Here is a 72,089-nt window from a genome sequence, read left to right on the forward strand (position 1 = left end):
TGTTTTGGCTATTGTAAATAGTGCTGCTATGAACAAAGAAATTATCTTTAAGGCAAAAATGTATGATGGTTTGCAAATCTATTTTTATTATATCTTCACTTTTACCAGTGTCATATGTGTGTGTGTTTGCACAAGTGCTTTAACTACCAGCAACGTAAGAAAAATCTGTGTATTAAAAATGTGAAAATAGTTAGCTTCCTTGTTTGTGTTTTCATTCTCCCAATATAGGTTTTGGATGACAAGCTTGTATTTGCAAAAGTACACAGCCTGTGGGAGGTGCTCTATACATACGCTGAGATACTGCACATAAAATTGCCTCTGAAGCCCAATGATCTGAAAACCCGGTCCTCAGCCTTTGATAATTTCAGCTGTTTTATGAAAGTCCTCCAAGTGGATGAAAGTATCATCAAGCAGGAGCAAGAAATTTTCATTACCCTATTTGAGAAGAGCTGCGTGAATGACTTTTATATTCAGGATAGAGATACATTCTTCAATCCAGCCACCAGAAGCCACTATGTAAGTCTAAACCGAGTTTAGCTGCTGTCTTGTGGGTGATATAGAACCTGCTGCTGAATTATCAGTGATTTGGTTTGGTTGGTTTGGTTGGTTTGGTTTGGTTTTTAAAAGCTGCCCATAAAAAGGAAAAAAGAGAAAGAAAAGAAATATGCCTACAGATTCCCGTTAGGATAGTAAAGAGTGGCTGGTTAGTTACCCTGTGTACACCACACGCTCTCTTAGAATCTTTTCAGGTTTACTTCATCCTTTCTCAGATCAAGTATCAAGTAAGGGACAGTGTTAAAAAAAATTCGGGATAAACAGGCTTGTGAGCTCCGGGATCTGCAAGGCAGCTTTCCCTCCCCATGGTGTAAGTCAAATGGCAGAAATGAAATAAAGCACCTCATGTATCCTCCGGTGTTAACAGGAAAAGGCTAATCTTCTTGACCTTGTTTCTTCCTGGGTAAAATGAAGATAATATGTCGGGAGGCGACAAGCTCATTTACGGCAGGAATCATGTTGTCTGGTTCACTGCTGAATCCTAGGCACCAGGAAGGCTGAGTTTAACGAGTGAGTGAATGAATGAACTGTAGTTCCCCCAGAGTTACCATGTGGGGCAGTGCAGATTAGCAGCTAAGAGTATAGACTCGAGAGGGGAGGGTACAGCTCAAGTGATGGGGTGCACGCTTAGCACGCATAAGGTCCTGGGTTCAGCCCCCAACACCCCCTCTAAAATAGACAAATAACCCTAATTACCTCCCCACACCCCACCAGAATTACCGTATTATCTCCCCGCCACCAAAAAACAAAAAGAAAAGTGGCCAAGAGTGTAGAATCCGGCTGGAACACATGTGCTGGTTTCTTGCTGTCGACCTTGTAAAAGTCATTTAGCCTCTGTGTTTGTCAAGTTCCTCATCAATAAAATGTGAATAATAATAGTACCCACCTCGTAGAGTTGCTATGGGGGTTAATGAATCTGTGTCAATGTTAGAACAGCCCTGGCCAATACTAAGTACTTTGCATCTGTCAGCTCTTTTCATAATTACTGATAGATGTTATTATCAACCAAAGAAGAATTCGTTCTTTCTAAGGGAAATGCATGTTAGACCATTTCATTTATCATTTTCTGTAATTCAGGCTTTTTCCCTCTGAAATTCCATTTTCTGTCTGTGCACTAGAAAACCACAGGGCTTTGCAAATTTCATCTGTCTGGGTTCTTGTCATGATGGCAATACTGCAGAGTGTTGACATTTCTTAGGGACTCCGTCTGAGATGACAGCAACCCCTCAAATTCAGGAGCGCTTCTCTAACTGATAACATCTCGCATGAAATGAAGTTTTTAAAATGTAACAGCTTCAGACGCTTAATGATGCCATAAATGCAAGGATGTTATATCTAAGCTCTTTAAGTAAATCCTGTCATTGAAATAAAGGAAATACTATATTATAGTGCTCTATGACTTTGTTATCTTTGCTATCCACTTATCTGACTCTCTAAGACCAAAGAAAGCAAAGACTGAGATTGATCATTACTACTGTGTGGTACACGTATTTGTGGATGAAGACAATAGTGAAATGCACTGTTTAACATATTAAAATGGACACTAAACAGCTGCTTGATGCACATGCATGAACAGAACAGGGAGCTAGGGACAGGGAGCAGTCACTGAGCTTCCTGGATCAGAGACACAGCATAGCAGTCCAGCCAAGCAGTCCACATATTTCATATTTATGTCCCAGCAAAATTAGCAGTGAGAGTCTTAAATGAACTTTGGGGACACTTGCAAACAGCTGTCATGATTACTAATGTGGGACACCAGGATTCTACAGTGTTTAGTTGGCATCTGTGCACAACCAGTTCTTTTCCACTAAAGCCTCTTGTAATTGCTGGTCCCACATCTAGGCTGAGGAATCATCTCATGTGGTGTTTGGGAGGGAGGTAAGTGGAGTCAGGACCCATGTTAAGGCTGGGTGGGTAATAATCTGGTTCTAGTACAGGAGAAAGGAAAGTAGGTCAGGTGGGAAGGAGAATGACTGGATTTAAATTTTGTTTCTTGAGTAAGCTAAATATATAACATCATGTCAAGTTTCTTTGTTGTTTATATTCCATGTGCTGTCACCGAAAATCTACTGAATTGTGGGGACAAAAAAGCCTGGGTTTTAGAATTGACCCTGCCCCTAACCAGCCAGAGTCCAGGTTCGTCTGGGTGTCCAAGGAGGAGGCTGGACCATCAGGTGTCCCTCCACTGCAGCAGTTTGGGCACTTGGGTGGCCTAGGATTTTTGCTGTGGAAGACTGTCCCGGTTGTAGGACATTAAGCATCTGCAAGGCTCTCACCAGGTACCCATGGTGGTCCCAGGACTGTAACACCCAAGCATTCCTTTCCACCCACGTTTGCAAATGACCCTCAAGGGGTTAAAATTAACCCTGGGTGAGAATTATGAAAAATTATATGGTACCTCCATCCCTCCTGGCAAGTGAGGGCCCGTTATTTACAAATGACCACGGAGTGTTAGCACCACATTTTATCAACAGAACATGTGAACAGGTTGTGACAGTGACGTCCACCTGTTTGCTTCTGCTTCCCAGTGCAACTTCAGCCTCCGTCAGAGGACCTCAGCTGCCCCAGCGAACAGGGCCTTCTGTACAGGGAATGGGCTCCTCCTCGAAGCATAGACAAGAAGCAGCCCTTAGATCTCATCAGGTGAGCTGTTGTGGAGAGCACTCCAGTGGGAAGGGCTCAGGGTTGTCCTCATGGCATCTATGTGTGACAGTCCTCCAAGACTGTTACCAACCAGGAAGCTCACAGGAGCTCTGAGCTTTGTTGCCCCAAGTTTTTACTGCAGGCTTTATTACAAAGCCATGATTTATTGGGTCACTACCGACATGGCTAACCCAAACCCTAACTGTAAGTCAAACCTTTCCCTAGCCCAAACCATTGAGCCCCTTCCTCTCCTGGTGGTCACTCACTTGTCACAAATCTCAAAGCCCCACTCCTCTAATAACATGGTTGGTGTCTCTGGCTGGCCAGTCCCCATCCTGAGTCATCTCATGAACACAAGCCATCCAAGGTTCCACCATGAATAGCAAAGACACTCCTATCTTGGGAAATTTCAAGGCTTTAGTAGTTGCCGTCCAGGAACTGGGAGCAAAGACCTACCAAATTCTTCATTAAACAGGAGTAAATGTTAGATTTCACTTAAATTATAAAATAAGAGAAATTCTCACTGCTTTGCCGTATCTGCTGTTCGACACCGTTTCACTACACCACGTGACTGTAATGTCACGCTCAGCATGTGTCTTCTCAGAGCACCAGTGCCGGCTGCTCCCCGGGAGCTTACGCTGTTTGGGCAAGGCTGCTGGGGGGAGGGAGGCCAAGGGCAACCGAGCAAACAAAAATAATCGGGCAAATAAGGAAACAATGTCAGATTGAAATGAAGGAAATAAGACAGTGTTGAGATGGGAGACTTGGGGGGAAGTGAGTCAAGAAAGCTATCTTTGAGTAGGTTACATGTGAGCTGAGATGGTGATAAGGAGGTTGGACTTTGAGGATCTGGGAAAAGTCACCCCAGGAATAGAGGCAGCTTGTCCATTGGCCCCGAGGCACAAATGTGCTCAGCAGGTTTGAGGAGATACTGGAGCCAGCGCTGGTGAGAGTGATGAGACACGAGGTTTAGAAGGGCATCAGGAGCACGGAAAGGAGTGTAGACTCTAAGTGCAGTGAGATGCAGTCATGATAGTTTAAGCACTAAAGTAATTTTCTCTCACTCACATTTTGCAAAGATAATGTGGAGAATGAATTGCAGGGACCCAGGAAGCAGGGAGGCCGGGTAGGAGGCTCTTGGAGTGGGCCAGATGAGAGATGGTGGGAGCCAGGGAGGAATGCGTTTGGGGAGTGGAGCTGACACGATGCAGTTATGGGCTGGCTGTGGATGGTGAGGAGAAGAGGAGGGTCAAGGTAGCCCCAGGTAGGCCTGGAGCCAAGTGCCTTTTCTTTCTAATCTCAGTGTCCCATGCAGGTGCCCACCTACTTGGGCAAACCTCTTAACCTTCAAAGTGAGGGTTTTAAAACACTGAAGACTTTTTGTTTGTTTCACATTTTACGGAAAGATTCAAACATGTACAGAAGTAGAGAGAACAGCACAGCCAGCCTGCCTGTATCTGTCACCCAGCTCCAGAATTATAAACTCAGAGTCACTGTTGTTGCATCTTTCATCTCTACCTCCTCCCCTCCCCCACTACGGGATCATTTTGAAGACAATCCTACATAGCTTAACCTTTCATTAGAGAAATGACAAGGTCTCTTTCAAATACAATTGGAATATTCCTTTCTTTTTTAGGGTTACAAAATAATTCCCTGATTGTCACAAAAATACAGTTTTAAGTAGTTTTGGGGTTGAAATCAGGATCCAGACTAGGTTCAGACCTTGCAACTAGCATATCTCTCAAGTGGGTTCTAATCTATAATTTTCCTGTTTCTCATTTTCCTTGAAATTGCTGAGGGGTTTCTCTATTTCTTGTTTGGCTAATTTCATTCTCCCCTGTGGTGTTAGACTTGTTTCTCCATCCTATGTATTGGCTTTAGCTAAGTGATTTGATCCTCCCCTAAAAGCTTGATCTGATTGTGGTTCAACTTTGTGCAAGAATACTTGTTATGTGAAGTTTTGTACTCCTGTAATAAGGTACATAATGTCCAGTTGACTTTCTTTTTTGTGATGACAGCAGCCAATAATGATTGTCACCCGGGATCATTATTTCATAAGGGATTTTATTTCATGTGGTCATACTCTAATTTCCTCCCTCAATTATCAGCAGGATCACAGTCATGAAGAGGCACTTTCTCATTAACCCGGGTTATCCTGTAGAACACAGTTTTAAAAGAGGACACTTGTAAATATGTAAATATTTAAAGTTGATACATTTTTCTTTTCTTTTTAATTTTTTTTCTAATGGAGGTACTGAAGATTGAATCTAGGACCTTATGCATGCTGAGCACACACTCTGCCACTGAGTGTACCCCATCCCCCTTGAGATTCATATTTATATGATATTTTCCTTCTGTTATTTTTGTTTTATGTTATGCAGAATTTGAAGGCAGGGCAATGGGTTTGATGGCTCTTTAATCATTCTTTATGGGCTTTTGGGGTTTGTGTGTGTGTTTGTGTTTGTAAAGCAAACAATTTTCCCACTATTTTAAGTATGTTTGCTAAGGAAATTATGTTGATCTTTTCCCTGCTCCTGGTCCATGTATTCCCTTGTTGCTTCCCACTGGTGGCCCCTTGAGCTCTGTGACAAGACTAGCATGTCGTTAATGCAGGTTGAAGGAGATCTGAAGAGATTTATTCAAGGAGATAAAATTCGTAGACAATGTATTGGAAAGTATTGAGAAAGTTATTCGTTAAGAGAAGGTCTGGGGTTGAAGTGTTAAGTGCACAGAAATCTAAGTGCACCATGAACGACCAAGACAATTATTAACTCCAGGAAAAACAAAGTAGGGAAGAAAATGTAAGTCTAGCAGACAACTTGCTACAGCTGTGAACAGTCTGTACAGAGTCCTAAAAATGTAAAGCAAGGATACTGAGCTGATGAAAATTATAATGTAATTGTATCAAAAGGTTGGAAGAATGAAGGTTTGGGTGTGTAGATGAGATGGGGTTTGAAAGACAGCTTAATCCTCATTTTCCAAAATAGAAGTTTAAATAGGTGATACATAAAGCTGAAAAAATCAGTAGGCTGTGTTACAAGGATATTAGTCAGAGAAAGGGAGTAATTATCCCAAGAGTCAGCAGTAGGAGCTGAACATGGTTGCTTCTGGCCAGGAAATGGGGCGGTTGTTGGGAACTGCTCCTTTTTACAATTGGTATTCGAGAACTGTTTGACTCTTTATTGAATGTATGGTATAACTTTGATAAAAAGAAATCAAAGCTGAATTTTGAAAAATTGATGTTAATAATTGGGGTGTTTTTGACAGAGAGAGATAACAATCAGACAAAACTACATTTGAAGGGATCCTCATTATTTCTAGCCTTTCAGCAAGGACTAGGAGGCAGACATCTGTTTAAGGTTCAAAAAGTCTTTCTGACCTTCTTGCCGACATGTAACCTTGGGAAGTAATGAAATCCCCATCACTGTAAATATCCAGGCAGTGGCTGCCTGACCAGCTCTCTAACTGTAGCAGGGTGTGTTTACCATTGGCCAGTTGGAGCAGGCAACTTCTAAAATTCTTTCAGTTTTGAATTTGGCATTTTCAGGACGGATAGTTGATAAGAATGTATTACAAAAAGCTTAACAAGAAAGAGTCCAAGACATCTCAAACCCATTGCCAGGGTTTTCTCTGCCAGACACCATCCTGAGCCTGCCATCCGTGAGCCAGGCCACAAAGCCCAGTCACATGAGAATGAACACACTTTGTCCCTCCTATCTGATTTGGCATCGGGCTCAGCCCTTTTCCCCATGGAATGGTCCACACCCAGGTCTCTGACGATGGAGCTGGCCTCACAGCAGCCCTGTGAGTGCTGGTCCAGCCCAAGGGGGTTCCTGCGTGAAGTTTCCCAGGACTCCAGGCTGTTCTCAGAGCTGAGTCCCCCCTAGGCTAAGCCCACGGAGCTCATCTCAGCTCCAGCCTGAGCCAGAAGCCTCAGAGAGAACTCAGAGCTGAGGAAATCCACAGGTTTTACCCAGCACTGCCGAGTCAGCAGTGAGCCAGTTGAGGGAAGTATCAGCAACAGCAAGACACACCTGAGCAGCCGTCTCATTGTTCCGCCTCATCCCTAAACCCTCTGTGTCTGCCTGTCTGTGTCTGTCTCCCTTTCAGGATCAGCCTGGTACCACTTCATGCCCTGCCTCCTTTCTTCTAATTTTGCCTCCCTGGCCTGTTCCATCTACTCCAGATTAACTGAGAAACGTTGAGGAGCTTTTAAAACCTAGGAGAAACAGACGTGCTAAATACAAAAAATACAGGGCAGTACCTTCCTCAGTCACATCCATCCTGCCCTCTCCCATTCCCACAATGAGTTTTATAAATATTTTGTCAGAGAGACATTGCACTCCCAGTTGTTATCATTATCAGCCATTTCCTTATTATCTGTGGTTTACCATGCATTTGCTCCCGGGACGTTCCCGAGATAAGGCAGGAGCAGATGACTGAGCCAGTTGTTGATGTCCACTTGTGTCAAGCCTGTTAAGAATGATCTATGGCGGGATTTGTTGAATGTGCCAGACTGTCCAGTGAGTGGTGATGATCCCTTGTAACTGTTCCGGAGTCGGCCTCGTCCCCTCTTTTGCTCTGTTCTCATTTATCTCTCTTCAGCAGGTGAACCAGTGATCTGTACTTCTATGATATGTAAAATACTTCTTATTTCACGGTAGAATTTGGGGACTGCTATGGAAACGCATGTTTTAAGTGTGAATTGAGCCAGAGGTATAAACTTAAAGCCCCCTTGATTTAGAATCAGAAATTAATATGATGGAGGGAGGGAATAGCTCAGTGGTAGAGTGCATGTCTAGCATGCATGAGGTCCTGTGTTCAATCCCCAAAGCCTCCATTTAAAAAAGAAATAAATAAACATAATTATGTCCCCCCCAAAAAATAAAAAAGAAATTAACATGAGGATGAAGCTACAGAGTGATTATGTGTGTCTTCTGAAACTACCTTCTGTCTTTCTGCAGGAAATTCTACGGAGAGAAGGTCAGAATCAAATTTGCTTGGCTGGGCTATTACACTCAGAAGCTCCTCCTGGCAGCATTCTTGGGGGTGACTTGCTTTCTGTATGGAAATTTTAATCAAAATAACTGTACCTGGAGATAACTTCTTTTTATTCCTTGTTACCGTGCTTACTTAACTTAGAATGACATTCTCCAGGAGCATCCATGTTGCTGCAAATGGCCCCATGTTGTTAGTTTTTATGGCCGAGTAGTATTCCATTGTATAAATATATCACTTCTTCAGCCAGTCATCCATTGATGGACATTTAGGCTGTCTCCATATCTTGGCTATTGTAAATAGTGCTGCTATGAACATTGGGGTGCAGGTGTCATTCTGAAGTAGGATTCCTTCAGGATATATGCCCAGGAGCAGGATTCCTGGGTCATATGGCAAGTGTATTCCTAGTCTTTTGAGGAATCTCCACACTGTTTTCCACAGTGGCTGCACCAAACTGCATTCCCACCAGAAGTGTGGGAGTTTCCCCTTTCTCCACAGCCACTCTAGCATTTGTCATTTGTGGATTTTTGAATGATGGCCATTCTGAATGGTTTGAGGTGATACCTCATTGTAGTTTTGATTTGCATTTCTCTGATAATTAGTGATACTGAGCATTTTTTTATGTGCCCATTGATCATTTGTATGTCTTCCTTGGAGAATTGCTTGTTTAGGTCTTCTGCCCATTTTTGGATTGGGTTATTTCGTTGTTTCTTATTAAGTCATATGAGCTGCTTATATATTCTGGAGATCAAGCCTTTGTCAGTTTCATTTGCAAAAATGTTCTCCCATTCTGTAGGTTGTCTTTTTGTTTTACTTATGGTGTCCTTTGCTGTGCAGAAGCTTGTAAGTTTCATTAGGTCCCATTTGTTTATTCTTGCTTTCATTTCTATTGCTTGGTAGACTGCTCTAGGGGAACATTTCTGAGATGTATGTCAGATATTTTGCCTGTATTTTCTTTTAGGAAGTTAATTGTATCTTGTCTTATGTTTATCTTGCTGAAGAGACTGTCTTTATTCCATTGTATATTCTTGCCTCCTTTGTCAAAGATTAGTTGACCAAAAGTTTGTGGGTTCATTTCTGGGCTCTTTATTCTGTTCCATTGGTCTATATGTCTGTTTTTGTACCAATACCATGCTGTCTTGATGACTGTAACTCTATATTATTGTCTGAAGTCTGGGAGAGTTAGTCCTCCAGGCTCTTTCTTTTTTTCTTCAGTAATGCCCTGGAAATTTTATGTCTTTAATGGTTCCATATAAATTTTATTGTGATTTGTTCTAGTTCTATGAAATATGTCTAAGGTAATTTGATAGGGATTGCATCAAATCTGTAGATTGCCTTGGGCAGTGTGATCATTTTAACAATATTGGATCTTCCAATCCAAGAGCATGGGATACCTTTCCATTTTTTAAAGTCTTCTTTAATTTCCTCCACCAATGGTTAATAGTTTTCTGTGTATAATTTTCTCACCTCTGTGGTTAGATTTATTCCTAGATATTTTTTTACTTCGGGTGCTATTTTAAAAGGGATTGTTTCTTTATTTTCTTTTTCTGTTGATTCATCATTAGTGTAAAGAAATGCAACTGATTTTTGAACATTAATCTTGTAACCTGCTACATTGCTAAATTCTTTGATCAGCTCTAGTAGTTTTTGTGTGGACCTTTTAGGGTTTTCTATATATAGTGTCTTATCATCTGCGTATAGTGACACTTTTACCTCATCTATTCCAGTTTAGACCCCTTTTACTTCTCTTACTTGCCTGATTGCTGTGGCCAGGGCTACCAAGTCTATGTTGAATAGGAGTGGTGATAGTGGGCATCCTTGTCTTGTCCCAGATTTTAGTGGGAAGCTTTTGAGGTTTTCACCGTTGAGTGCTATACTGGCTGTAGGTCTGTCATATATAACTTTTATGATGTTGAGATATGTTTCCTCAATACCCACTTCGTGAGAATTTTTACCATAAATGGGTGTTGAATTTTATCAAAAGTTTTATGCATCTATTGAGATGATGATGTGGTTTTTGTCCTTTCTCTTGTTGATGTGAAGTATTACATTGATTGATTAGCATATGTTGAACCACATTTGTGTCCCTGAGATAAACCACATTTGAGCATGATCTATAATATTTTTTATGTGCTGTAGGATTCTATTTGCTAGTATTTTGGTAAGGACTTTTGCATCTGTGTTCATTAGTGATATTGGTCTGTAATTCTCTTTTTTGGTGGTGTCTTTGCCTGGTTTTGGTATCAGGGTGATGGTGGCTTCATACAATGAGTTTGGGAATATTTCTTCTTTTCAATCTTCTGGAAGAGTTTGAGAAGTACTGGTATGATTTCTTATTTGTATGTGTGGTAGAATTCCCTGGTGAAGCTGTCTAGTCATGGACTTTAATTTTTAGGGAGGTTTTTTTATTGATAATTCGATTTCATTCCTAGTGATCGGTTTGTTCAAGTGGTCAGTTTTTTCTTGATTCAGTCTTAGTGGACTGTATGTTTCCAGAAACTTGTCCATCTCCTCTAGGTTATCCATTTTTTTCCATGTAGTTTTTCATGATATTCTCATATGATATTCTGTATTTCTATGTTATTTGTTGTAATTTCTTCATTTTCCTATCTTATTTTGCAAATTTGTGCTCTCTCTTTTTTCTTCTTTGTGAGTTTGGCCAGAGGTTTGTCAATTTTATTTACTCTTTCAAAAAAATTGCTTTTGGTTTGATTGATTATTTTCTCTATTTTTTTAAAATCTCTATTTTATTTATTTCCTCCCTGATCTGTATTATTTCCTACTTTCTGCTGACTTTTGGGTGTTTTTGCTCTTCTGTTTCTAGTTCTTTTTACTGGTGGGTTACATTGTTTATTTCATATTATTCTTCTTTTTTCAGGAAGGCCTGTATCGCCCTAAACTTTCCTCTTCGTACAGCTTTTGCTGTGTCCCATAAGTTTTGTGTGGTTGTGTTTTCATTTTCATTTGTCTCAAGGTATTCCTTAATTTCAACTTTTTTTAACATTTTTTATTGATTTATAATCATTTTACAATATTGTGTCAAATTCCAGTGTTCAGCACAATTTTTCAATCATTCATGGACATATACACATTGTCACATTATTTTCTCTGTGATTTATCATAACATTTTGTGTATATTTCCCTGTGCTATACAGTGTAACCTTGTTTACCTATTCTACAATTTTGAAATCCCAGTCTATCCCTTCCCACCCTCTACCCCCCTGGTAATCACAAGTCTGTATTCTCTGTCCATGAGTCTATTTCTGTCCTGCATTTATGCTTTGTTTTTGTTTGTTTGAATGTTTGTGTTTTTGTTTTTAGATTCCAAATATGAGCGATCTAATATGGTATTTTTCTTTCCCTTTTTGGCTTACTCACTTAGAATGACATCCTCTAGGAGCATCCATGTTGCTGCAAATGGCATTATGTTGTCGGTTTCTATGGCTGAGTTGTATTCCATTGTACAAATATACCACATCTTCTTTATCCAGTCACCTCTTGATGGACAATTAGGCTGTTTCCATGTTTTGGCTATTGTAAATAGTGCTGCTATGAACATTGGGGTGCAGGTGTCATCCTGAAGTAGATTTCCTTCTGGGTACAAGCCCAGGTGTGGGATTCCTGGGTCATATGGCAAGTCTATTCCTAGCCTTCTGAGGAATCTCGACACTGTTTTCCACAGTGGCTGCACCAAACTGCATCCCCACCAGCAGTGTAGGAGGGTTCCCCTTTCTCCACAGCCTCTCCAGCATTTGTCATTTTTGGATTTTTGAATGACGGCCATTCTGACTGGTGTGAGGTGATACCTCATTGAAGTTTTCATTTGCATTTCTCTGATAATTAGTGATATTGAGCATTTTTTCATGTGCTTTTTGATCATTTGTATGTCTTCCTTGGAGAATTGCTTGTTTAGATCTTCTGCCCATTTTTGGATTGGGTGGTTTATTTTTTCTTATTGAGTGATATGAGCTGCTTATATATTCTGGAAATCAAGCCTTTGTCGGTTTCACTTGCAAAAATTTTCTACCATTCCCTAGGTTTTCTTCTTGTTTTATTTCTGTTTTCCTTTGCTGTGCAGAAGCTTGTAAGTTTCATTAGGTCCCATTTGTTTATTCTTGCTTCTATTTCTTCTAGGAGAAAATTTTTGAAATGTATGCCAGATAAAATTTTGCGTATGTTTTCCTCTAGGAGGTTTATTGTATCTTGTCTTCTGTTTAAGTCTTCAATCCATTTTGAGTTGATTTTTGTATATGGTGTAAGGGAGTGTTCTAGCTTCATTGTTTTACATGCTTCTGTCCAGTTTTCACAGCACCATTTGCTGAAGAGACTGTCTTTATTCCATTGTGTATTCTTGCCTCCTTTGTCGAAGATGTGTTGACCAAAAGTTTGTGGGTTCATTTCTGGTCTCTCTATTCTGTTCCATTGGTCTATATGTCGGTTTTGGTACCAACACCATGCTGTCTTGATGACTGTAGCTCTATAGTATTGTCTGAAGCCTTGGAGAGTTTTTCCTCCAGCCTCTTTCTTTGTCTTCAGTAATGCTTTGGCAATTCTAGGTCTTTGATGGTTCCATATAAATTTTATTATGATTTGTTCTAGTTCTGTGAAATATGTCCTGGGTAATTGGATAGGAATTGCATTAAATCTGTAGATTGCCTTGGGCAGTGTGATCATTTTAACAATAGTGATTCTTCCAATCCAGTAGCATGGAATATCTTTCCATTTTTTAAAGTCTTCTTTAATTTCCTTGATCAATGGTTTATAGATTTCTGTGTATAATTCTTTCACCTACTTGGTCAGATTGATTCCCAGATATTTTATTACTTTGGGTGCTATTTTAAAGAGGATTGTTTCTTTACTTTCTTTTTCTGTTGATTTATCGGTAGTGTAAATAAAGGCAACTGATTTTTGAACGTTAATTTTGTAACCTGCTACTTTGCTGAATTATTCAATCAGCTCTAGTAGCTTTGGAGTGGACCTTTAAGGGTTTTCTATATATAGTAACATGTCATCAGCATATAATGACATTTTACCTCTTCTTTTCCAATTTGGATCCCTTTTATTTCTTTCTCTTGCCTGATTGCTGTGGCTAGGACTTCCAGGACTATATTGAATAGGAGTGGTGATAGTGGTCATCCTTGTCTTGTCCCAGATTTTAGTGGGAAACTTTTGAGTTTTTCACCATTGAGAACTATGCCAGCTATAGGTTTGTCATATTTAGCTTTTATTATGTTGAGATATGTTTCCTCTATACCCACTTTGGCGAGAGTTTTTATCATAAATGGGTGTTGAATTTTATCAAATGCTTTTTCTGCATCGATCGAGATGATCATGTGGTTTTTGTCCTTTCTCTTGTTGATGTGATGTATTACATTGATTGATTTGCATATGTTGAAACAGCCTTGTGTCCCTGGGATGAACCCCACTTGGTCATGATGTATAATCTTTTTTATGTGTTTTTGGATTGTATTTGCTAAAATTTTGGTGAGGATTTTGGCGTCTATGTTCATCAGTGATATGGGCCTATAATTCTCTTTTTTTGTAGTGTCTTTGCCTGGTTTTGGTATCAGGGTGTTGGTGGCTTCATAGAATGAGTTTGGGAGTATTCCCTCCATTTCAATCGTCTGGAAGAGTTTGAGAAGGACTGGTATGAGTTCTTCTTTGTGTGTTTGGTAGAATTCCCCGGTGAAACCATCCGGTCCTGGACTTTTATTTGTAGGGAAGTTTTTAATGGCTATTTCTATTTCCTTTCTTGTGATCGGATTGTTCAAGTGTTCAGTTTCTTCTTGATTCAGTTTTGGTGGACAGTATGTTTCCAGAAACTTGTTCATCTCCTCTAGGTTATCCAGTATGTTTCCATATAGTTTTTCATAATATTCTCATATGATATTCTGTATTTCTATTTTGTTTGTTGTAATTTCTCCATTTTCCTTTCTTATTTTGCTAATTTGTGCTCTCTCTTTTTTCTTCTTTGTGAGTTTGGCCAGAGCTGTGTCGATTTTATTTACTTTTTCAAAAAACCAGCTTTTGGTTTGGTTGATTTTTTCTATGGTCTTGTTAATCTCTATTGTATTTAATTCCTCTCTGATCTTTATAATTTCCTTCCTTCTGCTGCTTTTTGGGGCTTTTTGTTCTTCTTTTTCTAATTGATTCTGGTGGTGGGTTATCTTATTTATTTGAGATTTTTCTTCTTTTTTAATTAAGGCCTGTATCGCTATAAACTTCCCTCTTAGCACTGCCTTTGCTGTGTCCCATAGGTTTTGAGTGGTTGTGCTTTCATTATCATTTGTCTCAAGGTATTTTTTAATTTCAGCTTTGATTTCCTCATTGATCCATTGTTTTTTCAATAACATATTGTTTAATCTCCATGCTTTTCTTTTTTTGTCCTTTGTTTCTCTGTTGTTGATTTCCAGTTTCATGGCATTGTGGTCAGTAAAGATGCTTGAGATAATTTCTATCATCTTAAATTTGTTGAGGTTTCTTTTGTGTCCAAGTACATGATCGATCCTGGAAAATGTTCCATGTGCACTTGAAAAGAATGTATATTCTATTTTTGGGGGGTGTAAAGCTCTGAAAATATCCACCAAATCTAGTTTTTCTATTGTAGTATTTAATTTCTCTGTTGCCTTGTTTATTTTCTGTCTGGAAGATCTGTGTAGTGATGTTAATGCAGTGTTAAAATCTCCAACTATGATTGTATTCCCATCAATATCCCCCTTTATCTCTGTTAGTAATTCTTGTATGTACTTAGGTGCTCCTATATTGGGTGCATATATATTAACGAGTGTAATATCTTCATCTTGTATCACTCCTTTAATCATTATAAAATGTCCTTCTTTATCTTTCTTTATGGCCTTTGTTTTAAAGTCTATTTTGTCTGAAATCAGTACTGCAACACCTGCTTTTTTGGCTTTTCCATTTGCATGGAATATCCTTTTCCATCCTTTCACTCTCAATCTATATGTGTCCTTCTCCCTAAAGTGGGTCTCTTGTATGCATCATATTGAAGGTTGTTGCTTTATTATCCACTCTGCCACTCTATGTCTTTTGACTGGAGCATTTAGTCCATTAACATTTACAGTACTTAATGATAGATGTGTGTTTATTGCTATTTTGAACTTATCTTTGCAGTTGAATTGGTATATCCTCTTTGTTCCTTTCTTCTTCCTTTTGTGGTTTGGTAATTTTCCTTTGTATTATCATGGATTTTATTTAATTTTTGTGACTCCCTTGTAAATTTTTGACTTGTGGTTACCCTTTTTTCTAAATCTATTAACCTATACCCGTTTTTAATAAACTGATAATAACATGATCTCAAACCCATCCTACTGTTAAGAAAATTTAAAAAAGAAAGAAAAAAAATTCTATATTTCCCTGCCTCCCTCTCCCACTCTCAGTGATTTGTATGTCTTCTTTTATAATTTCGTGTTTTCTTTATTTGTAATTCATGAGTTATCACCTTTCCAGTTGTACGTTTCTCATTTCTGTAGCATCCTGCTGCTTTTCTATTTGGAATAGCCCTTTCAATATTTCTTTTAGCCTGGGTTTAGTGTTGCTAAACTCCTGCAGCTTTTTTTTGTCTGTGAAACTCTTTATTTCTCCTTCTATCCTAAAGGATAGTCTTACTGGATAAAGTATCCTAGGCTGCATCTTTTTTTCATTCAGGGCTTTGTATATATCTTGCCACTCCCTTCTGGCCTGTAGTGTTTGTGTAGAGAAATCAGCTGAGAGCCTTATGGGGGTTCCCTTGTAGTTCACTCTTTGCTTTTCTCTTGCTGCCTTTAGAATCATTTCTTTATCCTTGGCGTTGGCCATCTTGATTATGATATGTCTTGGTGTGGGTCTATTTGAGTTCTTCCTGTTTGGGACCCTCTGAGCTTCTTGTACTTGTATATCTGATTCCTTCTTTAAGTTTGGGAAGTTTTCAGTCATGATTTCTTCAAAAACCTTTTCAATTCCCTTTGATCCTTCTTCCCCTTCTGGGACCCCTATTATGTGAAGATTGGGACGCTTTATATTATCCCATAGGTCCCTTATGCTATTATCATTATTTTTTATTTGCTTATCTTGTAGTTCTTGTGAATGGGTGCTTTCTGTTGCCCTTTCTTCTAGATCACTAATTCGTTCCTCTGCATTAACTAGTCGGCTTTGCACAGCTGTTAGATCATTCCTCATCTCTGTCAATGAGTTTTCCCATTTTGCTTGGCTCTTCTTTATAGCTTCAATTTCATTTTTGACATATTTTATTTCTCTAAGCATTATCTCTTTTAATTCCTTCAGCAACTTGATCACTCTTTTTTTGAAATCTTGATCTAGTAGGCTATCGATGTCTATTTCATTGAGCTTTCTTTCAGGGGATTCCTCTTGTTCTTTTAATTGGGAAAGGTTTCTCTGCTTCTTCGTCTTGCTCATACCTCTCTGGCACTGTGGTTTATGGAGTATCAGTTGTCTATTTTGGATCTTAAGGATTTTATCTATCTAATGCGTATTTAGGAATAGAACTTAGGAAAAAAAGAAAAAAGAAAAAACAAAAAAAGAGAAAAAAATAAGAGAGAGAGAAAAAGAGTTTTAAAAGAAGGGAGAAAGAGGGTTTGAAAACAATGTATAATGAATAATAGAAGAGGGAGTTGAAGCAGAGTATTAATCAGGTGGAGACGTCCTTTTAAAACCTTTAAAAAAAAAAGGGGTGGGGAGATGAATATATGTGTTTGAAGCCTGTGTCTAATCAATAACAGGACATCAAAACCCAAGAGAAATAGAAATGAATTAAGAAGTAAAAATTAAGAGAGTAATTGAAAATAGAAGAGGTAAAAACAGATTAAAAAAAACAAAAACAAAAACAAAAAAACAAAAAAACAAAACAAAACAAAAAAACAAAACAAAACAAAACAAAAATAGGGGGTTGTCGGTGTTCTCCTGGAGTGTGTGTGCTTTTAATGTGATGTCCTTCTGTCTTGTCCTGTTTTGGAAGCTCAGCTTGTTTTCATAGGCCCTCCGTTGGCGCCCTCTTCTGTGCTGCTCCCAGCACCTGTCGGCAAGCAGATCGCGCCTCCTCCTAACACGGGGTCAGATGCAGCTCTCCTCTGCTGTGGGCGGGCGGGTCACTGCCCCTCCGGATGCCGCAGTCAGATGTTGCAGACTGGCCAGGCAGGAGGGCGGGTCGCGCCCCTTCCCAGCACCTTGGTCGGGGTTGTGTTCCTGCCCGACAGGCGGGGGGCCGCTCTTCCCCTGCCTGCGTCGCCGGTAGCTCCGCTGCTCTGTGCGGCTGCGCGCTCTGCGCCGGCGCTCCGCCCTGGTCGCGCTCCGCCCCGTTCGGCACTCCGCCCTGGTCGCGCTCCGCGGGTGGGCTCGGGGAAGACCGAGGGGCAGCCTCGTCCCTGCGCCGAGCCAAGACACAGCTGCTTGTTTGTCTTTGTGGAGCAAGTTCTCTGGGGGACCAGAATGGAAGGATCCTATCTGCCCCGGGCTGTAGGCCCGTCTCAGTCTGGCCCTTGAGGCTGCTAAGCCCTTTGGTGTGGACACAGGTTTCGCCTCTGCCCCCGCCTGGGTGCTCAGCGCTGGAGAATATGGCGGCTCTGCCGGGCCCCGCCCCTCTTCCCCTGAAAATTTCTGCGGGTTTTCAGAGATGGGGGTATGCACCCTTCCCCCGAGAGCACATCAACCTTGCTGTTTTATGGAGGGCCCAGGTTGTTCTGTCCTGTACACCTACGGCCACGGCGCCCAGCCCCTTGCAGTCCCCCGGAGCTGCCTCCGTGCAGCCGCCCCTGTCCTCCACCTGGCTTGTGCCGCCTGGCCCTGCCCGCTGCCTCCGGCCCGCGTCTCAGGCTGGGTGTCGGGGGGACGCTCTGTGCCCGTTTAACTTAGTTCTGTCAGACAAGGGCTGCTCTGTACAGATCCGAGCTTTGGAGGCTCCCCCTCCGTCCCGCTGGCCTCTCAGTTGGAGAGGGGAGACCCAGCGAGCAAGCGCCAGGCCTCCTTTGCCGCTCCCTCCCCACGGGACACGTCCCGTGCTGCTTTGCCTTTTGTTCTTTCTTTTTTCCTTTTCTCCTACCAGATTTTTGGCGTCTTTATCTTTTGAAGAGCGCGATGATCATTTGGAGTTCCGCAGGTGCTCTGGTTGGCTGAGTGGGTCTGTACATGTGGGTCTTGGTGTATTGTGGGAGAGGGTGACTTACAAGCGTCCTTCTACTCCGCCATCTTGCCCGGAAGTCTCAATTTTGCCTTCTAAGTTTCCTTGTCAGCATTTAGTTAGCCTCTGCTGGCCCCACTGCCTCAGGCAGTTGTAATGTTAAATACTCACTGCTGATTGTTTCCCACACACACTCTGGGGACTGGCTGTTTGCACAGCATGAGTTTGAGATAGGTCAAATTGTGACAGCTCTCTGGGGGCGGATTTTTTGGGTAACTTCAAATCACTTCTGCCCCTACCTTGATTGTGAAACTGTTGCTTTTAAAGGCCACCATATAGGTGAGGATACTGGGATGGGGGTAGATCAAGATACAATGCCACAAAATTCACTATCATTATGGAAATTTAGCTGTTTTTTTTTCTCAAATAAACACCCCCCGGATTGCTGGAAGCCTTGGTTTAATTTCCAGAGACTGCAGAGGTTAATTTTGACAAATTTTGCCATTGTCATTGCTTCATAGAGCCCTAAGTTTTCCATGATTTTTACTCAGATACTCTAGAAGTGTATCCCATTTGCATTTGTTTTTAACTGAGTTACTTGTAAGACTAACTAATTCTACAGCTCCAGCCCCATTCACATAAGAGTCCATCTGCATGGCTTCTCCTACAGGAAGCAGTGTGCAACCTGTTGTCAGTTTGTTGTTTTTCTTATTAAAATGCAGGGGTTTTTAAAAATATGCTCATGAATAGCCCTTTGTCATTTTTACACATAACAAAACTTCCACTAGACTGTGGCTATTTTTTTCCCTCTCTTTTCTTTGCTTAAATGAAGTTCTCACTTTTAAGGATTTTCAGTACAGCAATATGTGGATGCTGATCACACGGTTGAGGCATTTAACTACTGTCTAAACCTCAGTCTTTGCTCTGATTCACTGTCTAGAGCATCTGAACACATCTACTGAACCCCATATACCAATGGATGCTGACAGCCCTAATTAAAAATATGCTTTTTAAGTAAAGCAAAAAATAATAGCTTTGACACTGGAAAAGACAAATCTCAAATTTCCTAGCTGATCTTGCTTTCTGTGATCATTAGCTACATCATGTTTATAGAGCCGACAGGCATATTGAGCTACTGATTTTATTTCATCGGATTTTAGAATGCAGAACACATTTCAGGCCCACTTATAGCACCATATGTGTATCTTTAAGGATATATACATATGATGATGTCTTTATTATAAGTGCCTTATTTTATTTTAAGTTCCAAATGCTGTGAACCTCATTAAGGAAACCTTGGAACTGCAGAACTGAAATTTTTTATACCACCATCATCCCGTAGCATCTCTTTTGCACTTAGATGTTCTGTGGCAGAGTATTTTTCTGCTCCCAAGAAATGATCAATGTTGAAGGGGAAGAAAAAAACCCTCCTCTAATAAATATATTCCAAATCACACACTTATCTGAACAATGGCCACCATTATAGTCCACACCAATCCATCTACTCACACTGACTCAGAGTCCTCAACAGAGACAATCCACCACTGAAGTCAGGGTTCTCAGCACACGTCCTATCCCCTCTCCATTCCTTGTTGATTCTGACCTACTTTTGTCCAACACGTCCTGCCAGGCTCTTCGCTTCCTGACTGCAGTTTTTAATTTTTACCTTTGGGTTCCAGGCTGCGCCTAGTGATTTCCAGAGAAACACCAGACACCTGGCTCATCAGGAGGGGTGGGAAGGATTTCAGGAAGCTGTTACCCTAACTCACTTGCAGATCAGTGAGTGGCTGTTGTGAGCATTCCTTCTAGATCTCTGACATGCCGGCTGCATCCACCCCAGCAAAATAACGTAGCTCCTCCAACTACCTCTGCCTCCATTCATCTGGGTTTCTGCTTTCAGTGACACTCAGATGCTGCTGATGGTCATTATATATATATATATATATATATATTTTTAATTGAAGTATAGTCAGTTACAATGTGTCAATATCTAATGTACAGTACAATGTTCAGTCATTCATATACACATATATATGTATGAATTCCTTTTCGTATTCTTTTTCATTAAAGGTTATTACAAGATATTAAATATAGTTCCCTGTGCTATACAGAAGAAATTTAGTTTTTTTAGCTATTTTTGTATATAGTAGTTTATATTTGCAAATCTCAATCTCTGATGGGCATTTTTAAAGCCACATCTGGAACCCTTGCTGCAGAAGAGTCTGAGGAATATATTTTCAACCTCATAGCCTTTTGGTTAGAAAGTTGGAATAAAGGCTGAGCTGGCTCACCTAACTTGTCTGCCTTTGTGAGTAAAGAGGTCTGGAGTTTCAAGGCCCAATGAAATGTCCCAGCCCTTCAGTAGCAAACTCTGAAAGCAACCAAAGTGCTCCCATCTACAAGAGCATGACTTGTCCTTAGACACTGCTGGACATAACCACCAATGCTGTCTAAGGCATCGTCTTCATCTGGTGCACACTTTCTTTAGATGTGTAATATCCTGATTAACAGGACAAGCTGGTTTGGATTCCCAAGGTCACAGGCAGCCTTCTGCCTGACTTTGGTGTATATGTGTTCATTGAAGAGTCCTCTCTCAGATCAGCTAGAGCTGCCTAGTGTGTGGTTTGCCAGAGAATGTGGGTGCAGTGCTCCCCACCAGAGTCCTACCAGTTGTTTTATTGCAGGAAGAGAGAGAGCAAAAGAGACAGAACAGGAAGTTCTTGTCCAGCCTCAAGCACAGTCACCCCCGCCCAGGGCTCTTGCTCTGGGACACAAAGAAGTCCAGGTCAGCAGCGATGTGGCCCCGGTGTACTCCAAAACATGGTTTGGTTGTACTGGGATATCTGTGTCTTTCATGGACCCTGCAAAGTTCTCGGCTTTGTGAAATGGGGAACTAAGGAACTCCTACCCATGCCTGTAGCTCCCAGGGTTTGTACCCTTATGGGTTTTGAGGATTTACTGGCAACTCATTCTCTTTCACCAGGTCATTTCTCGGTTACACGGCAGTCCTGTGACTCCCTTATCAGAACTACTCCTTAAGTTCAGGATTTAGTGAAAGGTGCCATTTTACCCTGTAAGTTCATGTTCAGGAAGGGGGAGGAAGACAGCACAGATCAGAATTGCTGTTCTGCTTTTCTTGTTGTTGTTTTCATAAGCCATCTCCTGTTGTCGAATAGACACTGAGCAAATGAATGACTGTTACACTCCCATTTGATCGATGAGGAAAATGCCACTCAGGGAGAGGAGGCAAATTTCCTGAGGTTCCAAAGACAAAAAGGGATGAGCACAGAATAAGATCTCTGCAAATTTCTTGGCTGTCATTAGCCTTTAGGTCAGTGACAGAGTGCCGTGTGTAGTAGTAAAGTTGTAGCGTGCTTTTAGAAGGGTGCAGATGTTCTTGTTTTTGTTGATACAATCACATTGTTTTGTCTGGGACTCTGAAAAAGAGAAATGGGTTAGAAAATGTTGGCTTCTCATCCTTGGTCCTTCCTCACCCTCACAGATATGGACCCTTCCATCTGTAGCAGGAATAAGACAGCCCCAGCCTTCCCGTCTCATGAGATCAGTACTCATTCATTTCATTCCTGCCCACCTGTAGGTGATAAAGCACAGCATGATTTTCATGTCCTGCTTCATTGATTCTTGTGAAATTAGGTGTTTGAAGATAGAAACTCATGAAAGGAAGATGATTTTTAATATAAAGTGCAGCAGTTTTCTTAGCAGAGAAGGAAATTGAGGATTTTCTTCATTGAAAATCAAGAGAGATTTCAAGAGCATCTGTATTTCTCATGCGTAGATTAAAATGACAAAATTTAGAGGGATTACAGAAACACAAGGAAGATACCAGAAGTGTCTTTAAAGAGCTTTTCTAAGACTGGGCATGTAAAGAGACTGTTATTTGACAGAGACCCTCTCCTCACCCATAGTCCCTCTCCTTAGGTTGGAAAGGGCCAGCGTTTCCCCTGTGTGCAGTCCTGGTGCTTCAAGTGAGTTGTGGCATAGGGTGGTGCCCATGGTGCTGCCTTCAGTTTGTCCATTCTAAGTAACCCCTGGCAGTCAAAGGGCGTGTGTTTTGCAACGGCATGAACCAGCCGCCATGCTCTCCGAGGTGTTTGCTCATCTCAGCTCATCCCGGCTCAGGTGATGGCAGAGCAGATAGTGGTGGCCAGAGGTCAGCCATGAATAGCAGGGAGCAACTGGAGTCAGCTGGGACCCAAGTGGCTAGGAGTTGCAGGTGGAATTCCCAGGACTTCCCACAGCTCATTCATTCAGCTAATAGTTCTCCAGCACCTGTGATGTGCTGGTGCTTCCGTTGTGAACAGAACCAAATCCCTGTCCTCATGAAGGTGACGTTCTAGTGGACATGAGAAATGATACACGCAGAAGCAGACCCAGGTCAGGACACATGAGTGCTGTCTACTTTGAAGTGCACAAGGTGAGATCCTTTGGGAAGGAATGTATGATACAGGAAAATGTGGGGGAGAGGATGGCCGTAGCCCAGGTCTTATTTGGGTCCCTGGGATGCACCTCGTGAAGTGTGGGTCCTTGGTTTGCACAGGAACAAATTCAAGAGAGAGCCACATTTCAGTAAATGTAGATTTATTCGGAAAGATATATACTCCGTAGACAGAGTGGGCTGTTTCAGAAGGCAAGAGAAAGGCCATGAGGCGTGGGGGTTGGGTGCTCCAGTTTAAAGTAAAAGTAGATACACACTCCACAGACAGAGTGTGGGCTGTCTCCCTCAGCAGAGAGAGCAGCCACGAGTTGTGCGGTTGTTAGTTTTTATGTGCTCAGTATCTTCATATGCTAATAAGTGGGAAGAATATTCCAACCGCTTTGGGGAAGGTGTTGGGATTCCCAGAAATTGGGCCACCACTCACCCTTTGACCTTTTATGGTCAGCCTTGAACCTGTCCTGGCACCTGTGGGAGTGCCATTAAGCATCCTGCTGTATTTCGGTGAGTGTGTATTGAAGCTCAAGATCTACTGGGAGTTGACTTTCCCACCGTCTTGTTGCTAATGGCTGTGCCATTGTTTTAATGGCTGTGCCCGGCCACCTTCCCTCCTGTCTCATGAAGGAGCTCTGGACTGATTGCACAGTTGCAGAGCAGGGGACAGAGTGGAAAGAACTTCATAAGTGGATGGTGGAAGGCAGTGTTGGCAGAAGAATTCTCAAGTCAATTACAAAGTAAGGGTTTTCTGTTTGCCGGGGGTACCTGGTGTCACATTAGGGAACTGTGAGCCTTGGGTACTTCAGTGAGTGGGTGGCTCACTGTGTATACTGTGTTGCTTCTTAGGCGGCCCGAGGACAGTTGGCTTATAGGTGACCCATTCATTCAAGCAGGGGTCTCTTTGGGGATTTTCTGCATGTGAGGCTAACGTGGGTCACATGGGGGGCAGGACCGGCCAGTCAAAGCTTGGTCCACAGTCACCTAGTGCCCTCAAGGCTTTCATCCCATGGATGCGTCACCTCCCCCTGGATGGGGATAAGGGCACAAGTGGTAGGGCAGCTTCTCAGTGGTGGAGGCATTGCTCTCCAGACCCAACACTCAAGAGCATGGACCCCTGGTGTTGGCCACAGTCTTGGCTAGATCAGGCTGTTGGGTAGCTGAGCTCATGAGATGTGGGTGCCATGCTTCCATTCTCACCAAGAGCTCTACTTTTGAAGGTTCTGGTCAGACAGCCACAAATACTCCCTAGCCCATAAACAAAGAACAGTCTCTTTCACTTGGGAAAGGGCACACAGAAGGAGAACGGATCATCCCGAGAGCAGCAGAGGCCAAATCAGTCCTGCCATCAGGGGTCTGATGGACGAGCCAGCTCAGTTCCTCTTACTAGTTGTTTACTTGGAGTATCTGGGGTATTTCGGTGACCTGCAAGTGTCAGGAAATAGTACACGAGGGCTTTGTATATTTTCTGGTCTGGTGTTAACTCACCCCATTGTAGCTGTCATGCAAGGAAACAAAACTTGGTGGACAACAGGCCAGGGCCTCTGCTCTCTGGTGGAGCCAGGAGATTACGGTGTTAAGTATGACTGCGAGGGCATCATATCTATGTTGAGAGGCCAGATGGCCTTACATAACTCTCATGCTGGATGTCTAAGCTGCAGAGGGAAACTGGATTCCATCCAGCTCTCCAGCCAAGGAGGAGATCAGACTTGACCTCCCCCGCCAACTGTGAGCTCTTTGCCTCCATTCACAGCAGCATCTATAGGAAAAAGCTGGGCTGCCACCTGCATTTCCGTGTAAACATCCGAGCAGCCACAGCAATGGCCTCGTGAGGGTTGGTGTGCCCAAGGAAGCGGTGTGTGGGACGGAGGGAGTAGTGCCGGGATCAGACACCGGGCGGGCAGGCAGGTAGTGACGACATCTGTGCAGCACAGGCGCCATGGAACTGAGCCAAAGGGAGGCGGGTTTTTGAGCAGGGAGCCTGGGCAGTGCCGTGTTGTTCGTAAGAAGATCCTGGGCTCTGGATCCACGAAGACGTTGGCTTGATTCCTGACCCCAACCCTCACCTTGGGCAAGTGTTTGAAGCCTTCTGTGCCTCTGTTTCTTGGTGTCCCAATTGGGGACAATGGGAGCAATTACCTCTGAGACTCAGGAGGGACTTTATAGATGTCGTTTCATTACGCTCACAGCAGCCCACGAGCACGGTTCTAGGTCCCCCAGTTTACACGTGGCAGACGGGTAACCTTTTAATCAGTAATCACGCAGCTAAGAATGGTCATAATCAGCATTTGAATTTGATCCCTGTGTCCAGATTGTTTCTATTCTCACCCAGTATTACTGGAAAACAAGTAAACTCAGAACAAACACTGCTGGGAAGTGGGTGCTTGAAACATGTTTGTCATTGGGCAGTGCTGAGTTCACGTTCCTCACAGCCCGTCTGAGGCTCCCTACGTCTCCGACTGCCCCTAGTGGGGTCTGCAGGGCTCTGGGCAGCTTCTCCTTGATCTCTACCCCAAGGCTCTCTGCTCTCTAGAGGTTGATACTCAAACCTGACTGCTCAGTAGAGCTAATGTCTAAAAACAAAAAAAAGGTTGGGAGGGTACGGCTCAGTGGTAGAGCATGTTCTTAGCATGCAAGAGGTCCTGGGTTCAATTCCCAGTATCTCCATTAAAATAAATAAAGCTAACTACCCCCCCAAAAAAGGAAAGAAGTATTTAAAAAACAATAAACAGTACAAAGGCCCCACTCCAGGCTGGGGCGCACTATGTTTTAAAGGCTCCCAGATGCTTCCCATGTGCAGGAGGGTGAAAGCTACCACTCTACACCTCTTCTCGTGAGCTTGTCAACTCACACCCATTAGCCTCTTGAAACAGGAAAAGTACTTGTCTCAGCGTAGAACTTTCTCCTGATTTCTAGACTTTTATTTGCCTACTGGACATCTCTCCTGGAGCCTACAGACACCCAGCCAGAACTGAATCAGTTGTCTCCTCTCACGACTTGCTCCTCTTCCTGCCCTTCTTATTTCAGGGAATGGCACTATAATTTAGGACACTGCCAAAGCCAGAAAGCTGGCCGTCATCTTTGACCTCTTCCTGCCCTTCCATCACACCTGTGGCCAATCCGTCCACCTGCTGAAATGTTTTCTTCTCTCTCCTCCTGGCGGGGCCTCAGCAGGCCTTCACATGAATCTGCCAATAGGTCTCCCTGCCTCTATCTTGTCTCTTTCTAGATCACTTTGCATGTCCCCTCTACCTTGGAGGCACACAGAGTCCTTTGTGATGTGTAGCTGTGATCTCTCCACCTGGTTGCTTCACCTGCCTCCCACACCCTGTACTCACTTCTAGACTATTTGCAGTTCCTGGAAGAGACCTGGCTCTCTTTGGCCTCCCTCCTTTGCATGTGCAGCTCCCCAGGTAGAAATGTCCATAACATTATACCTTCACCTGATCACTTCTAGGGCATCTCAGAACTCACCACAGCGGCTCCCTCCTCTGGGACAGCCCTGACTGCAGTTCTGGCTCTCTGCCCCGAGCACCCTCTGCTGACTGTTATCCAAGCCCCCTTAACACGCCTCCTCAGCCATCATTTCACGATGAGTCCTGTGCACCTAGGAGCTCCCGGAAGCAGGGACTGTGTCTTTTGTCTCTTTATTCTCAGAGCATGGTAGAGACTCAGGTATAACGGTGGAGGGAATAGTGGTTATTCTGGAATTTCTCTAGAGTTGGGGCCTAGGGTTAACAGTCTGGTTGGAAGAAGGGCTTAGGGTATTTACCCTGAAGCCACATTTTCAATTAACATTTCATGTTGTTTTTGTCTACTATTTCAAGTTACAAGTCTTAAAACAGAATGACGATTTCTAAAAATTACTTTACTGAAGATTGAGGAAAATGGCAGTTTTCCATATTTAAGAATATTATCTTAATTTTGTGTGACTGGGGTGGTGGAAAATAGAAATGCAGGGGCTACTAAAGCATTCTCATCCCCTTCCCCACCTTCAGGTCCTTCGGACAGAAGAGACAGAGGGATGTGAGGAGAAGGCTTGGAGGGTGGACCGTGCACTGCTTTTAAATTATGACAGTTACTTCTGCTTTTATTAACTTTCTTTTTTAATGGAGGTACTGGGGCTTGAACCCAGGACCTTGTACATGCTAAGCACGTGCTCTACCACTGAGCTATACCCACTCTTCCCCCTGATATTTGTGTTTTTAGTAGGCATAATATGTTGGTAGCAGGTACTTTAGCATCAGACACAGTAACCTGCCTCTGACCATCACGTTAATACCTTTCCCCTGAGCTAGAGAACTACATAGTCTGTTTTCACAAGTTCAATAAGTTATCTAAATTTTCTTTTTTCTTAAAAAAAGGCATTAACTCATGTTTCTCTTCAGTATCGCCTATAAATAAAATGTGGTTTTGTTAATCATTTACCAAAGTGTTAAGTGTAATAAATATTAAGTACAGATTTCTGAAGCATCAGTTATCACTGGAGATCCACATTCTGCTGTTCTCTCTCTATTCCATCACTGCAAACTCTGATGGCACTTAGTGGCCTGGGGTGCATTCTGGCATAGGGAAGTTTTTAAAGCTCCTCTGGTTATTCTAATGTGCAGCCAAGGTGAAGGAGCACTGCTTGGAATGGTGGACACAGAAGAGAAGTGTGGTCCTTCATTCATAATAACAGTAAAAATGGGGAAATGAAAAAGACTGGTATAAACGTATAAGAAAAGAGGCATTGATTTTTATCCTTTCAAAACACCAATAAAAAAATGCAAAATAAAAATTAGCTGCTATGGCATGAATGTAGAAGGAAAGACACATTGGTTTTTATAGTTGACTCCCATTTTTTCACATGTGCATTCATTATTGCGGCCTCCTTTTCATCATAGACTAGGTGCCCCTTTGCCTTGAACTAAGTCCCAGTCACTGCTCCCCCTCCCGTTTGGGATGTGCACAAAGCAGCGTGGCTCTCATCCTAAAGTCAGAGAAGGGTAGGAGAAGCAGGGAAACCTTTGTTGATGTGCCATCAGTGTTTGAGCAGTGTTTGAGCTAGGCATTTTCTATAATTGGAAATGTAAATTTATTGCTGCCACTCCTGCTGCAAAATTAAAAAAATAAAACTATACATCTTTGTATTAACATTCCAGAGCTATGAAAAGATGGTTTTTTGAGTCATCTGTATTATTGCTTCTTTCCATCAGCTGAGATAATTTAGAGCTGATGGTACTTGCAGTCAGCAGCAGCAGGACAGTAGGTTGTGAGCATGAATAACACTTGGAAAGAAAATGCTTTTACTAGGAGCATCTGAAAATGTCTCCAACTATAGATTTTATAAATTGAATCACAGATCTACAGAATGTTGGCACTGAAAAGGTCTGGAGGGAGCAGGTCAAACTCCTCTGTTTATAAATGGAAAAAAATGAAGTTCAGCTACCAATAGAAAATGACATTTGTCTTTTACAATGTAATAAGCTTCTAATAATCCCCATTATGAATAGTTCTCATTGTTTACAACTGAAGTTGGGTGTAAAAGCATATGTTGGTAAAAGACTGTACATTCAGAAATGAAAGCTGAAACTTAGACAAAATTAGATGTTCATAATGTTTTTGAGTCCTGAAAAACAAAAACTTATATTGGCAGCATACAAAAAATACTGAAGAAAAGTATTTTGGTCATTTAAACTGCCAATTTTAAATTTAAAATTGCCAACTAATAAGTTTAAATTTTCATTGGAACATGCATGTTGAAAAATTGAAGATGAAGACTCATTTCATTTTATCATTCTTCCTTATTTAAAAAATTGTTTAATCTTTTTTTAGTTATTTAATTGAAACATTTTACTTTAATTGCGAATGCATGCTCCATTGTTTAGAGCGGCCAGCGTTGTGGTAGTGAGACCTTGGGAATGAAGTTGCCTAAATACATATTTGAACAGAGTAGCTTGCTTCCTGGTAATCTTGGACAACTTAAATTCTCTGTGCCATAGTTTCCGATAAAATAAAATAAGAGAGTTGCTTCCTCATGACTGTGGTAAGGACAGGTCGAATTAATGTTCAGAATCTACTTGAAAGACTTCCAGGCACAGAGGAAGGGCCATGTACTTAGTTACAGCTATTATTATTCTATATCTGGTTTTATAATCCAGGTAAATCTTGAGTCTTACTGATTTCATCTCTAAAAAAAAATCTAATTATAACCTCTAAAAGGGAAACTCTAAAACTTCATAGTTGAAGCTAATTAACGCATAAAATTCAAACAAGAAACACACAGCGGAGACCAGTTAACTGCAGACACCTGTGAAAGTTCCTGTCCTGCACGGACTCTAAGCTGTCACTACAGTCACTTCTGAAATCAAAGGCAAGCTAAGGAATAGAGCTTTAAAGCTTGGCCTTGTCAGGTATCCAGACGCCTAAGCTCAGACCGTGGCAGGGAAACAGTTTATTGTTCACATGTGCATTTCCAACAAATACTATTAAAATGAACACTGTATGTATTTTGTTGTGTGTTTTACATCGATAACAGAAAAGAAAAGAAAAAAAAAAAGGAAAAAAACCCCATGCAGTTACAAATAAGGAGGCTGTGTCTGAAAATTATTATTTTTTTAAATTATGTTTAGGATTTAGTGACCAGTGAAGAGAAAAATCATTTCATTGGTGTAATCCCTTGATTGACTAAACTTGTTTTTTTAATTAGGAAGAAGAGCGTGTTTCCTTTACCACCTGGGGAAAGTGGGTACCTATAACCCTTTGTGCAAGTGCTCTTTTTCTGGGTAAGAACCTGCCACAGACTTTTTGAAATCTAATGTGAAATGCTGAGAAAACTGAAAATCAAGCTGGGAACTATGTAGTCTCGTAGAGAAAACTTTTACCAGAGAACATCTGAGCCTACACAGGGCGCCACTCTGGAGGTTCCACAGTCTCTTCTGCTCACAGTGCTTCCCCCAATTCTTTTCATCTCATTTGTTAAAATCAGATCAGTGGTTTAGGATTCTCCAGGGTCTGATTAAGAGACCAGATGGAGGTATTAAAAATTCTAAAATTTTCCAATAATAACAACCAAGGTAAAATGTCTAAGAATAGCCTAACAAAAGGATAGTAGGAACTAACAACAAAAATAATAAGAACTACTGAAAGATATAAAAGATGCTTTAATCACATGATTTTAGATTAAAAGATCATATCTCCAAAATATCAGAAGTTATAAAATTGATTTGGGATTTATTGTGAATAAAATCATATTAGTAATATAATAATTAATAAGATAATGAGAGTTTTACTAGTTCAAGAATAGCCAGATTAGAAAATAGGACAGGAAGTCCAGATATGGGCCCTGATATCAATAATAATTTAATATAAGAGATGGAAGGCATGACAAATCAGGGAGATAAATAAAAGATATTCAGTAAATGGAACACTTGTTAGCTACTTGGGGGGAAAAGAAAAGATTGAAATCATACAGTGAACCATATATTGTGATAAAGTCCAGAAACATTTAAAAAAGTTACACAATTAGAAAAAAACTAGAAATAAATATGGATGAATATACAACCTCTAGATGAACAGTAAGTTTCAGAGGAAAATATATAAAGATTTCCATGCATCGGAAGCATCCTAATTTTAAACGAAACACCAGAGGATGTTATTTGTTTCCAAATCTGACAAGGGGCTAATTCCTTCAATACATAGAGAGTTCAGATCACTTCAAAGGTAACATCAAAAAATCTCAGGAGCGTAGAAGGCAGAGAAGATGAACACACATTCACAAAGGAAAAAATAGATGTCACACTCCAATGGTAATTCAGTCAGTGCACATCAAAATGAAGTAGTTTTCCACCTCTTGAGTGACACAGTTCTGTTTATGAGGATGAAGTGCCAGTGATCACCAATCCCATGCCTAGGTTACTGGATATTTTTTGTGAAGTATGGTTGATTTACAATGCTGTGTTAATTTCTGGTGTACTCCTCAAGTCTTCTTAGATAGCAGTCTGGCAGTTCATATCAAGAGTCAAAAATATTCATAGGCTTTAATCCACTCATTCAGCTTTGAAAAACTTTTAATCAGGAAGTATTTCAAAAAGTCAGGGAAATGTCAGTATGGATGCAAGTCACAGACATAGTTTTCTATGTAGATATATATAAAATCTCAGCCAAAATATTCTTCCACCCTTCACATAGTAGAATATTATGCAGCCATGAAAAAGTGTGTCCATGAGAATATTTTATGACATGTCAAAGTGTTGTGCTTATGATAGGCTTGAGAATAAAATTAATATATAAAATGATTTGTAATATACAAACAATGCACAGTTCTGAAGGAATTATGTCTATAGGTAGAAGCATTTTTCTTATTTTATTGTTTATTCATTTTCAGAGTTGGAGTCGTTTGATAGTAGGTGACAAAATCAATCTCCAATGTGTTTAAACAACAACCAAAGAATGGGGATGCATGGGATTTATTGGTTCCTGTAAATGAAAACCTCAGGTCTGAGGTCTGGCTTCAGTCAAGGAGAGATACTGTAGCCCAGATGATGTCAAGGGCTGGTTTTGTCCTGTCTTCATTCTGTGTCCAAAGATATCTCAGCATGCTGCTTCTAGGCACTCAGCATCCCAGATCACACATCCATCCAAACCAAGAGAGGTCTCTTTCGCCAGCTTCCTCTCTTGATAGAGGAAGCTTATCATTCACATGGGCACCAGCACGTATCTCCTCACATAATAGTGGCTCTTCCTGGGTTATTTGCCAATTCACAAATCATGTGCGAGGCCAATAGAATGAGGGGTATTATTTGTCTTAAACCAACTGAGATCTACCTCTGGTGCTTCAGAAAGAGTGGGTCAATCGAGCTTAAATCACAGGACTAAAAACAGAAGGCAGGTTATTTATCCTAAAGCAAATTCTGGGTCCTCTCCTAAGACTGGGGACAGATACAGGACAGCAGTTCTGTCCACTACTGAGTACTTTCAAATTTTCTTTAATGAGCAAATATTAAAGTTATGATCAGAAAAGATGATAAGTAAGAAGAAACTTGAGGAAGGAGAATGGAAAGCTTTCCTGTTTTGTAAGAAATACTGAACCCATTAAGTGCTTGGAAGAAAAATGGAAATGTGTCAAGTTTGTAAAAGTTCTGAAATGAATTAGAATTGATTTCACAGACCATGTAGGAGACAGTGCTATACAGTTAGTGTGTCTTTGGGCTCTTTGAGTATTTCAGTTCTTTCACTTAATAGATGCTTCATTTGGGGCAAATTGCATCATCTCCACATGGCTCTATTTCCTCATTTGTAAAAGAGATATAATATTACATTCCCCACAGAGTGATTGTGAGGATTTAGAAAAATAGATGTGTGCTGAAGCAATAGTAAGCATTTAAGGAATCTTAACTATTATGATTACTTAATACATAATTAAAAAATTATTATGCAGACTTTTTAAAAATGCATACTATTTAAATGGCCTATATGTGCTGTACAAGAGAGGAAGGCTTAATATACCTTCTATAATACATTTTTCTCAGCCTTAACTAATTTTCACATTTAATCACACACACACCAAAAAGTTATTCCTTCCCCAAGCATGAAGCCTTAACTGTGAAGAAAAGGATGATGAAAGAGAGTAGAGGAGGAAATAAAATGCTTTCTCTACAAACTGATGGCTTAAAAACTAAGAAAAACACCTTTTTAAGACTTTGGTCACCATATTCATAGCTAATACTTAGGTAGAGTTTTTCACATGCCTGTGGTTAATGTTCTAATTGTTTTCACAATTAGTAAATCATTGACTCATCACAATAGTCCTATAAATTGCTATTATTATCCCCCCATTATATGGGTGAGGAGATTGAAGCCCCTAGAGGTTAAGAAATTTGCACAAGGCCCCACGGCTAGCATCAGAGCTGGGATCCAGATCAGGAGTTTGGCTCCAGGAGAGGCTTGTAAACACTCCCTCTGCTCTCCCCTGCAGGTGCAAGCCAGCTTCCTGCTATTACTGTAAGTAACATGATGTGGTTCACTTAGTCTTGAAATTCACATTCTTTGTAGCTTTCTCTCTGGGGCAGCCATCAGGAGCAGCCAGGGACACTGAGTACATGCTTCTGGACTATGACCAAGAAGGTAGATGGAAGGAAAACAGTTTAAAAATGGGATCTTTAATGTGCATTCTTCAGTGGCCAGAAAATAACCTGCCTAGTGAGGAACTGAAACCCTATCAGCCACGTGAAAATTATGCTTCCGACACCCCCGTTGCCCTTGGGTCCACACAGTCAGAACTACAACGGATCAGGGACATGAATCTTGTGCAAATGCAGGGAGTAGGAGTACCTGCCATTTTAAGATCTCAAGGAGTATGAGAAGCATGTGAAGCTTTCATCAGCAGAGACCTGCTGTCACTTCCACTATTTCCCTCAGGGCATGTCCGCAGCTTCACTGGTCCTATTCAGAATGAAGACGACAGCTAGCACCTGCTGACCCCTGAATCAGTGATAGGTTCTCCCTTGGAAGGAAGCATATCCCCTTCATTGGTTACAACTAGTTCATAACCTAAGTACTTCTATAGATGTAGAAGGGATACTTTCATTGGTTCTGCTATCACAGACTTGTCTCCAAAAGAACATGCCACCAGTTACTCCATTTTCACCCATTTAAAGATATACTTAACAGGCTTCCTTCGTTAGTGCAGTTTTAGGTTTACAGAAATAGTCACAGAAATTGGAGTTCCCATATATTCCCTATGCCCTGCACACAGCTGCTCCTGCTGTCAGCATGTTACATTAGTGGATGCACTCATTCTTTTTGACATCCTTCATTCCTCCTCCCCTAAAGTTTAACATGCCTGATATTCACGTCTCTTGTGGCATTTACGTGCGATTTACATCACTTCTCACGTTTATGTGAGGTTTACAGCACATGCATGTTGTCTGTTTAAGCGTGGGGTGGGGGCAAGTTTTCTGTGTAAAAATACGATCATTAGTGAGTCTCATGCTGCTGGGTTTTTGGGTTGTCAGGTCCTGTTGACCATTGTTTGAGTTATTGGGATCATTGTCTATGGACTTTCAGTGTTCATTGTATTTTCTGCAAAACTTCCCAAGAACCTGAATGGAAGAGACCCAATCCAGAAGTACCTGACTGTGCAGGTGGGCCACGCCCATCACTGCTTCCCTCATCAGTTTTATCATCATCGTGACCCTGAACGCCATACATGAGAAACCGGCAATCGTGATGACGGACTCTGGTAAGCTCCTCCTGCAGCTGAGGTCATTTCTACACCAGTTTTAGAACCAGGTCAAAACAGAGACTGTGTCTCTTAGGCACTTCAATTCCAGTACATTACAGTCTTTAGAAAACTTCAAGTGTAAACGTATTTTCTCTAGCCTATGTGAGAAGTGAATTAGCTCCAGCTTTGCATTAGTGAAAGGGACAAAGGAAGGATTAGAATGTCCAAGCTCTGTGTAAACAGGTCAGTGCTTAATAATAATTTCAATTACATTAGATCATGTACCCTATTGTTGAAAGTAAATAGTCTCTGTATTGCAAATAAGTGGAAGATGGTCGTGGTTCCAGTGGCACATTTGCTTGTGTGTTACAGAGAGGACAAGTAATCACAGTGTTATATGTCTTCCCCCCATGCTTTTCTTGTTAGTGTAGCTCCATTCTCATCAGCTGTGGCTTCTTTAATAAATGTTTCTTCTCTCTGGCTTGTATCCCAGCCAGCGGCTTAGCGGCCCAAGTTAAGTGCTTCCCACACGCTGCATGTGGCTGGGTGGTTCTCCCAGTGGTCTGCTCAGTGGTCATCTTCTGAAAACACTAAGACCAATTCAAATTCAGAACTAGGAGGATGACCCGTTTTATGTTCCCCAAATGCTTCTAGCAAGTTGCCCCGTGCTTTGTTTGTTTTCTTCAATAGTCCTACCTTACTGCCGTTCAGGGAGACAAGAGAATATCAATTAGCAGGATGTATAGAAGTAGCTTTCTGTCAACTTACACCTGACAGAGGACAGTTCTTGCCCATTGGATACAGTTGTGCTTATAAATTTTAAGGAACGGGTGACTTTTTTTTTTTTTTTTTGCCTTGTGGGATATTACGTTCATAATGGGATAAACTCTTACCACAGTGTGTACACTTGGAATTAGCATAGTAGCTATGTTAAGGAATTCAAAACAGCTTAAATGAAAACACTGTGATTTGTGTGTGTATATATATATACACATATTTGGCATGTTAACTCATGTGTCCGTGGCTTTGATTAGGATCTAAAAGCCATTCACAGTTTTACAGACTATACTTTTCTTTATTCTAACTGCAGAGTTCCCAAGGACCAGACTGACTATGAGAACAACCTAGCCATGAAGGTGTTCTTGTTCCAGTTTGTCAACTACTTCTCCTCGTGTTTCTACATCACATTCTTTAAGGGCAGATTTGTGACTTATCCAGGAGATCTGGTGTATTGGCTGTGAAAATACAGAAATGAAGACATGTGAATACAGCTTTGTGTTCTGACAGTCGAAGCTGTTTCAGATTTTCTCTTAGTTTCCCAATGAAGAGTGTCTTTACTCTCTGTTCCTTAGATTTTTTTAGGCATAAAATAATGACTTTATTTCATGTTAGAGCTATCTAAAATTTAAATGAGATTTTCTTTCTAATATTCCAGTGTCACCCAGGTGGCTGTCTCCTTGAACTGATGACACAGCTGACAATAATCATGGGAGGACAGTCAATCTGGAATAACGTACAAGAGGTGTTACTTCCTTGAGGACTAAGTCATGTGATCTTTGTGTGAGAACAGCCCACCCATCCAAGTCATTTTCCTGCATGCCCATCTCTAGAACAGGGGAGACTCTCTGCTTATTAAAGCTCTCCAGATAAGATGATCCAGCCAAAAGTGTAAACGTACCTTCTGTTTAATAATTATGCTTAAATACCTTCTTTTTTATGTTTAACTTAAATCCTCATGTGCTATAGTTTCTGCTTATTAGCCCATCACTGGGGACTGACTGATCAGAGCCCTTTGAGAGATGGCTCTTCTTGGGACCGTGAACTAAGTTTTCCCACAACTTCCTGCAACTTTCTCCTCCTTTTATACATGCATTTAAAAATCCATAACACGAATTTGTTGAGTGTCTAGTATGTGCTAGTCATTGTATTAAATGTTGTACATATATGTGTGTGTGTGTGTGTGTGTGTGTACAATTTAATCACCCAAACAATCCTTATTCTTGTCTTCCTTTTGCAAATGAAGATCCTGTGGCTTAAAGAGGGTAAATGATTTGCCCAAGCTCTCATTGCCAATAAGAGACAACTGTGGGACTCGGATGTAAGACCCTATCTCACGGAATCCATGTTCTTCTAAGAACAGAGACTCTCTTGTGGTCTTAAGGCACAATGTTACATAATGTTTTAAGAAATACTTGTCTAAAATAATAACTACAGAGGTTTTGACTTACTGTTCTCTTCCTAAAAATGAGAAAAGCAGATGTTAGCAAAGGTCACACTGTCCTTTTGTTGTTCACATAAGCCCAATCCCATATCAAAGTGGACAGTCCAGTGTTATCTGCAATTTCTGAACATTTCAAGGAGCTTACTGTATTCGCTTTCTGTTGATGTTGCAACAAGTATCCCCAAACGTCATGGTAGTAGGAAGAAAAAAGAAAAAGTCCCCACTAAACAACACAAATTTAACCTTGTAGTGTTCTTGAACGCAGAAGCCTGCTGAAGTCAAAGTATTGGCACGGCTGTTTGTGAAGGCCTCAGGGGAACCTGTGTCTTTGACTTTTCTGGCTTCCAGAGGCCACCTGTGTCTCTTGGCCTGTGACCTCTTTTCTCTCTCTCAAGGTCAGCATGGTTGTGTGCCTCTGACTCTGATCCTGTGGTCACATCTCCTCTCCTCTCTCCCCTCTTCTGCCTCCCTCTTCCTCCCATAACGACCCTGGTGATTACACTGGGCTCACCTCTATAATCCAGCTCGTCTATCTTAGAGTCAGCTGGTTAGCAACCTTAAGTGCATCTGCAAACATAGGCCCCCTTTGCCAGGGAATCTGACCTCTTCCTATGTTCTGGGGATAAGGACATTGACATATTGGGGGGGAACGTTTTTCTGCCTACCACACTAATCTTTTTAAGATAATTTCTGGCTTTGAGTTTCTGTTCTCATGAAACTGTTATTCTCTCTTCTGTCTTGCCTTCCACACCAGCATTCTGCTCCTGCCCAACCTAACTGCAGAGCTCACCCCTCTCTGTGGTGTCCCCCAAAACCACTTACACAAGCAGGTCTTACTGTTGTTTGGAGCATGGAGGAGAAACTCAAACAACTTGAATTTTGAAATAAAAAACCTCCATCATTTTAAAGTCTTCCATGTTACTATAAAAAATTTTATTTTTTTAACTTCATTTTTTAATTTTTAAACTATTTTAAACTTTGTAATTTTTTTAAACTTTACTTTTTTTCTTATCATCCTTCATTGTAGGCTCCAGAAACCTGCTCTTCTGCCCACCGCATCCAAGTTCCCTTTCATTGTTTCTCCTCCCTTTCCTAACCTTCCTTCTCTCTCCCTTATTACCAAGTTTCTGTCCATTCTGTTTATAGGGCAGTTAAATTATTTTTTCTTTCTTTCTTTCTTTCTTTCTTTCTTTCTTTCTTTCTTTCTTTCTTTCTTTCTTTCTTTCTTTCTTTCTTTCTTTCTTTCTTTCTTTCTTTCTTTCTTTCTTTCTTTCTGTTTTTGCAGAGTGAACACCTTTGGGTGTCAGTGTGTCCTGCCACATTTCTTCACAAGGGCTTCATCTTTCAGCTTCAGTGTGGATTACTGGGGTCTGTCCCTAAACAAAGGCATTTCCCTTGTCCCCCAGCTCACCACGCCCCTCAAGAAAAAGATTCTGATCTCCGCTGTGAAATGAATCTTTTTTTCCATCCTGTGCAGTAGACAACTCTTACCCTGAGCTCACATTCAGATATTTCCAGAGGAGTAAAAGTAGCTCGTGTGCAAATAATACTACTTTTCTCTGTGAAAAGAAATAGATCAGATAGAGGAAACACTTAACTCAGATTACGCAAAAGCATTTCCTGAAGGAAATAGGTTAAATATTTAACAGTAAATTTTGTTGAATCTGGTTATCAGTGAGCTACTTTTACCAATCAAGAAGGATATATTTCCTAAATTGGTACTGAGAAATTCATGTGGAATGAAACTTGCTCACATGAACTAGTTTAAAGTAAAGGATGCATTATAGTATCTGTGGTCTGTTTATACCTTCGCTTAAGTAAGCACATTGTTGTAGGTTCCAGTGAGCTGAACTTTGCCTCCATGTATTTCTACTATGGGCTAAAATATTTAGGGAATCTATTTTGAATTATGTTCCCCTTGTTTGAAAACCAGGAATGCTGAATGGTAGCCAAGTTCGAGGGTGGCTTGTGTTTTCCTCAGTGCCTCTTCTCTTTGTATAAGGTGCCAGTTTCCTTCTTAATTTTCCATGTAAAATCCTAACATACCAAAGATCTAACAATTACTCGTGCTGCACCAAAACTATACCCATCCTCAAAAATACATAGGAAGGGAAAAGAAAACTTATCAAAGCTAGGGACTATTTTCATGCTATTTAAATATGTCTAAAGGAACATAATGAAATGAATTTCACCATATCTCACCTGCCTCCACCCCCCCAATCCCATGTGGGATTCTTGAGTAGGATTCTTGGAGCAGTGATGCCGTGATCCAGGCTCCCTCTGGGGTCCCCCCAGCACTTGATCGGCACGTGGTATAAAGTAGGTCTCAGTCCGAGCCAGCTGAGTGAGTGAGTGACTCACAGGCATCGAATGCGTAACATCAGTGAATTAACAGCATTCTCTGTAGGACTCAGAGAATAAGCTGAGTGCCCTGTGGCCTTCCCAACCTCACATACTATTTTGATGTTGGGGTCATTTCTGGGAATGTTATTCTGTACTTGACAAAAGGCTAGTAAAATTCCAGGGTTAAGCAACTTGCCCTAGGGAAATTTTATGATAAAATATTAAGAAAAATAGTTAAATGTCCAAAATGACACAGCATTGTCCTTTGGTGTTTAGATAATGTATGGCTGTAATTTTCTTACTTTATATGTTTTCTACATTTTCCACCGTGTGTATGCACTACTATATAATAAGAAAAAGCAAATGTTTAAAAGAGAAAATCTCTCTTCTCCGGATATGATTTGATTAGAGGATGAGTCAGATACATTTAATAAGAGAACCTTAAATACATGTGTCCATAACTCGCTCTTGAAATTCAGGAACAGGAAACTCAGGAATGAAATAGATTAAGAGAATCAAAGATACTTGTATTCAAGATTAGCAAGTAGGAGTGTCCTCAACAGAAATGGTTATAATCTATAATTCAGGGATTATATGTGATACTGAAGGTACAAAGACAACATGAAGTAGAAAATGCCACGTGGCAAGCACTGAGTAAAGGGCAATTTACTATGATTATGCCAATATGTTTGGTCAATTCCCAAGCAAATGATTGTGTAACCCCTGTTAGAGGGAGAAAGCTTCCAGCCTTGGCTGAAGAGGGGGAAGGATTCACTGTCTGTATTTTTCAAAATGTCTACAGGTGCTTCTCCTGTGCAAATTGATATCCCTGCACGAGAACCATAACCCAACAGAAAACCCAAAAGACCGAGGACAATGATGGGTAGACGACAGCCCAAACTTTTCTGCCACAGATGAGTGGTTCCACTGAGGAAGACTGAGCAAGAGGCTCAGATTCTTAGCTAAGGACAAGCATGTCGGGACTTCTAATACGACCTAATGCCATCGATGGGGGAGGGCAGTTCAGCACAAGAAGGGAGCGCCAGGTGAGTTAACATGGAAGTTTCATCCCGAATCCAAACCGTAATGGATTTGGGTCCCGGAGGGTTAAAGCCCTGCTTCCCTGGGGCATGGACCGGATTCCACAAGAGGCTGAGACAGGAAGTATGAGGCAGAGAAAAACTCCCCCAGGAGACTCCCGTGTCTGGGTGCCAGGAAGGGTGATGGACGAGCGTGGTCTCAGCGCCACCCGCACCACAGGGGCCCGAGGGGCTGTGGAGCTGCGCGCTCCCGGCCGAACCTCAGACCTGACTGCAGCGCTCTGGGCTGTGGCCTGGGGAGCGGCTTCAGCAGCAGGCTGTCCCCGTCCTTCTCGTAGGTGCTGCAGTGACCCCCACCCCTGTGGCCACGGTGTTCCCAAGCCAAGGGTCTAAGTGACTTCAACCCTATTTACAGGTGGCCACAGCCGGTTAGCCTGTGCTGCTCAAAAGGAAGATCCCACATGGGGTTTTGATGTGTTAGGGGGGATTGTTAATACCTGGCCTGCTTTGAATCATTTCATCCAGACAGCTGCCTGGGCAGTGGAAGTTTCATCTCCCAATTTTATTTCAACTTATTTGTTGAAAGTATAGTTGGTTTACAATATTGTGTTAATTCTTGGTGTACAGCATAGTGATTCACTTATACATATATATATATATATATTCCTTGTCATATACTTTTCCACTATAGGTTATTAAGTAATTGAATGTAGTTCCCTGTGCTATACAGTAGGATCTTGTTGTTTGAAGCAAAAATTGCTAAACAAAGTAACAAAGTAAGCAGACTAAACCTAGCCATGTGTATGACAGAGTTGAGTTTATCTCAGTATTTAAATGTGGTTTTGATCTCCAGGATCACTTTATCAACTTATCATAAGTAAAGGGCCTGTGGACCACTTCTCAGAAAAATGTTTTAAAATCATGAGATTTAGAGAATAAAGAAGGAAGATAATTATACTGAAAAGCAGATATCAAAATATAGAAATGGGCATTTGTGATACAGTAATATCTGAATTATTGGAAGAACGTGTTGAATAAGAGGATCCAGTGATGGGTCTACTAACCACAACATTCTGCCACAGCAGTGAGTGTCAATCATCTTCTGAGATCTGCAACAATTGCATTTTGAATGTAAATAAAGTAAAATAACAAATAAGTCATGAAGTGTGGATTCAGATTCAGGGGTATCTCGAGTCCATATCCCCACCACTTCCCCGAGCTCCCTGCTCTTCCCCTAATGTCATTGAAAGAAATGGGGAAAGTTTGTGAAGCGAAGGGCATGTTCCATTGCAAAGAAATCTCATAGCAAACCTGGGAGCATGGCCAGTGAAAAGTTAACGCTGAGACTAGAGTCAGTGGGAAACCAAGCAGGGGCAGCTCTTTACAAGTCACATCATATCCTCAGTGTGTGTCCACGTGTGTGCATACAGACGTGTGGGCATGTATGATATATACACCTGCCTTTCGTGTGAAGCCGCCTCACTGTCCAAATTTGAAATCCATCCAGACGTGCAGTGCAGTCAGCCGGAGCTCAACCGGACGCTAAGTTGCCTGTTGTTGCTCTGTCTCTTCTGCTGAACTCCACGAGTACACCACACGCCAGCTGTTGCTTTCAGGGACAACAGCTCTGTAGGCTACAGGTCCATGCCTTGTTTCACTGCCAACTCCAATTTCCTTTCAGGACAAATTGCCATTTGAAAAAGGGGGAAGCATTCAGTTGGCCCACAAGCCTCTGAGTGAGGAAAAAACATAACCTTAGAGACAGCTCTGTGGGACAGCATCCAGGAGGGGCAGAGCACTGGGCTGAGAGTCGAGGCTGTGTTTCTTTCAAGCTCTGCACTGAATTTGAGGTGGCATGTCACTTCTTTGGCCCTTGATTTGTACAGCTTATATTAGGTTCTTGGACCTGTTCGATCCAACGTTAGAGTATCACTTTTCTGCTCGGTGACCCTCCATGGCTCCGCAATTCCTTCAGAGGGAAAAATGCCCACATCCTCACGGCAGCCTCTTAGGCTCCACCCCCAAAATCACCACTTATTTCCTATTCACTCTGGCCCACACCAGTCTCCATGCTGTGTGTCCAGTGTGAGGGACCTCCAGGCCTGTGATCACTGTTCCCTCTGCCCCTCCTCTGCCCACCCCTTTGCCTCCATCTTTGCCTTATTCAAAGGTCACTGCCCCAGCCCCACTTCTCCCTACAGACATTCCTCGCCCTCCTTTATTTTCCTCTGCAGCACTTATCACCAGCTCAAAGACCCTGTATTACTTTCTTTTACTTATTTTCTCTGACGATTTTCAGACTGGAAAGGCCATGGTGGATAATAGCAGAGAAATGGGGGGGAAAAAGACAAATTAGGGAAGGTATCTTCTAAAAGCTAAAATGCCCACCTGAAAAGGAGGTAGGAGATAAAGTAGTAGTCGTTACAATTTTGGTAAACCCAAGGTACGTGGTCAGGACTAGTTTTCACAATATTTCAGGGTACGGAGGCAGCAATAAAAAGAAATTTATCCTGAAAACAAGAAATTAAATTCTTTGGAAGATGATGTCTTCAGCTTGAAATGTCAGTAATACTTTTATGACCTTGGTCTGATAATATCCTGCCTTATAATTTGATCTGTTTGGCAGCTGGGTCATGAATCTAATGGTGCCACAGATTCAGGAGCAGAACAGACCACCCCACAATGGGAACAGGACAGCCATCTGTATCCCATGGGCAAACTGGGGTTATTTTATGAATACCCTGAAATGAGTCAGTCATCAGTGGAGATTTCTGTGCTGTCGGTTATACTAGAATATGCTTTGGGTCACAGAAGCATCGGTTACCGAGCCAAACAATGACCTAGCATACCGAAACGGAGCCCGCTTTTCTCCGTTATATGCATTTATGCAGTCAGGCTTTCAAACAGGGTGCCTGTGTGTATCTTTGTCAATATTTATGTTGCACAAAGCTGAAGATTTACTGCCAAGGAATGAAATGGAATACTCATTCAGGTACGTCTCCACCATTGATTCTCAGATCCTTCTGATCATGTCGTCTAAGGATGAACTCAGAACCGTTACTAGATGTGACTCAGCTCGGGCTGTAGCCCGTGTGGCACAGCTGTTGGCTGATATCCTTCTAAACAGAGTCATGTGAGCCTGCCAGCCTGTGCAGAAAGCCCACAAGAGCATCCTGCCTCATGGTAGCAAGGTTCACAGGGTCACCCCTTCCACAACTCACACCTGCCTTTCGCATTGTTCCTATTTCTTCTGGCCGATGGTTTCTGCCTAGTTCCTTGAGTGACCTCGTGGAAAATCACTGGCTTGAATTCAGGATGAATTTGCTGATCTGGAGTATCGGTAGAACACCGATCCCCTAAATCTCCAATGTCTTTGTCCATTTCTGTACATTTGCTTGGGCTCTGTTTCTCTTTGATTGAACTTGGTTTTGAGCTCTCGGTTGCCTTTAAATGGTTGCATCTCAAAATAGATTTCCATAGGAAACGTCATCTTTTCTATTATGCATGGCACACTTTTATCTACTAGAAGGCTGATGATGTGCACGTTTTGTATCTGAGCCCTTTCAGCTCACCACTGCCTTGAATTAGTTTTTTTTTTTTCAAGCTTAGGAGACAGGAAAGGATTTTGGTCAATAGGATTTGCATTTATGCATGCGGGTTCATGTCTGCAAAGGCACCCCTTTGTGCTTCCTGTTTATAAGTCTACAGATTGAGGGAGTTTTCTTTCTCCTAAATTGCATTCTATATATAAAATAATAGTTTTTAAAAATATACAATATACATGGAAATGCATCTGGTTCCCTCGGTGAATGAAAGGTCATTTTGTGGCATCTTCAGTCAGCTATGCTTTGTGCCCTGGTGTCTGATTTGAGTTTCATCTTTGCTTTTGTTGTGTTTAGTGATCAGGTTCCATTAAGGGTGCAGCTGCTGTCCCTGGTGTAGAAATTATGTTCGTTTATTCTGCTTATTATCAAAAGGACTTTAAGCCAATATCTGTTATTCAAAAATGAGTCATAATTTTAAATATGTCTTACTGGGGCTATTATCAGCATTAATAATAACAACAACTTTCTGAGGGCAGCATATCATTTGGTATTTTAACACACACGAAAAAAGCCTTGGAAAAAAGTTATTGTTCTAGTTAAGTCAAATAAAGGTCATTGAAAGGAAAAGTTGTATGCTTCTGGGAGAAATTGATAGGACTTTTATAACTTTATAGTCTCATTAAAATACCAATTAAATAATTCAGCCTAACTCTACCCTACATAACAGGATGGAGTAACAGCCATTCTAGAGAGATTTTTCAGATTTATTTGTTTTCCTATTATCTAAATAATCCCTAACGAATTAGAAAATTCAATCCATTTCTGAGAGTAGGCAGTGTGTTATTCTGTATTCAACACTGGAGTGAAACTTATTTTGTGTTCTTTTTGTTCATGGGAGATAGAATTTCCAAGTGCTTTTTGAATTATTTTTGTTCCTCTAAAATAAAGTGCCTTTGGTGGTGATCTCCTGACCTCAGTTTCCTCCTACCAGTTTTCCCCATGATCATTAATGACACCCCACCTGCCTTTTTAGTTGTGCCTCTTAGCTGCTGAAGGGGAACAGCTACTGACAGATGACCCTGGAGCCCTCCACCCGTGCTTCGTTAGGCCTCGCACCCAGCCACCAACCCTAGTCTCCTTCGCCTGAAGTACCTTTCTCTGCTTTTCTGCCTGGAAGGAGTCTTGCCAAGCCTTGGCAGGAAACCCTCCACTTTTTAGAGATTTTCTGCTCTCCTCTCTAGGCATGAATTAATTGCACTTGATTCTTGTCTTGATGGTGTGTGATCGTGTCCGTGCCCATTGTGCTCCCCGGCTGGACTGATCCTGTCGGAGGCAGTAGTCAGGCTCTTCATCTTCCTGTCCATGTCTGGAGCACCTCAGCCTGGACCCTGGTTCTCATACGTGTTTAAGTGACTTGAGCTTGGAGTTTCAACACACTCACATACAAGCGTTAGGTGAGTTGGCGGTAGCATTGCCCCCAAGGCCCCCACAAGCTTCTATATGGCATATGTTTTATTCTGAATGAAATTTCTCTTTTATTTGTTTTAGTGAATTCCCCACTGTCCTTTGAGATTATTAGAGTAACCCTGAGTTATTAACCACAATAGCTCTACCCCCACCAGCAAAAGATCCTGCTGTCTGAGAACTCAGACATGGGACATAAGAGAAATAATCTATCAGTCTTAAAATCTGGAAGCCATAAGATACCGTTTTGTACTTAGAGCACCCACAGCACAAACAGCAGTCTCTCAAGAATTTGGCGATGCCTTCCCAGAGGGCGGGTGCCGTAAGTGAAATGCAGTGAGTGATGAAGTGAGAGCTCTTTGTCTCTGGTATTGCCTTTTCCACCCTTGCTGTGTTAACTTGATCTTCCCTTCATATATTATGTTCTCCATTTAATTTACTGCAGTTAATATCAGTTGTTCTTCAATATCTCCTTGCACCCGCCCCCTCCATCCACTCTCTCTCCAGTCCTATCCCACCCACACCTCTCCTGCGCACTCCAGGACCAGGCCTGTCTCCCCCACACCCTCACCTCTGCTCTGTCTGCCCACCACCTGCACTGACATTTCCATAACTCCACAGAATGAACTTTCCAAAATGGCAGCTGAGTAACTGGGGGGGATTGTATACCTCTTATGTCTTTACCGATTCATTCGTTTATCTATCCAACAAACACTGAGCACCTGCTATGCCAAACACTGTATCAACTGCTGGGGAGACCAAGACAGGTAAGACTTGGTGTCTGCACTCCCCAAGCCAGGCGAGACTTGGCGAGTAGTTGATGGGTTGCTAAGCAGGTGAACACAAATTGGACTTCCTAGAGCTGGAAATATTTGAACTGAATTTTGAAAGGTGAAAGGAAGTTCGCTCTCTAATGTGTGGTAGAGGGAGTGGACACTTCATGCTGAGAGGTAGAGACATATAAGAATACACGGCATGAAGCGGCTTGGCCAGACTGAAGAACAACAAGTAGGGTTAGAACAAAGTATCCAAGGTGGGAATATCTGGTGCACAAGGCCTGTGTCACGAGGGGTCTTGTGTGCTTAGACTTGAATGTATCCTTAAAGAAACAGGGATATATTGGAATATATGTAAGCAAGAGAATTGCATAATGTTTATGTTGAAGAATATCTGGTTATACTGGCAGCAGAATGGAAGATACTATTTTTGGGGGGAGGCCCATATTTTGGGGGGAAAGGATATTTCAGGCACCACCCCAGGTAACCCAGACAACAAGTGGCACACGCCTGCAGAGAGGCCCTGGGCAGAGGGATAGTGACATGGGCGGCAGAAATGGTGACTGCTGCAGAGGTGAGCACAGGGCAGGGGCGGCGGACCACAAAGCTGCTGAGGTGACTTTCCAGTGACCCATCTGGAGAGCGGATCTGCAGGAGAGTGTAAGGGGAGAAGCTGGTTTCGAGGAGATGGTTCTGTGTGTGGCATTTGGAGTGCGAAGAGTCCATGGGACATCTGAGGGGTGATGTCCGTTGTTAAGCTGGATTCACCAGTCAGGAGCTCAGAGGGGCTGTGGGTGAGGCCGTGGGGGTGATTCAGTCCTGCCAAGTGGAGGATTGAAGACGAGGCCCTGGGGAAAAGGGCCATGAACAAGGCACATGGGAGAAGAGAAATCCACCAAGTAAGAAGAATAGCAGAGCAGTTGGGAGAAAACTAGTTGAGGCAACACAGAGAAGGCTGTAACCTGGCTTAAGAGGGATTTGAACACTGACTAAAAGGAGCATAGTGAGAAAGGGGGCTGTGTGGGGCCAAAAAGCAAGAGCTAAAGCCCACCTTTAATTAACAAGACTGGGGAAAAGGAGGAGGAGGACTATACTTAGGTAGCCTTTAAAAACCAGATCTGTGTGTATCTGTGTGTGTGCATATGTGCACACACAGCTTTCTGCCTGGGCTTTTTAAATTTATTCAAGTAAAACAAAAGTTAAGGGGGGAAAACCTTCCACTGAGAGGAAAGTATTTGTCCACTGCAAAAGCTACCTGGTAATCAAATAAACAGGAGCTGAAAATGCCCACTGGTTTGAAACACGCAGCCACCGGCAGTGCAACTCCTGTCTCAGTGCCGCGGTGAGGGCCGTGGGGGATGCAGGGCTCTGAGCCCTGGGGGAGTCTTCAGCGCAGGTACTTCTCCAAGAAACTGGACTTTAAAGGGAAGAAGAAAGTGTAGAAAGTATCAGAGAGCAATACAGGACCATGAGAGAGGGTTGGGCGAGGGTTAGTTTTGTTTTACAGTGGGCGTTTCTGGCCTTGCGGCGTTGCTGGGGCTTTGGTCTTTTTGGTCTTTTTCCAAAAGCTTTTTAGAAAGTTCTTCTCGCATGAAAATCTGAACAGATTTAATCATGTTGGGTTATTTCTGGTGTTTTATTTTTTAATTAACAAATTATCTGGAATTTATTTTAATGTCATAAATGAGAACACTGTACCAGGACTTCCAATGATTTAGCTAAATACTGCAGTATTTGAATCTACTGATTTGAAGTGTCAGTTATATAATATTACTAAAATCTCATAAATATCCACGTCTATTCTTGAAATGAAATCTATTTCATTCATACTCTCAGTGCACTATTTCTATACTGTTTCCATGACCATAGATTAATACCTCCTAGAGTTGGTCCTATTTTATCCTTTTCCAGAATGTCCCTAATACTACAAATTCAGACATCCCTCCTCATTATTTTATTTGTATATATGGGTATATTTCTGGAAAAACTTCAGGATCACCATTCAGATTTTTTTCTTATATCCATTTGGGGTTATTAACTAAATTTGCATTCAGATACTAAATTTATTTTGGAGAAAAATTGTTCTATGTCCCACAAACATGAGTCTGCACACTGAAGAGAATGGTGCATTCAACTGTTCATTCAATCATCATTTGTTTTTCTTTTTTTAAGTCATTTATCAGAATCATCTTAATATTTTTCATTAATTTATTTCTGAATAGTATGTGCCTTTTTTGTCATTATAAATGATATCTTTTCTGGGTTTTGAGCTGGGTTGATTGCTAATAAACTCTTAATTTCTGGCTTCTCTTGAATAAGAATTAGATCTGACAGTGTGAGGCCCTATTTCCAATATGGTGACTGTGAGCAGTGCATTTCATTAGGATGTCCACTTGCCTAATTGCCAGTGGCTGTACACACTCCACACATTTCTGCTACTTACCTGCCCCCTGTAGGCAGATGAGTTCATGTAGGGTTAGGTGGGTTATGGACACAGATACTGACATCACTGCTGCCACGCTGCTGACTCTGTGGCGTCACTAACTCTGGTTCTTGCTTTCTGACTTCCCTGAATATGACAGCTCCTTTTGGGCTGTGTACCTGCTGCATCTTTCCAGCCCTGTCGGCTTTTCTACAACATACCCCGGCCTCTCAGGTCAGAAGCAAATGTCAGCTCCTCCTACCCATGCACCCCATCCACGGTCTTGCTGTTCCTGGCCAGAGTGGTCCCTACCCCTTGACTGAGCAGTAACACTAAAGGGACTATAAATTTGCCTCTCATCCACTGTCTTAGTTACATACCTGTGCTAGTTTACTTAAAAGGTCTGCCAGCTAGGAGGGGAGGGTCTAAAAGTCTTTTAGATCTCTGGCCTTATCATTTCTAACCGCTGCCCCACCCCATGGAACAGCTTACCACAGATCTCTGCTGCCCCATCTGTAGCAATGCCCTGTAAATTACAGACAGAGAGAAAAGAACTTCTAAGCCAGCACCATAACTCTGACTTCCTGTGACCACACAGACCATAGAAATATCAAGATAAAAATTCCTGAAGAAGGATATTTTGCTTATGAAGGCACTTTAATTGCATACATTTCTGTGACTTTTAATAACTTCATAGACTCTCTGAATGTGCTGCACTCAACCTCCCAGACTCAAGGGAGCTTGCTCATTTGCCTATTTTCAGTGTATTTCTTCCAACATTCTCTATGCATAGCTTTCCCAAAAGTACATTTCTTATTTCTATTTAAATTGTTAGATACATCCAAAACAGTCTTTTTTTAAAATTTTTTTATTTTTTTCTTTTTTTTTACATTTTTTATTGATTCATAATCATTTTACAGTGTTGTGTCAAGTTCCAGTGTTCAGCACAATTTTTCAGTCATTCATGGACTTATACACACTCATTGTCACATTTTTTTCTCTGTGATTTATCATAACATTTTGTGTATATTTCCCTGTGCTATACAGTTTAATCTTGTTTATCTATTCTACAATTTTGAAATCCCAGTCTATCCCTTCCCACCCTCTACCCACCCCCCCCGGTAACCACAAGTCTGTATTCTCTGTCCATGAGTCTATTTCTGTCCTGTATTTATGCTTTGTTTTTGTTTGCTTTTGTTTTTTAGATTCCACATATGAGCGATCTCATATGGTATTTTTCTTTCTCTTTCTGGCTTACTTCACTTAGAATGACATTCTCTAGGAGCATCCATGTTGCTGCAAATGGCTTTATGTTGTCGGTTTTTATGGCTGAGTAGTATTCCATTGTATAAATATACCACATCTTCTTTATCCAGTCACCTGTTGATGGACATTTAGGTTGTTTCCATGTTTTGGCTATTGTAAATAGTGCTGCTATGAACATTGGGGTGCAGGTGTCATCCTGAAGTAGATTTCCTTCTGGGTACAAGCCCAGGAGTGGGATTCCTGGGTCATATGTTAAGTCTATTCCTAGTCATTTGAGGAATCTTCACACTGTTTTCCATAGTGGCTGCACCAAACTGCATTCCCACCAGCAGTGTAGGAGGGTTCCCCTTTCTCCACAGCCTCTCCAGCATTTGTCATTTTTGGATTTTTGAATGACGGCCATTCTGACTGGTGTGAGGTGATACCTCATTGTAGTTTTGATTTGCATTTCTCTGATAATTAGTGATATTGAGCATTTTTTCATGTGCTTTTTGATCATTTGTATGTCTTCCTTGGAGAATTGCTTGTTAAACAGTCTTCTTTTAATCCTCAATTACAAATCATCTTGCAAGATTGTATTATTTCAACACTGAGAGTGAATAATATGCTTCAAGATTCCCAAGTTTATTATCAGCAAATAACTATGGTTGGTTAAAGATTTTTAAGCATGTTATTCCTACTAAGGGTATATACGTGAAAGAAACAGGTTGTAATTAGTCTTCTTCCCAGAAATTTTATATTTGCCTTTTGTATGGATTCTTTCTCTGTTGAACATTAGTATTACCATGAATGTCTTTTCTCTTTGAGATTTAGTTCACCATTTGCCCCTCTCTCTTTACAGGAGTAAAGGAATTGATGTTGTCCTTCCATCCATCCACCACTCCATGTTGTGTGTCCATTCCTTCAACAGGTATTGAGTTTGGGTTCACCACCTGATTTGTGGCCTCTTTCCAGTGGCCCCTCTGTTGGCTCTGGAGAACAATATATTGGAAATCAGAGTGGGTACGTGGAAACTTGACGACCCAGTATAGACACATGGTGCCAGAAAAAGCCCAGGACATCGCAGCATGGCAGCCCCCCATGCAAGGAACAGCAATTCTGGCTGTGGTGGACCAATGTGGGTAAAAATGCTTCATGGGGTGAAGACCTTGAAGAGTCCAAAAATGCATTGGCGTTGCTTCCTAAGGAATCCAGTGTTGGGTATTGTTTAATATGAGAGGGAGATGCTAACATTATCATCGTTATAGACAACATAGTTGTTGCAAATGTAATTGTTATAATTTTTCATTTTTTTTAATAATTATTATTTGTGACTTGCAAGAGCTTTTACAGAGGCAGTTGTTAAGAAGCATGGCCATTATACTGTTGCTGAAGTGTTAATTCAGTAGAAGCATGGTAATAGTATTAATAAGTACTCACTCCTTTGATCCTCACATGACTATAAATGTTACCCAGCAGTGCTTGTATAATGGAGATAGAAATCTATCTGTTTAAGAGTTTGTAGAACCTAAAATAAGAGCAGTCATTCCACCGTATTTTACCATATATTCCAGACTATCAGTTTAAAGTAGGAACTACCTGATGAGGCCATATAAACCCTTTGTGCATCCCCAATCATTCATTACCTTCCTGGTCCCCTGGGGCAGAGGTTCTTCCAGAAGGTGACCCCTTCTCTCCTCCCCACCCCACTCTTGGCCTTTGCTACCCACTGTTGGTCATTAGCTAAGCATCCTCATGTCCTGCATGTGTCTGAGCTGTGAAGGAACAGAACTCAGCTGTTTACAAACTTTATTGACTATGACCAGCATGAACAGTCTCTCTCCTTCCCTGCCCACACCCCCACAGTGCAACAGGGGGCTCACAACCACAGCGATTCCATGCCAGCCCATCAGGGAACTTTCTTCCCTAGAAATATTCTTACAACCAGGGCTGTTTCCTCCCTTACTTCACTGCCAGTTTCACTCCCAGGTTACAGTCCCCAACAAAAGGCTATCTCAGTTTGAATTCCTTAATCAAGTCACATTGACCCTGAGTACCTGGCATTTTCCTGTGAGCACTCATAGAAACAGAACAGGGCCTGGCAGTGGCTGTGGGCCAGGTTCCTGGGTGAGGGGACTTGTTGGGCCCTTCAGGTTCTGGAGTCTGGCCCGAGCTTAGATCCCAGCATTGCATCTCCACATCTGCATGATTTTGGGCCAGGCTTCAACAGTTCAGAGCTTCATCTTATCACCTGCAAACAAAATAAATCCCTGCTGCATATTTTAAGACTGTTATTTACCACAAAGGGTGCTTAGGGAAGTCAGTGAGTCAATGCATGGAAGTCACACAACCTGGTCCTCAGGGAATGTTAGTTATCTATATTATGCACCATCGATAAAATTGGGGCTGCACAGACTTGGCCAGGTATCAAAGCTACAGGCACAAGAATTTGACAATGTGTCACTGTCTGGATCATAGTCACAATTTTACACAGTAGAACAAGCTACCTGGGACCACCCAGCTGTCAGCCCACCCGACTCCCCACCCCAAGAACCCTCAATTTATCTGATTTGCTTGCTACCCCTACTTTTTGGAGAAAGTTGGCAAATCACACACAGTCAATGTCTGCTAGGTTACGTCCATTCCCATTCACTCAAATTGCCCCATTTTCAGTATCCACTGTGCTGCAAAACATAGACTAATATTCAGAACATGACAGCAAGGCCTTTCCCGTTCCACAGTCAGAGAAGTGTGAATCTGTCATGTTTAATATGCCATATGACACTAAGCAAGGCAGGAAAACAGGCTCCTGTGCTTTAAGGAAATTTTTAGCAATGACGTTTGAAACTAAAAGTGTTTTTGTTTGACCTTCAGCTAACCAGAAAATTCAATTGACTCCTATTACCCATTACTCAGGTGTCCTGGTTTGATTGTTTTAGGCACTTTTTCCTCATCTCCCCAGCATGACTTTGCTCCAACAGCACAGATGGAGTGTCTCCAAGGCTGCTCCGTGTGCATGGGCGTGTGTATACACACATGTGCACCCACTGATCGGTGTCACTGATTCATATCCAGGAGTTGTTCTGTCTTATAAATCAAGCATTGCTTTATTATATCCTAGAAATCATTGATTGAACTATAGACCATCCTCTTGCCCACATTAGGAAGTGACATCTTCCAAGACGCAGATCCTGTGTGCTTGTATATATGTATAAGTAAGAATTAAATATGTATGTCATCCCTTCACATGTTTAATTTGTGCCTTCCCAATTGAATGTGCACAGTAAAGGCTAACTTCCCATAACAGGAGTACTTTTTGGAAGAAAGAAGAAAAGAATTAGCCACCAGGGAGAAGACAGGACATCAAGCAGGAGTTTGGTATAAAATCATTTATTCTAAAGCTGCTCTGGCTCAATAAATATGTGGAACTGACATTATTGTATCATGCCAGAGCATCTGCTATTGAAGACCGATTTTAATTTACTTTGATATAAGTGGAAAATTGTGTCGGAACAGCATGGGAAATGAAGCACACTGCATCTATGTGTACTCCTGAAGTGTGTCTCAGAGCTGCTTAGTTTTGAGGAAAAGTATCTTGTCTGGAGACAATAGAATTATTTTCATTGTTGGAATTTTTGTAGCTTCCAGAAACACATCTGCAGGTGATTCTGTAAAAGTCTAGAGTTGACTTAGATAGCAGGAAATTTTAGCCTATTGAAATCAGGAGAAGTGAAATATTTTTGCCCATCACCACCACCACCACCACCACCACCACCAGGCAAGCACGTGTACACCCAGAGAGATTTCACATCAGAGGGAATGACAAAGCTGGTTCTGTTACCGAGGCCGAACTTGTTCTGCTCGCTGCACAACAGTGATAAATAAATAAATCAGGAGACAAGGTTTTGGGGCAAGGAATAGTAACTTTATTCAGAAAGCTGGCAGAACAAGAAGATGGGGGACTAATGTCCTGGAGAATCATCTTGCCCAAGTCAGAATTCAGGCTCCTTTTAAACTAAAAAGGGGAGGGGGTGTGGTTGGCTGTGCAAACTTCTTGCTGCAGGCATTCTTTGTTCTTGCAGCCGTCCATGTGGGTCAGGCTATGGTGTCCCTGTAAACCTCCAACAAAACAAAGGTTATTCTCTATTTTGCAACTTGCCATCTCCACATAAGTGCAGAAGTGCTAACATCCTTAAAGGTCAGAGCCCCGAGAATAGGCTTTCCTGTAGGTTTTAGGCTAAAGGCAATGTTGTTTTACAAAAGGTGCAGAGCCAGCAAGATTAAGCCTGGAAAACAGGGCACAGTGCTTCAAACTGAAGGAACAGATCCAATATGGCATCAGATTTGTTCTCTATTACAGTTCTAACTAGGGAAAATTTTGCAGTAGAAAATCCCCTCAGTTGTTTTTCTTGCTTTGCCTGAGATCTTGTTTGTTGGCTTGTGGTCTCATGGTGTCTAAACCGTATGTTCAGATGAATACTATTAAAATCATATGGTGCAGAAAAGATATCTGTTCTGCTTCAAAAAATGACTGAAACATTTAGCTTTGTTTATTCCCACAAAATTTGGATTCAATCTATTCTCGACTTTCTTCTTCCTTCAAACCAGTATTTTACTGGAGGGTTTAAAGCCCAAATTAAAGAATTTTGGAGAACACCCATGTAATTCATAAGAGCTTTACATCCGAATTTAAGATCAACCAATATTTATACCTTTAATCAAGGAATACAATAAAGTTTGTTAGTCGATCATTTATGACGTTTTTAACTTTGTCCATGTAATCACTTGAGAGGCTTAGACACTTGATCTAACAAACAGGTATCATTGCTTGACTCTGTGAATGAAAGAATCCCAGTATAGTTTACTGCAAGTATATTTTATTAAAAATAATAAAGAATCCTTGCTCTCTAATAAAGCAACAGACAGAAGCACATACTGAGTGTTTAAAATAAATCAGACTACGGGTTAACTTATCTAAACAAGTCAAGATAGTATAGGGAAAAAAGTATGAACTTGAAGGAAAATACATATTGTGCAATTAATATCCTATTTTTAAGAAGCAAATGATTAAAAAAACAATTTTTAAATCATTTATTTACAAAGGAGTTATATAAAACCAACTTATTTTCATAAGGGTTACATAAATAAAAGGGCTATCTAAATCTACATTATTAAAGAATAAATTATACCAAAAAGATTTCAAAGGTTGATGGATTTCCGTGATATTTATAATTTTTGAAAATATAACTTACATATAACATATCCAAGCAGCTCTTGAATTATCCACAGTAACCTAGTCTACAGTTATATTTATGGAACATAAAAAATGTAATAGGCAAGGTACAGGCCATTGCTTTTGAACTGCCACTGGAATTCTGGAAATTCCCTTAGGTTACAAACCAAAAGCAAAGTAACAATTCTGCTTTAAAGAACTTGCTCAAAGACTTTAAGACATTCACTATATATATCCAGTAACAGGAAAGATTTAAGATTTCTGAACTTTAAAAAAAAGAAATCAATGCTGAAAATGAAATTCTCTCATGTCTGCTGACAATAGCTATAAAGACACTAAATTAATGCTCCCTTTATTGTTTTCTTACAACCATAGGCAATGATTATCGATTTCACATTCTCTATGAGCTAGATGAACGAACGCCTATAAACATGCTCAATTCTGAGAGTTGAATGTGCGTGAAAGCCATCAATCAACAAGCATGTTGAGAACACAGGGTTACTTTTAAGTGGGAAACTACATTACATACATATATATGTAGAGGTACTAGCTCTAACTCACAATTAGAGTGAAAACTGCATAAACTTTGAAACGGCACTATTAAATAAACTGAGAAACGAGAGTGTTTCTATTGCTAACTATTCCCTTTATACTACGTGAATAACGTCACTACATATGCTCAATTCTGTGAGATAAGTGTGTGTGAAAGCCGTCATTTACCTAGCATGAAGGGAACACAAAGTTTATTTTAAGTTGCCAACCCCACCCCATACATATATATGGGGAGGTACAAGTTCCAAACCGGATTTACAGTGACAACTGCAGGAACTTCAAACGGGCACTAGGAAACAGACTGAGAAACCAAAGTAAGTGTTTCTCCTGCAACCCGTTCCCTTTCTGTTAGATGAACGAAAGTCTCTCCACATGCTCATTTCGGAGAGACAACTGTGTGTGAAAGCGGTCCTTCAACTAGCTTGAAGGGAACACAAAGTTTCTTTTCAGTTGCCAACTTCACTCCATACATATATATGGGGAGGTACAAGCTCCAACTCGGTTTTACAGTGAAAACGGCAGGCACTTAAAACCGGCACTAGGAAACAGACAGAGAAACCAGAGTAAGGGTTTCTCCTGCAACCCGTTCCCTTTGTGCTGGATGAACGAACGTCTCTCCACATGCTCAGTTCTGAGAGATAAGTGTGTGTGAAAGCCGTCCTTCACCTAGCTTGAAGGGAACACAAAGTTTCTTTTCAGTTGCCAACTCCACTCCATACATATATATGGGGAGGTACAAGCTCCAACTCGGTTTTACAGTGAAAACTGCAGGAACTTCAAACCGGCACTAGGAAACATACTGAGAAACCAGAGTAAGGGTTTCTCCTGCAACCCGTTCCCATTGTGCTGGATGAACGAACGTCTCTCCACATGCTCAGTTCTGAGAGATAAGTGTGTGTGAAAGCCGTCCTTCACCTAGCTTGAAGGGAACACAAAGTTTCTTTTCATTGGCAAACTCCACTCCATACATATATATGGGGAGGTACAAGCTCCAACTCGGGTTTACAGTGAAAACGGCAGGCACTTCAAACCGGCACTAGGAAACAGACTGAGAAACCAGAGTAAGGGTTTCTCCTTCAAACAGTTCCCGTTGTGCTGCATGAACGAACGTCTCTACACATGCTCATTTCTCAGAGATAAGTGTGTGTGAAAGCCGTCCTTCACCTAGCTTGAAGGGAACATAAAGTTTCTTTTCAGTTGCAAACTCCACTCCATACATATATATGGTTAGGTACAAGCTCCAACTCGGTTTTACAGTGAAAACGGCAGGCACTTCAAACCGGCACTAGGAAACAGACTGAGAAACCAGAGTAAGGGTTTCTACTTCAACCCGTTCCCGTTGTGCTGCATGAACGAACGTCTCTCCACATGCTCAGTTCTGAGAGATAAGTGTGTGTGAAAGCCGCACTTCACCTAGCTTGAAGGGAACACAAAGTTTCTTTTCAGTTGCAAACTCCACTCCATACATATATATGGGGATGTAGAAGCTGTAACCCGGTTTTACAGTGAAAACGGCAGGCACTTCAAACCAGCACTAGGAAACAGACTGAGAAACCACAGTAAGGGTATCTCCTGCAACCCGTTCCCTTTGTGCTGGATGAACGAACGTCTCTCCACATGCTCAGTTCTGAGAGATAAGTGTGTGTGAAAGCCGTCCTTCACCTAGCTTGAAGGGAACACAAAGTTTCTTTTCAGTGGCAAAATCCACTCCATACATATATATGGGGAGGAAGAAGCTGAAACTCGGTTTTACAGTGAAAACGGCAGGCACTTCAAACCGGCACTAGGAAACAGACTGAGAACCCAGTGTAAGGGTTTCCCCTGCAACCCGTTCCCATTGTGCTGGATGAATGAACGTCTCTCCACATGCTCAGTTCTGAGAGATAAGTGTGTTTGAAAGCCGTCCTTCACCTAGCTTGAAGGGAACACAAAGTTTCTTTTCAGTTTCCAACTCCACTCCATACATATATATGGGGAGGTACAAGCTCCAACTCGGTTTTACAGTGAAAACGGCAGGCACTTCAAACCGGCATTAGGAAACAGACTGAGAAACCAGAGTAAGGGTTTCTCCTGCAACCCGTTCCCTTTGTGCTGGATGAACGAACGTCTCTCCACATGCTCAGTTCTGAGAGATAAGTGTGTATGAATGCCGTCCTTCACCTAGCTTGAAGGGAACACAATGTTTCTTTTCAGTTGCCAACTCCACTCCATACATAAATATGGGGAGGTACAATCTCCAACTCGGTTTTACAGTGACAAATGCAGGAACTTCAAACCGGCACTAGGAAACAGACTGAGAAACCACAGTAAGTGTTTCTCCTGCAACCCGTTCCATTTGTGCTAGATGAACGAACGTCTCTCCACATGCTCAGTTCTGAGAGATAAATGTGTGTGAAAGCCGTCCTTCACATAGCTTGAAGGGAACACAAAGTTTCTTTTCAGTTGCCAACCCCACTCCATACATATATATGGGGAGGTACAAGCTCCAACTCGGTTTTACAGTGAAAACGGCAGGCAATTCAAACCGGCACTAGGAAACAGACTGAGAAACCAGAGTAAGGGTTTCTCCTGCAACCCGTTCCCATTGTGCTGGATGAACGAACGTCTCTCCACATGCTCAGTTCTGAGAGATAAGTGTGTGTGAAAGCCGTCCTTCACCTAGCTTGAAGGGAACACAAAGTTTCTTTTCAGTTGCCAAATTCACTCCATACATATATATGGGGAGGTACAAGCTCCAAATCGGTTTTACAGTGAAAAAGGCAGGCACTTCAAACCGGCACAAGGAAACAGACTGAGAAACCAGAGTAAGGGTTTCTACTTCAACCCGTTCCATTTGTGCTGCATGAACGAACGTCTCTCCACATGCTCAGTTCTGAGAGATAAGTGTGTGTGAATGCCGTCCTTCACATAGCTTGAAGGGAACACAAAGTTTCTTTTCAGTTGCAAACTCCACTCAGTACATATATAAGGGGAGGAAGAATCTGCAACTCTGTTTTACAGTGAAAACGGCAGGCACTTCAAACCGGCACTAGGAAACAGTCTGAGAAACCAGAGTAAGGTTTTCTCCTGCAACCAGTTCCCTTTGTGCTGGATGAACGAACGTCTCTCCACATGCTCAGTTCTGAGAGATAAGTGTGTGTGAAAGCCGTCTTTCACCTAGCTTGAAGGGAACACAAAGTTTCTTTTCAGTTGCAAACTCCACTACATACATATATGTGGGGAGGTAGAAGCTGTAACCCGGTTTTACAGCGAAAACGGCAGGCACTTCAAACCGGCACTAGGAAACAGACTGAGAAACCAGAGTAAGGGTTTCTCCTGCAACCCGTTCCCTTTGTGCTGGATGAACGAACGTCTCTCCACATGCTCAGTTCTGAGAGATAAGTGTGTGTGAAAGCCGTCCTTCACCTAGCTTGAAGGGAACACAAAGTTTCTTTTCAGTTGCAAACTCCACTCCATACATATATATGGGGAGGTACAAGCTCCAACTCGGTTTTACAGTGAAAACGGCAGGCACTTCAAACCGGCACTAGGAAACAGACTGAGAAACCAGAGTAAGGGTTTCTCCTTCAACCCGTTCCCTTTGTGCTGGATGAACGAACGTCTCTCCACATGCTCAGTTCTGAGATATAAGTGTGTGTGAAAGCCGTCCTTCACCTATCTTGAAGGGAACACAAAGTTTCTTTTCAGTTGCAAACTCCACTCCATACATATATATGGGGAGGAAGAAGCTGAAACTCGGTTTTACAGTGAAAACGGCAGGCACTTCAAACCGCCACTAAGAAACAGACTGAGAAACCAGAGTAAGGGTTTCTCCTGCAACCCGTTCCCTTTGTGCTGGATGAACGAACGTCTCTCCACATGCTCAGTTCTGAGAGATAAGTGTGTGTGAAAGCGTTCCTTCACCTAGCTTGAAGGGAACACAAAGTTTCTTTTCAGTTGCAAACTCCACTCCATACATATATATGGGGAGGTACAAGCTCCAAATCGGTTTTACTGTGACAACTGCAGGAAATTCAAACCGGCACTAGGAAACAGACTGAGAAACCACAGTAAGTGTTTCTCCTGCAACCCGTTCCCTTTGTGCTGGATGATCGAACGTCTCTCCATATGCTCAGTTCTGAGATATATGTGTGTGTGAAAGCCGTCCTTCACCTAGCTTGAAGGGAACACAAAGTTTCTTTTCAGTTGCAAACTCCACTCCATACATAGATATGGGGAGCTAGAAGCTGTAACCCGGTTTTACAGTGAAAAAGGCAGGCACTTCAAACCGGCACTAGGAAACAGACTGAGAAACCAGAGTATGGGTTTCTCCTGCAAACCGTTCCCTTTGTGCTGGATGAACGAACGTCTCTCCACATGCTCAGTTCTGAGAGATAAGTGTGTGTGAAAGCCGTGCTTCACCTAGCTTGAAGGGAACACAAAGTTTCTTTTCAGTGACAAACTCCACTCCATACATATATATGGGGAGGTACAAGCTCCAACTCGGTTTTACAGTGAAAACGGCAGGCACTTCAAACCGGCACTAGGAAACAGACTGAGAACCCAGAGTAAGGGTTTCTCCTGCAACCCGTTCCCTTTGTGCTGGATGAACGAAAGTCTCTCCACATGCTCAGTTCTGAGAGATAAGTGTGTGTGAAAGCCGACCTTCACCTAGCTTGAAGGGAACACAAAGTTTCTTTTCAGTGGTAAACTCCACTCCATACATATATATGGGGAGGTAGAAGCTGCAAATCGGTTTTACAGTAAAAACGGCAGGCACTTCAAACCGGCACTAGGAAACAGACTGAGAAACCAGAGTAAGGGTTTCTCCTGCAACCCGTTCCCTTTGTGCTGGATGAACGAACGTCTCTCCATATGCTCAGTTCTGAGAGTTAAGTGTGTGTGAAAGCCGTCCTTCACCTAGCTTGAAGGGAACACAAAGTTTCTTTTCAGTTACAAACTCCACTCCATACATAGATATGGGGAGGTACAAGCTCCAACTCGGTTTTACAATAAAAACGGCAGGCACTTCAAACCGGCACTAGGAAACAGACTGAGAAACCAGAGTAAGGGTTTCTCCTGCAACCCGTTCCCTTTGTGCTGGATGAACGAACGTCTCTCCACATGCTCAGTTCTGAGAGATAAGTGTGTGTGAAAGCCGTCCTTCACCTAGCTTGAAGGGAACACAAAGTTTCTTTTCAGTTGCAAACTCCACTCCATACATATATATAGGGGAGGTAGAAGCTGTAACCCGGTTTTACAGTGAAAACGGCAGGCACTTCAAACCGGCACTAGGAAACAGACTGAGAAACCAGAGTAAGGGTTTCTCCTGCAACCCGTTCCCTTTGTGCTGGATGAACGAACGTCTCTCCACATGCTCAGTTCTGAGAGATATGTGTGTGTGAAAGCCGTCTTTCACCTAGCTTGAAGGGAACACAAAGTTTCTTTTCAGTTGCAAACCCCACTCCATACATATATATGGGGAGGTACAAGCTCCTACTCGGTTTTACAGTGAAAATCGTAGGCACTTCAAACCGGCACTAGGAAACAGACTGAGAAACCAGAGTAAGGGTTTCTCCTGCAACCCGTTCCCTTTGTGCTGGATGAACGAACGTCTCTCCACATGCTCAGTTCTGAGAGATAAGTGTGTGTGAAAGCCGTCCTTCACCTAGCTTGAAGGGAACAAAAAGTTTCTTTTCAGTGGCAAACTCCACTCCATAAATATATATGGGGAGGTAGAAGCTGCAACTCGGTTTTACAGTAAAAACGGCAGGCACTTCAAACCGGCACTTGGAAACAGACTGAGAAACCAGAGTAAGGGTTTCTCCTGCAACCCGTTCCCTTTGTGCTGGATGAACGAACGTCTCTCCACATGCTCAGTTCTGAGAGTTAAGTGTGTGTGAAAGCCGTCCTTCACCTAGCTTGAAGGGAACACAAAGTTTCTTTTCAGTTGCAAACCCCACTCCATACATAGATATGGGGAGGTACAAGCTCCAACTCGGTTTTACAGTAAAAACGGCAGGCACTTCAAACCGGCACTAGGAAACAGACTGAGAAACCAGAGTAAGGGTTTCTCCTGCAACCCGTTCCCTTTGTGCTGGATGAATGAACGTCTCTCCACATGCTCAGTTCTGAGAGATAAGTGTGTGTGAAAGCCGTCCTTCACCTAGCTTGAAGGGAACACAAAGTTTCTTTTCAGTTGCAAACTCCACTCCATACATATATATGGGGAGGTAGAAGCTGTAACCCGGTTTTACAGGGAAAACGGCAGGCACTTCAAACCGGCACTAGGAAACAGACTGAGAAACCAGAGTAAGGGTTTCTCCTGCAACCCGTTCCCTTTGTGCTGGATGAACGAACGTCTCTCCACATGCTCAGTTCTGAGAGATAAGTGTGTGTGAAAGCCGTCCTTCACCTAGCTTGAAGGGAACACAAAGTTTCTTTTCAGTGGCAAAATCCACTCCATACATATATATGGGAGGTACAAGCTCCAACTCGGTTTTACAATGAAAACGGCAGGCACTTCAAACCGGCATTAGGAAACAGACTGAGAAACCAGAGTAAGGGTTTCTCCTGCAACCCGTTCCCTTTGTGCTGTATGAACGAACGTCTCTCCACATGCTCAGTTCTGAGAGATAAGTGTGTGTGAAAGCCGTCCTTCACCTAGCTTGAAGGGAACACAAAGTTTCTTTTCAGTGGCAAACTCCATTCCATACATATATATGGGGAGGAACAAGCTCCAACTCGGTTTTACAGTGAAAAAGGCAGGCACTTCAAACCGGCACTAGGAAACAGACTGAGAAACCAGACTAAGTGTTTCTCCTGCAACCCGTTCCCTTTGTGCTGGATGAAAGAACTTCTCTCCACATGCTCAAATCTGAGAGATAAGTGTGTGTGAAAGCCGTCCTTCACCTAGCTTGAAGGGAACACAAACTTTCTTTTCAGTTGCAAACTCCACTCCATACATATATATGGGGAAGTACAAGCTCCAACTCGGTTTTACAGAGAAAACGGCAGGCAGTTCAAACCGGCACTAGGAAACAGACTGAGAAATCAGAGTAAGTGTTTCTCCTGCAGCCCGTTCCCTTTGTGCTGGATGAACGAACGTCTCTCCACATGCTCAGTTCTGAGAGATAAGTGTGTGTGAAAGCCGTCCTTCACCTAGCTTGAAGGGAACACAAAATTTCTTTACAGTGGCAAAATCCACTCCATACATATAGATGGGAAGGTAGAAGCTGCAACTCGAATTTACAGCGAAAACGGCAGGCACTTCAAACCGGCACTAGGAAACAGACTGAGAACCTAGAGTAACGGTTTCTCCTGCAACCCGTTCCATTTGTGCTGGATGAACGAACGTCTCTCCACATGCTCAGTTCTGAGAGATAAGTGTGTGTGAAAGCAGTCCTTCACCTAGATTGAAGGGAACACAAAGTTTCTTTTCAGTTGCAAACTCCACTCCATACATATATATGGGGAGGTACAAGCTCCAACTCGGTTTTACAGTGAAAACGGCAGCTTCAAACCGGCACTAGGAAACAGACTGAGGAACCGGAGTAAGGGTTTCTCCTGCAAACCGTTCCTTTTGTGCTGGATGAACGAACGTCTCTCCAGTGATCAGTTCTGAGAGATATGTGTGTGTGAAGGCCGTTCTTCACCTAGCTTGAATGGAACACAAAGTTTCTTTTCAGTTGCAAACTCCACTCCATACATATATATGGGGAGGTACAAGCTCCAACTCGGTTTTACAGTGAAAACGGCAGGCACTTCAAACCGGCACTGGGAAACATACTGAGAACCCAGAGTAAGGGTTTCACCTGCAACCCTTTCCATTTATGCTGGATGAACGAACGTCTCTCCATATGCTCAGTTCTGAGAGATAAGTGTGTGTGAAAGCCGTCCTTCACCTAGCTTGAAGGGAACACAAAGTTTCTTTTCAGTGACAAACACCACTCCATACATATATATGAGGAGTTACAAGCTCCAACTCGGTTTTACAGTGACAACTGCAGGAACTTCAAACCGGCACTAGGAAACAGACTGAGAAACCAGAGTAAGGGTTTCTCCTGCAACCCGTTCCCATTGTGCTGGATGAACGAACGTCTCTCCACATGCTCAGTTCTGAGAGATAAGTGTGTGTGAAAGCCGTCCTTCACCTAGCTTGAAGGGAACACAAAGTTTCTTTTCAGTGGCAAACTCCACTCCATACATATATATGGGGAGGAAAAAGCTCCAACTCGTTTTACAATGAAAACGGCAGGCACTTCAAACCGGCACTAGGAAACAGACTGAGAACCCAAAGTAAGGGTTTCTCCTGCAACCCGTTCCCTTTGTGCTGGATGAACGAACGTCTCTCCACATGCTCAGTTCTGAGAGATAAGTGTGTGTGAAAGCCGTCCTTCACCTAGCTTGAAGGGAACACAAAGTTTCTTTTCAGTTTCCAACTCCACTCCATACATATATATGGGGAGGTAAAAGCTCCAACTCGGTTTTACAGTGAAAACGGCAGGCAGTTCAAACCGGCACTAGGAAACAGACTGAGAAACCACAGTAAGTGTTTATTCTGCAACCCGTTCCCTTTGTGCTAGATGAACGAACGTCTCTCCACATGCTCAGGTCTGAGAAATAAGTGTGTGTGAAAGCCGTCCTTCACCTAGCTTGAAGGGAACACAACGTTTCTTTTCAGTTGCCAAATCCACTCCATACATATATATGGGGAGGTACAAGCTCCAAATCGGTTTCACAGTGACAAATACAGGAACTTCAAACCGGCACTAGGAAACAGACTGAGTAACCACAGTAAGTGTTTCTCCTGCAACCCGTTCCATTTGTGCTAGATGAACGAACGTCTCTCGTCATGCTCAGTTCTGTGAGACAAGTGCGTGTGAAAGCCGTCCTTCAACTAGCTTGAAGGGAACACAAAGTTTCTTTTCAGTTGCCAACTCCACTCCATACATATATATGGGGAGGTACAATCTCCAACTCGGTTTTACAGTGAAAACTGCAGGAACTTCAAAGCGGCACTAGGAAACAGACTGAGAAACCACAGTAAGTGTTTCTCCTGCAACCCGTTCCCTTTGTGCTAGATGAACGAACGTCTCTCCACATGCTCAGTTCTGAGAGATAAGTGTGTGTGAAAGCCGTCCTTCACCTAGCTTGAATGGAACACAAAGTTTCTTTTCAGTTGCCAACTCCACTCCATACATATATAGGGGAGGTCCAAGCTCCAACTCGGTTTTACAGTGAAAACTGCAGGAACTTCAAACCGGCACTAGGAAACAGACTGAGAAACCACAGTAAGTGTTTCTCCTGCAACCCGTTCCCTTTATGCTAGATGAATGAACGTCTCTCCACATGCTCAGTTCTGAGAGACAAGTGTGTGTGAAAGCCGTCCTTCACCTAGCTTGAAGGGAACACAAAGTTTCTTTTCAGTTGCCAACACCACTCCATACATATATATGGGGAGGTACAAGCTCCAACTCGGTTTTACAGTGAAAGCTGCAGGAACTTCAAACTGACACTAGGAAACAGACTAAGAAACCACAGTAAGTGTTTCTCCTGCAACCCGTTCCCTTTATGCTAGATGAATGAACGTCTCTCCACATGCTCAGTTCTGAGAGATATGTGTGTGTGAATGCCGTCCTTCACCTAGCTTGAAGGGAACACAAAGTTTCTTTTCAGTTGCCAACTCCACTCCATACATATATATGGGGAGGTACAAGCTCCAACTCGGTTTTACAGTGAAAACTGCAGGAACTTCAAACCGGCACTAGGAAACAGACTGAGAAACCACAGTAAGTGTTTCTCCTGCAACCCGTTCCCTTTGTGCTAGATGAACGAACGTCTCTCCACATGCTCAGTTCTGAGAGATAATTGTGTGTGAAAGCCGTCCTTCACCTAGCTTGAAGGGAACACAAAGTTTCTTTTCAGTTGCCAACTCCACTCCATACATATAAATGGGGATGTACAAGCTCCAACTCGGTTTTACAGTGAAAAATGCAGGAACTTCAAACCGGCACTAGGAAACAGACTGAGAAACCACAGTAAGTGTTTCCCCTGCAACACGTTCCCTTTGTGCTACATGAACGAACGTCTCTCCACATGCTCAGTTCTGAGAGATAAGTGTGTGTGAAAGCCGTCCTTCACCTAGCTTGAAGGGAACACAAAGTTTCTTTTCAGTTGCCAACTCCACTCCATACATATATATGGGGAGGTACAAGCTCCAACTCGGTTTTACAGTGAAAACTGCAGGAACTTCAAACTGGCACTAGGAAACATACTGAGAAACCAGAGTAAGGGTTTCTCCTGCAACCCGTTCCCTTTGTGCTAGATGAACGAACGTCTCTCCACATGCTCAGTTCTGAGAGACAAGTGTGTGTGAAAGCCGTCCTTCACCTAGCTTGAAGGGAACACAAAGTTTCTTTTCAGTTGCCAACTCCACTCCATACATATATATGGGGAGGTACAAGCTCCAACTCGGTTTTACAGTGAAAACTGCAGGAACTTCAAACCGGCACTAGGAAACAGACTGAGAAACCACAGTAAGTGTTTCTCCTGCAACACGTTCCCTTTGTGCTAGATGAATGAACGTCTCTCCACATGCTCAGTTCTGAGAGATAAGTGTGTGTGAAAGCCGTCCTTCACCTAGCTTGAAGGGAACACAAAGTTTCTTTTCAGTTGCCAACTCCACTCCATACATATATATGGGGAGGTACAAGCTCCAACTCGGTTTTACAGTGAAAACTGCAGGCACTTCAAACCGGCACTAGGAAACAGACTGAGAAACCACAGTAAGTGTTTCTCCTGCAACCCGTTCCCTTTGTGCTAGATGAACGAACGTCTATCCACATGCTCAGTTCTGAGAGATAAGTGTGTGTGAAAGCCGTCCTTCACCTAGCTTGAAGGGAACACAAAGTTTCTTTTCAGTTGCCAACTCCACTCCATACATATATATGGGGAGGTACAAGCTCCAACTCGGTTTTACAGTGAAAACTGCAGGCACTTCAAACCGGCACTAGGAAACAGACTGAGAAACCACAGTAAGTGTTTCTCCTGCAACCCGTTCCCTTTGTGCTAGATGAACGAACGTCTCTCCACATGCTCAGTTCTGAGAGATAAGTGTGTGTGAAAGCAGTCCTTCACCTAGCTTGAAGGGAACACAAAGTTTCTTTTCAGTTGCCAACTCCACTCCATACATATATATGGGGAGGTACAAGCTCCAACTCGGTTTTACAGTGAAAACTGCAGGAACTTCAAACCGGCACTAGGAAACAGACTGAGAAACCACAGTAAGTGTTTCTCCTGCAACCCGTTCCCTTTGTGCTAGATGAACGAACGTCTATCCACATGCTCAGTTCTGAGAGATAAGTGTGTGTGAAAGCCGTCCTTCACCTAGCTTGAAGGGAACACAAAGTTTCTTTTCAGTTGCCAAATCCACTCCATACATATATATGGGGAGGTACAAGCTCCAATTCGGTTTTACAGTGAAAACTGCAGGAACTTCAAACCGGCACTAGGAAACAGACTGAGAAACCAGAGTAAGTGTTTCTCCTGCAACCCGTTCCCTTTGTGCTAGATGAACGAACGTCTCTCCACATGCTCAGGTCTGAGAGATAAGTGTGTGTGAAAGCCGTCCTTCACCTAGCTTGAAGGGAACACAAAGTTTCTTTTCAGTTGCCAACTCCACTCCATACATATATATGGGGAGGTACAAGCTCCAACTCGGTTTTACAGTGAAAACTGCAGGAACTTCAAACCGGCACTAGGAAACAGACTGAGAAACCACAGTATGTGTTTCTCCTGCAACACGTTCCCTTTGTGCTAGATGAACGAACGTCTCTCCACATGCTCAGTTCTGAGAGATAAGTGTGTGTGAAAGCCGTCCTTCACCTAGCTTGAAGGGAACACAAAGTTTCTTTTCAGTTGCCAACTCCACTCCATACATATATATGGGGAGGTACAAGCTCCAACTCGGTTTTACAGTGAAAACTGCAGGAACTTCAAACTGGCACTAGGAAACAGACTGAGAAACCACAGTAAGTGTTTCTCCTGCAACACGTTCCCTTTGTGCTAGATGAACGAACGTCTCTCCACATGCTCAGTTCTGAGAGACAAGTGTGTTTGAAAGCCGTCCTTCACCTAGCTTGAAGGGAACACAAAGTTTCTTTTCAGTTGCCAACTCCAATCCATACATATATATGGGGAGGTTCAAGCTCCAACTCGGTTTTACAGTGAAAACTGCAGGAACTTCAAACCGGCACTAGGAAACAGACTGAGAAACCACAGTAAGTGTATCTCCTGCAACCCGTTCCCTTTGTGCTAGATGAACGAACGTCTCTCCACATGCGCAGTTCTGAGAGACAAGTGTGTGTGAAAGCCGTCCTTCACCTAGCTTGAAGGGAACACAAAGTTTCTTTTCAGTTGCCAACTCCACTCCATACATATATATGGGGAGGTACAAGCTCCAACTCGGTTTTACAGTGAAAACTGCAGGAACTTCAAACCGGCACTAGGAAACAGACTGAGAAACCACAGTAAGTGTTTCTCCTGCAACCCGTTCCCTTTGTGCTAGATGAACGAACGTCTCTCCACATGCTCAGTTCTGAGAGACAAGTGTGTGTGAAAGCCGTCTTTCACCTAGCTTGAAGGGAACACAAAGTTTCTTTTCAGTTGCCAACTCCATTCCATACATATATATGGGGAGGTACAAGCACCAACTCGGTTTTACAGTGAAAACTGCAGGAACTTCAAACCGGCAGTAGGAAACAGACTGAGAAACCAGAGTAAGGGTTTCTCCTGCAACCCGTTCCCTTTGTGCTAGATGAACGAACGTCTATCCACATGCTCAGTTCTGAGAGATAAGTGTGTGTGAAAGCCGTCCTTCACCTAGCTTGAAGGGAACACAAAGTTTCTTTTCAGTTGCCAACTCCACTCCATACATATATATGGGGAGGTACAAGCTCCAACTCGGTTTTACAGTGAAAACTGCAGGAACTTCAAACTGGCACTAGGAAACAGACTGAGAAACCACAGTAAGTGTTTCTCCTGCAACACGTTCCCTTTGTGCTAGATGAAGAAACGTATCTCCACATGCTCAGTTCTGAGAGACAAGTGTGTTTGAAAGCCTTCCTTCACCTAGCTTGAAGGGAACACAAAGTTTCTTTTCAGTTGCCAACTCCACTCCATACATATATATGGGGAGGTACAAGCTCCAACTCGGTTTTACAGTGAAAACTGCAGGCACTTTAAACCGGCACTAGGAAACAGACTGAGAAACCACAGTAAGTGTTTCTCCTGCAACCCGTTCCCTTTGTGCTAGATGAACGAACGTCTCTCCACATGCTCAGTTCTGAGAGATAAGTGTGTGTGAAAGCCGTCCTTCACCTAGCTTGAAGGGAACACAAAGTTTCTTTTCAGTTGCCAACTCCACTCCATACATATATATGGGGAGGTACAAGCTCCAACTCGGTTTTACAGTGAAAACTGCAGGAACTTCAAACCGGCACTAGGAAACAGACTGAGAAACCACAGTAAGTGTTTCTCCTGCAAACCGTTCCCTTTGTGCTAGATGAACGAACGTCTCTCCACATGCGCAGTTCTGAGAGACAAGTGTGTGTGAAAGCCGTCCTTCACCTAGCTTGAAGGGAACACAAAGTTTCTTTTCAGTTGCCAACTCCACTCCATACATATATATGGGGAGGTACAAGCTCCAACTCGGTTTTACAGTGAAAACTGCAGGAACTTCAAACCGGCACTAGGAAACAGACTGAGAAACCACAGTAAGTGTTTCTCCTGCAACCCGTTCCCTTTGTGCTAGATGAACGAACATCTCTCCACATGCTCAGTTCTGAGAGACAAGTGTGTGTGAAAGCCGTCCTTCACCTAGCTTGAAGGGAACACAAAGTTTCTTTTCAGTTGCCAACTCCACTCCATACATCTATATGGGGAGGTACAAGCTCCAACTCGGTTTTACAGTGAAAACTGCAGGAACTTCAAAACGGCACTAGGAAACAGACTGAGAAACCACAGTAAGTGTTTCTCCTGCAACCCGTTCCCTTTGTGTTAGATGAACGAACGTCTCTCCACATGCTCAGTTCTGAGAGATAAGTGTGTGTGAAAGCCGTCCTTCACCTAGCTTCAAGGGAACACAAAGTTTCTTTTCAGTTGCCAACTCCACTCCATACATATATATGGGGAGGTACAAGCTCCAACTCGGTTTTACAGTGAAAACTGCAGGAACTTCAAACCGGCACTAGGAAACAGACTGAGAAACCACAGTCAGTGTTTCTCCTGCAACCCGTTCCCTTTCTGCTAGATGAACGAACGTCTCTCCACATGCTCAGTTCTGAGAGATAAGTGTGTGTGAAAGCCGTCCTTCACCTAGCTTGAAGGGAACACAAAGTTTTTTTCAGTTGCCAACTCCACTCCATACATCTATATGGGGAGGTACAAGCTCCAACTCGGTTTTACAGTGAAAACTGCAGGAACTTCAAACCGGCACTAGGAAACAGACTGAGAAACCACAGTAAGTGTTTCTCCTGCAACCCGTTCCCTTTGTGCTAGATGAACGAACGTCTCTCCACATGCTCAGTTCTGAGAGACAAGTGTGTGTGAAAGCCGTCCTTCACCTAGCTTCAAGGGAACACAAAGTTTCTTTTCAGTTGCCAACCCCACTCCATACATATATATGGGGAGGTACAAGCTCCAACTCGGTTTTACAGTGAAAACTGCAGGAACTTCAAACCGGCACTAGGAAACAGACTGAGAAACCACAGTAAGTGTTTCTCCTGCAACCCGTTCCCTTTGTGCTAGATGAACGAACGTCTCCCACATGCTCAGTTCTGAGAGACAAGTGTGTGTGAAAGCCGTCCTTCACCTAGCTTGAAGGGAACACAAAGTTTCTTTTCAGTTGCCAACTCCACTCCATACATATATATGGGGAGGTACAAGCTCCAACTCGGTTTTACAGTGAAAACTGCAGGAACTTCAAACCGGCACTAGGAAACAGACTGAGAAACCACAGTAAGTGTTTCTCCTGCAACCCGTTCCCTTTGTGCTAGATGAACGAACGTCTCTCCACATGCTCAGTTCTGAGAGACAAGTGTGTGTGAAAGCCGTCCTTCACCTAGCTTCAAGGGAACACAAAGTTTCTTTTCAGTTGCCAACTCCACTCCATACATATATATGGGGAGGTACAAGCTCCAACTCGGTTTTACAGTGAAAACTGCAGGAACTTCAAACCGGCACTAGGAAACAGACTGAGAAACCACAGTAAGTGTTTCTCCTGCAACCCGTTCCCTTTGTGCTAGATGAACGAACGTCTCTCCACATGCTCAGTTCTGAGAGACAAGTGTGTGTGAAAGCCGTCCTTCACCTAGCTTGAAGGGAACACAAAGTTTCTTTTCAGTTGCCAACTCCACTCCATACATATATATGGGGAGGTACAAGCTCCAACTCGGTTTTACAGTGAAAACTGCAGGAACTTCAAACCGGCACTAGGAAACAGACTGAGAAACCACAGTAAGTGTTTCTCCTGCAACCCGTTCCTTTGTGCTAGATGAACGAACGTCTCTCCACATGCTCAGTTCTGAGAGATAAGTGTGTGTGAAAGCCGTCCTTCACCTAGCTTGAAGGGAACACAAAGTTTCTTTTCAGTTGCCAACTCCACTCCATACATCTATATGGGGAGGTACAAGCTCCAACTCGGTTTTACAGTGAAAACTGCAGGAACTTCAAACCGGCACTAGGAAACAGACTGAGAAACCACAGTAAGTGTTTCTCCTGCAACCCGTTCCCTTTGTGCTAGATGAACGAACGTCTCTCCACATGCTCAGTTCTGAGAGATAAGTGTGTGTGAAAGCCGTCCTTCACCTAGCTTGAAGGGAACACAAAGTTTCTTTTCAGTTGCCAACTCCACTCCATACATATATATGGGGAGGTACAAGCTCCAACTCGGTTTTACAGTGAAAACTGCAGGAACTTCAAACCGGCACTAGGAAACAGACTGAGAAACCACAGTAAGTGTTTCTCCTGCAACCTGTTCCCTTTGTGCTAGATGAACGAACGTCTCTCCACATGCTCAGTTCTGAGAGATAAGTGTGTGTGAAAGCCGTCCTTCACCTAGCTTGAAGGGAACACAAAGTTTCTTTTCAGTTGCCAACTCCACTCCATACATATATATGGGGAGGTACAAGCTCCAACTCGGTTTTACAGTGAAAACTGCAGGAACTTCAAACCGGCACTAGGAAACAGACTGAGAAACCACAGTCAGTGTTTCTCCTGCAACCCGTTCCCTTTCTGCTAGATGAACGAACGTCTCTCCACATGCTCAGTTCTGAGAGATAAGTGTGTGTGAAAGCCGTCCTTCAACTAGCTTGAAGGGAACACAAAGTTTTTTTCAGTTGCCAACTCCACTCCATACATCTATATGGGGAGGTACAAGCTCCAACTCGGTTTTACAGTGAAAACTGCAGGAACTTCAAACCGGCACTAGGAAACAGACTGAGAAACCACAGTAAGTGTTTCTCCTGCAACCCGTTCCATTTGTGCTAGATGAACGAACGTCTCTTCACATGCTCAGTTCTGAGAGACAAGTGTGTGTGAAAGCCGTCCTTCACCTAGCTTCAAGGGAACACAAAGTTTCTTTTCAGTTGCCAACCCCACTCCATACATATATATGGGGAGGTACAAGCTCCAACTCGGTTTTACAGTGAAAACTGCAGGAACTTCAAACCGGCACTAGGAAACAGACTGAGAAACCACAGTAAGTGTTTCTCCTGCAACCCGTTCCCTTTGTGCTAGATGAACGAACGTCTCCCACATGCTCAGTTCTGAGAGACAAGTGTGTGTGAAAGCCGTCCTTCACCTAGCTTGAAGGGAACACAAAGTTTCTTTTCAGTTGCCAACTCCACTCCATACATATATATGGGGAGGTACAAGCTCCAACTCGGTTTTACAGTGAAAATTGCAGGAACTTCAAACCGGCACTAGGAAACAGACTGAGAAACCACAGTAAGTGTTTCTCCTGCAACCCGTTCCCTTTGTGCTAGATGAACGAACGTCTCTCCACATGCTCAGTTCTGAGAGACAAGTGTGTGTGAAAGCCGTCCTTCACCTAGCTTGAAGGGAACACAAAGTTTCTTTTCAGTTGCCAACTCCACTCCATACATATATATGGGGAGGTACAAGCTCCAACTCGGTTTTACAGTGAAAACTGCAGGAACTTCAAACCGGCACTAGGAAACAGACTGAGAAACCACAGTAAGTGTTTCTCCTGCAACCCGTTCCCTTTGTGC

At 42.4% G+C, this 72,089-nt stretch overlaps 1 long non-coding RNA gene across 1 annotated transcript; it reads left to right on the plus strand.

Annotated features, from left to right (window-relative positions):
- Window positions 1-290: 290 nt before the first annotated feature.
- Window positions 291-39,578, plus strand: LOC140694619 (uncharacterized). Its single transcript, XR_012070201.1, has 3 exons — window positions 291-516; window positions 3,084-3,198; window positions 39,345-39,578. It is a non-coding gene; the product is annotated as an uncharacterized lncRNA (long non-coding RNA).
- The last annotated feature ends 32,511 nt before the right edge of the window (window positions 39,579-72,089 follow it).

The sequence above is a fragment of the Vicugna pacos genome, unplaced genomic scaffold (assembly GCF_048564905.1).
Source record: "Vicugna pacos unplaced genomic scaffold, VicPac4 scaffold_66, whole genome shotgun sequence".
Classification (NCBI taxonomy): domain Eukaryota; kingdom Metazoa; phylum Chordata; class Mammalia; order Artiodactyla; family Camelidae; genus Vicugna; species Vicugna pacos.